This window comes from Lampetra fluviatilis, chromosome 36 (assembly GCF_964198595.1).
Source record: "Lampetra fluviatilis chromosome 36, kcLamFluv1.1, whole genome shotgun sequence".
NCBI lineage: Eukaryota > Metazoa > Chordata > Hyperoartia > Petromyzontiformes > Petromyzontidae > Lampetra > Lampetra fluviatilis.
The window spans coordinates 5,769,480-5,830,427 of NC_136310.1; the positions used below are offsets into that span (position 1 = coordinate 5,769,480).

The 60,948-nt window shown below is 48.0% G+C and overlaps 4 protein-coding genes across 9 annotated transcripts in view; 1 reads left to right on the plus strand and 3 right to left on the minus strand.

Moving 5' to 3' along the window:
* Positions 1 to 2,007, minus strand: part of MAN2C1 (mannosidase alpha class 2C member 1) — a 10,515-nt gene extending 8,508 nt beyond the window's left edge. Inside the window, exons 1-2 of the mRNA XM_078873245.1 lie at positions 1,887 to 2,007; positions 47 to 172 (exon numbers count right to left, since the gene is read on the minus strand). Of these exons, the coding sequence (XP_078729371.1) occupies positions 47 to 172; positions 1,887 to 1,984 (224 nt within the window). The 5' untranslated portion in view covers positions 1,985 to 2,007. The remainder of the gene's footprint in view (positions 1 to 46; positions 173 to 1,886) is intronic.
* Positions 2,008 to 4,721: 2,714 nt separating this feature from the next.
* LOC144945044 (uncharacterized) lies at positions 4,722 to 23,686 on the minus strand. 4 transcript variants are annotated; one of them, XM_078873239.1, is made up of 6 exons: positions 23,442 to 23,686; positions 14,057 to 14,319; positions 13,507 to 13,598; positions 8,424 to 12,926; positions 7,524 to 7,741; positions 4,722 to 7,047 (listed from the first exon to the last, which is right to left on the minus strand). In XM_078873239.1, exons 2-6 carry the CDS (start codon positions 14,274 to 14,276, stop codon positions 6,978 to 6,980), a joined length of 5,103 nt encoding a protein of 1,700 aa, XP_078729365.1. In that variant the 5' UTR covers positions 14,277 to 14,319; positions 23,442 to 23,686; the 3' UTR covers positions 4,722 to 6,977. The 4 variants fall into 4 exon arrangements, with proteins under 4 accessions (XP_078729365.1, XP_078729364.1, XP_078729363.1 ...); XM_078873238.1 differs by having other exon boundaries at positions 14,057 to 14,352; positions 23,460 to 23,685; XM_078873237.1 differs by having other exon boundaries at positions 14,057 to 14,352; positions 23,442 to 23,685.
* An 8,110-nt stretch (positions 23,687 to 31,796) lies between these two features.
* On the minus strand, positions 31,797 to 46,985 carry LOC144945045 (G/T mismatch-specific thymine DNA glycosylase-like). 3 transcript variants are annotated; one of them, XM_078873244.1, is made up of 10 exons: positions 46,854 to 46,985; positions 39,778 to 40,031; positions 38,609 to 38,970; positions 37,527 to 37,596; positions 36,258 to 36,393; positions 35,301 to 35,383; positions 34,697 to 34,791; positions 34,140 to 34,311; positions 33,111 to 33,233; positions 31,797 to 32,000 (listed from the first exon to the last, which is right to left on the minus strand). In XM_078873244.1, exons 2-10 carry the CDS (start codon positions 39,998 to 40,000, stop codon positions 31,858 to 31,860), a joined length of 1,407 nt encoding a protein of 468 aa, XP_078729370.1. In that variant the 5' UTR covers positions 40,001 to 40,031; positions 46,854 to 46,985; the 3' UTR covers positions 31,797 to 31,857. The 3 variants fall into 3 exon arrangements, with proteins under 3 accessions (XP_078729370.1, XP_078729369.1, XP_078729368.1); XM_078873243.1 differs by having other exon boundaries at positions 46,846 to 46,985; XM_078873242.1 differs by having other exon boundaries at positions 46,525 to 46,985.
* Positions 46,986 to 52,936: 5,951 nt separating this feature from the next.
* On the plus strand, positions 52,937 to 60,716 carry LOC144945162 (AP-1 complex subunit sigma-1A-like). The gene is made up of 5 exons (XM_078873448.1): positions 52,937 to 53,049; positions 57,185 to 57,363; positions 57,673 to 57,781; positions 59,158 to 59,295; positions 60,371 to 60,716. Exons 1-5 carry the CDS (start codon positions 53,047 to 53,049, stop codon positions 60,416 to 60,418), a joined length of 477 nt encoding a protein of 158 aa, XP_078729574.1. The 5' UTR covers positions 52,937 to 53,046; the 3' UTR covers positions 60,419 to 60,716.
* The last annotated feature ends 232 nt before the right edge of the window (positions 60,717 to 60,948 follow it).

A 60,948-nucleotide genomic window follows, 5' to 3' on the forward strand; every position in this document is an offset into this window, starting at 1 on the left:
GAGCTTGTGTGTGTGTGCGTCTTTGTGCGTGCGTGTGGGAACGTACGTGGGTCCATAGGAATCCCCGACCTGCGTCTTCTCGTACGTAGCAGACCGGGCGTCCTGGAAGGAAATGCGTCCTCCAGCATGATGCACCGCCAATCCAGATACCGGCCGGGCATCTTCATACAGCCTGTATCACCAAAAGCAAAGATCCCCCCCCCCCATAGCTGTAACAGATTATTGGGGCAAGTGCTGTTAGCGATACCTATAAAGAAGGTCAACGTGGCGCTCGAAGGAGTGGGTGACCAGCAGAGGTCGCAAACAGGTTTTGATTCCTTAGCCGTACCCGAACCCGGCTGCACCAGGATCGCAAACGGGTATCCGTACCCGTACCCAGCTGGGTACGGCTAGCCGGGTATCGGGTAGGGTACGGGTATCGGGTACCCGGTTGCGACCTCTGGTGACCACCACCATGCCCGGCACCAGGTACTCATTTAATGCCGAGTCGACCCTAGGAGAGGCCTCGAACCGGTTCAAATATCTGTAACCCAGTTTGGTATGTGGTGAGCGGGAATCGAACGTCGGGTCGCCAGGTTCAAAGCATGGTGCGCTAACCACTGCGCCACCACTCGGCACAGCATCGCAACACCCAATACAACCCAGTGGTGTAAGCTCTCAGGTGTGCAGGTGGTGCAACTGCACCGGGGCCTACGGGCTGGATAGGGGCCAGGCATTGGGCTATGCAATCTGACCGATTCCCACGCTCCATCTCCACACCCGTGGTCACCTAGTTCATATGCACATCAGGGGTAAACGTGCGGCAGGTAACGGATACGAAGCACGTGTTTAATGTCGATTACAATCCACGACCTGGGTTCGATTCCACGGCTAACATGAGTGTTCAAGTTCATTTATTAGGTATAGCCCTGTGAGCCATTCGGCTCTTCAAGTTCAAGTTCATTTATTAGGTGTAGCCCTGTGAGCCATTCGGCTATTGAATCGGGTGCAACTGCAACAAAACAAAAAGATAAACAAAAAACATCTTAATGTGACTATGTGACTAAGTGCAAACAGAAAATCCAAGAAAAGACAGCAAAATATTGCAGAAAAAAAACACCGTACACCAACGCTGTGTGCAAAAATCCCAGTGGGATGCAAGTCAAACAACAACAACCACAAGACAACTTAGATTCAGGCCATCAGTCTAACTCTGTACTACAACAACACAAACATGAGTGGGGAGTGATAACGCCCGTGGGAAGGCCTCCATCCAGCAGTGGATTGACAATGGGCCTGTAAATGATAGTTTTCTCAAGCTAATCTTCACTAACTTACACCCCACGCCGCTGCACTTTAACAGCAGTTAAAATTAACAAACATCCTAAAGGTGGCGGGGGGGGGGGCAGGTGCTGAAGGCCACCAGGACCGGTGAAGTCAATATACCGGTCCAGTATAACCAGGTATAAGTTTCAAGTTTCATGTATTAGGTATAGTCCTGTGAGCCATTCGGCTCTTGAATCGGGTGCAACCGCAACAAACAAAACACATGAACAAGAAAACATCTTAAAGTGATTAAGTGCAAACAGAAAATCCAAGAAAAGACGGCAAAATATTGCAGAAAAAGCACCGTACACCAACACTGTGCAAAAATCCCAGTGGGATGCAAGTCAATAACAATGTACACAGTAACACAGCCCTAAGTCGCTCCACTGCTGGATGAAGGCCTGGTGGATTGGAAGGCGAGATATGTTTGGCCACACTTCACCCTTCACCACGTACAGCATGTACAGTACTGTATGTTGAACTTCTTTCGCACCGTACGTAGCCAACCGCGCTAATCGGAGGTGTGCCAGGCTAGGTGCACGTGCAGTGCAGGTGACACACACACACGGGCCGCGCTTTACCTGCCCCGCAGGTTCACGTCCGTGAAGTAGAGAGGCGACAACGCCTTCTCTATGCGCTCGAGCGCCGTGCGCTTGTTCTTGATGTGGAATTCGGCCATTGCAGCCGGAAACTTGTCTCGCTCTCTCGCGGGAGGGGCGGAGCCAGAGACCCAGGAGGCGGGGCCAGAGAATTAGGGGCGTGGCCAGAGATTTAGGAGGCGGGGTCAGAGAATTAGGAGGCGGGCCAGAGAATTAGGAGGCGGGGCCAGAGAATTAGGGGGCGGGGCTAGAGAATCGGGGGGGGGGTATCCGAACAAAAGGGGTGGGACCCAAAGAAGCGGGGCGGGGTAAGATAATTAGGTGGGCGTGGTCTAATTATTAAGAGGCGTGGTCTAATAATTAGGGGCGGGGCTAAAGAATCACGGGGGGGGGGGGGTCCAAACAAAAGGGGTGGGACCCAGAGAAGCGGGGAGCGGGGTAGGATAATTAGGTAGGCGTGAAAAAAAAACTTAATTTGGAACTTTCGTGACTGCAGGAATTACTCTTTGGTTCTTTCGGTAAAGTCACGTATAAAGATAAAATAATAAATTAAATACTAGCATACGTATGGCAGTATTTAATTTATTATTTTTTTCATTTTAAGTATAAAGATAAAATAATAAATTAAATACTAGCATACATACTAGTATTTAATTTCTTATTTTATCTTTATATGCATGGAAGTATTTTTTTTATTTTAAGTATAAAGATAAAATAATAAATAAAATACTAGCATACATATGCAAGTAATTAATTATATGTGACTTTACCGAAAGAACCAAAGAGTAGGTAGGCGTGGTCAAATAATTAAGAGGAGTGATTAAATAATTAGGGGGCGGGGGCTAGAGAATCAGAATCTTTATTGATTTGAAGCTTTCGTGACTGCAGGAATCCATACTCTGGTTCTTTCGGTAAAGTCACGGAGGTATAAATATTTATTTATTTTATTTTCTACCTACGTGACTTTACCGAAAGAACCAAAGAGTAATCAGAATCTGTGTTTAGACTGCAGGACGGGAATCCGATGAAACTCTTATTTACACAAGTATGGGCACGGGGGTCCAGAAAGTTACAACAGCAAACAATACAAAACAAACGGCAGGAGAGTGCATTGTCTAACACACTTGGACCGCCCTCTCGCCTTCAGCTCCATCTCTGCCCCCTCCCTTCCCCCCAATGCCTAACGCACGACTTGTACATGAACACCACTTGGACATTGAAGCTGGCTCCGCCCATGCTGTTGACGCCGCACAGAAGCAGGGGCATTTATGGCTTGCTCCCATCTTTTCTCTCCGCCTGGGGAAGACCTCTTGTGTTGCGATCGAAACGTCGTGGGTTTTTGCTTTTATTATTTTCAATTTATATTTTTTTTCTATTTTTTATTTTCAATTTTTTTTTATCTATGTACGTGACTCTATACAGTATACCAAACTTTACTCCATCGCATGCGACCTGCCGGTCGATCAGCCGTGACGTTCCCCACGTTTACTGCTGGGTGGGCAGAGGCGGAGGAGGAATTGAATTTAAGAAACTTGCACGGTTTTAACTTCCGTGTCGGGGGATCGAACAAGACCAGAGTGTTGACCATTAACCCCAATGGGGCATCCCAGCTCCGTGTAGTAATGCACACACACGATAACGTTGAACTGCAATACAATTCTTACACTGTGTAAAGAAATAAGAAACTCATCAGACGGAATAAATGTGGACAGACCTCAAATTACGCAGTCTTTCATTAATGTTATGAAGCATAAGTCTGATACAGCCATAATTTATTTCTACTGCCACTTATGCAATTTCGGTTTTAATTTTGTCTTTACAAAAAAAACAAATGGCAATGTGTGACCCAGGTGTAGCTATAGAGGTATATTTAATTGACGACAGACTGTAATGCATAGCTGTCAACCCATCGGGTTTACCCCGTATTCTTGTACAGGGACATCGAGTTTCCAGGTCCATACGGCATACAGCCGTTTCAATACAGGCAAAACATTTGTCTATTTGTGTTTCTCCCTTGTGATGAGACTTTGTCGGATGAACGTTGAAATTTTTAAGGGCACGAGGTGACTTATAAGGTCTGAATTGGTCTGCAATAAGGTAGGGCACTGATAAGGGGTTGACAGGTATGGTAATGTCATCTTTGAGGGCCGTTTACCAATCAAGGGTGGTAACACTTCTCACTGAGACTTCAAAACGGAAATGGATTTAATCCTGTGGCGTGACGCCAACAGTACACGTGTTCCCAGATGGTATGATAAATCGTAGATAAGATTTATTAAAGTTGTAACTAAAATATTATTTCAGGTTTTTTTTGGCAATTGCATATTTGTCGTTGCCCAGGCCTCGCCCATCCTGGCTCAAAAACTCAATGAACGAACCGTAACGATTGTAATATAATCTTGGTGAAAACGCACATAAGATATATTTTTTTGGGGGTTAGATCACGTAAATATTATTCTATAATATTATTATATTATGTTTTATTTTTATTATCTTATTATTTCCATTTTACTTGACTTTACCTAAAGAACCAAGAAGATGAATCCCTGCAATCACGAAAGCTTTAAATCGAAATATAAACGTGTCGTTAAACCCGCCACCACCCGGCAGCCAATTAGTAAAGTTTGTCACGTCAACAAAACAGGCAGCTTTGTGCTGGCTGTCGCCGATGATGCCAGTTGTAATTAATGGGGAAACGTCGCGGTCATCGAATTGAAAATGTTGTGGGTTTACTCTCCAACACACACTAGTAACAAATCGGCATTTGTTGTTTACATGACAACCCTTACTAATTGGCTGTGTCAGGTGGTGGTGGGTTTCACGACACATTTATATGCATGCGTTCTCACCCAAAAAACATACGGAAAGCTGCAATAAAACACAAACGTTCTTTTTATAAGACAACTTTTTATTAAACCTTCACAAATGCGTGATAGTAAATCATAGTCCAGTAGATTGGCGAAAGCGTTTTCAAAAACGGGTCTCCCTGTATAAAAAAATATTTCACATCTCTTCCCAAGTCTTATTTATTGTTTTTTTTTTAAACAGTATAATAAAACTGGCTCTTAAAGTGCATTGTATGCATATACAATATATACTATATATAAAACAAGTAACCGGAGTAAATGTTATTACAGTGGAATGTACACTCTTTTAAACAGCTCAATAAGCCGACAGTGAATTTGTGTATACGCATGGCGTGTAGTTGTTGCTGTACATCTGGAAATTTAATTTTTGGCAACTTTTAAAAAACATTTGAACGATAAGTAGAGCGAATTTGCATGGCGATGAGCTTGGAAAGGCCTTCATTCAGCAGCTATGATGAGGATGATATCCATGTAGGTTTGGGCTGGCATGACCCCACCCGTTCACACTTATCCGATTATTTTTTTGTAACCACCTCAAACGAGAATTCTTCACACTCCAGTCCTTGCGACAAACCATGGGAGGTCGTATTTTACAATTCACCTCTATTAGAATACAAATCAAGTCGTTACACGCTGCACGCAAGTGATGATTGCTAAAACACATTCCGTGTGATTAGTGCGGATTCAAATTAAGAGAGATCGTGTGTGTGTGTCTGTAAACATCAGCGGTTGCGTAACGGTGAGTGCACTGCACTACGAACCCAACAACCCGGGATCGATTCCTGCTCACGGCCAATACAAGTGACGATTATCTGAACTGGTCCTGGGCCTCCCCTAGGTCGACTCAGCCTCAATTCAGTACCTGGTGCGATGTTTAAAAACATTGCCACTCGGGAGACAAATGCGGCCCGGCGTGCGGCCGGGCGTGGTGCTGGCCACCCACCCCCTCATGTGCCAGTCCGGCGTTCATAGGTGCTACTTGCTAACAGCACTTGCCCCAACAGTTTGTTTAGGTTCTACGGGGAATCTTTTTCTTTGGAAACATCAGCACAGGGGAGACAAAGACGGCCAGGTGGGATGTTGGCCACCTACCCCCATGTGTGCTGCATCGGCCTCAACAGATACTTGATAGGCTAAACGGGGGATCTTTGCCATTGCATTTTTTCTCGTCAATGTGTCTCAAGTTGTGTAGCATGCCAACTCAAACACAGAGATTATGTGCCACCTGCCAGCGAGCCATCAATGGCACAGCACGTGGCCTCAACATGCACCTGGCCTGGCACAAGCGCTGTGGTGACGTGCCCAGTGACGAATGATGGCGGTTGTGCCACATGGCACGAGCGATTTTGCGTGCACGTGTATACTCTACATGTTTGTCATGTGACACGTCAAGTGAATTGTTTGGCAATCATCAGGCAAGCGCGGTGTGAACCTACTTAATTCGTATTTGAATGCATTAAAATTTGTAGAGTTGGAGAGAGAGGGCCCATGCTAGGTCATGAGCAATGTCATTTGGGAAACCCTGCATTGCTGGAAATTCTCGGTATAAAAGCCACATCCTCCAAATTCAGAATATTGTGAAATTGAACCAATAACATGCTGCGGGAAAATACATAACGGAGGCTCAGCGGCAAACCTTTAAGGTATATTGAAATGAAGAAAAGCGATTGCTAAGAAGCCCCTTTTAAATGCTAAATAATTGAACAACAGTGTGATTGTGGCGAGCATTCATTTTTTTTACACTTTTCAAAATTGCTCTTCAAACCCAAGCGACGTAACTGCGATGTGTAGGGATTAAAGTTAACTATACGTAAATTGCAAAAGGGAAGTTTCTTTCGCGGGTTCTCGTCAATTTAAAAATCACTGAAACAGTTAAAATCCCTAACGATGACCCTGCCAAATGTATTTCAGAGTTTCTCGAACATGGCACGAGCCAGCCTCTGGAACTCCACGATACACCGAGACAATTTTACGGGAATTGTCACGGGCAATATTGTCGGCACCGATTTATGTTTTATAGACGAAACAACTCCGTCCACATTCTGCGTCACTGCCGTACCAAGTTGCCATAGCTGCCAATATTAAGTGCTCTTGCCAGTGAATATGGCCGATAACTGCCAATGACAACGATTACCCCAAAAATGCCGAGTGTATTGCCGTGGACCTTCTGCAGTCGGCCGCAGCATGAGCAGCAGAAAGGATACAATTACTCCACTCCTTTGGCACGCAGAGCATTGCACACCCTGGTCAGGTAGGAAGAATCCGGATAGCTTTCCCTGCAAAACAAGAGTCAAACAGTTATGATGTGACATTCTAGAATCAATTTGCCGTTATGATGTTTGGCTCCGCATTTTTAGTTTGCTGCACTGGAACCTGTTAATAACAACCCATCATCACGCAATCTCCTCTCGTCCAAACTCCAGTCATCCTCGCAGAGGCTTTTGGCTAACTGTCGAATAAAGATTATCACCGAATCGCGCGCTTTCAGATGCGCTTCTGCGGCTGTCTGGATTAGCACGGTTGGCTACGTACGGTGCATACAATAACGATAATACTTTACAGCGCTTTGTCAAGCCACTTCTGAAGGCCTTCGCACACCGCGTGAATCACGGGGGGATTACTTGACCATACTTCACCGCACCGGTCAAGTACGGGTCACAGGGAGGAGGAGGGGGTGAGGGGGAGGGTGGGGGGGGGGGTCGGTGGTGGGGGGGTACCCCCCCCAGGCACGTTTTCCGCTCACACCGCTCACCCGCAGCTGCTGCTGAACACGGCCGTCTTGTGGGGGATCCCGTTCCAGGTGACACGTGCCTGGCCCGAAGTCCCGCCGGTGGCGCGCACCGCGAACGTGAGACCGCGCTGGAAGGCGTTCGTGAGCAGCGACAAAACGCGCCGGCCCTCGGGGCTGTCGGGCAGGTAGGCCTCGAAGGTTCCGCCAAAGTAGGGGCGTCCGGGGTACGGGTCCCGCCTCTGCTTTGAGCCGCAGATAGACACAACACGCCCGATCGCTTTACTACGGTAGCGGTGGGGGCAAAACAACGGCCGGATGCAGCCCGTAGCTTCGCTTCACATGGCCGCGCAAACCCTCCCCCACCACCGTGGCCAATCCGTCATGCCAAGCATCTTAGCTGTCACTAATCGGTAAGTAAAGGGGAATATTTTTTTACGTGGTAATGAGTTAATAATCTTGGTCACATGCAGGGGGCCCACGACTAGTTCAGATATTACTCACTGCTAGGCATGGCCGGAAATCAAACTCCAGTTGCCAGATTCATAGGTGAAGGATTCTAACCGCTGTAACACAGCTCCCTCCTGCTCTGCACGTACCAAAAAAACCTGAGTTGTGAGAGCAATAGACTGTCCATTTAAATTCTAGATTTGAAGCTTTCGTGACTGCAAGGATTCATACTCTTAGTTCTTTCGGTAAAGTCACGTAGGTAAAAAATGAAATTAAAATTAATAAAAAATAAAACAATCACGACGTTTCGGAGGCAACACAAGTCTCCGTCATCATTTCATTTTTTACCTACGTGACTTTACCGAAAGAACTAAGAGTATGTCCATTTAAAGGTCCCTTGATTTACATTACACAAATACAAACAGCATCGTAAATTGCCAGTGAGCAATGTTAGAAAACAAAATCCGTACAAACCCCTTGGATGCCATCAGGGATGTTGTAGGTGATCTTGATGGTCAGCTGCTTGCTGTGTCCCGGCAGAGGAAAATTGAGCACGGCTGAGCTCATGCTGCCTCCGAGGTCCGATCCTGCCACTGCTCCCTCAGCCGCCGCCGCCGCCTCTCCCAACAGACACATGGGGCAGAACGAGGCCCTCGCCTCCGCCGGGACCCTGGGAGGCGATCCCAGGCAGCGATCGCAGAGGCAATGCCCGCAGTTCAGCCTCACCACTTGCCCAGAGAACTGCTGGCACCGGGAGCATGTCTTTTCCAGGGACAGCAGGGGCGCCGGCGACGTTCGGCAATGCTCGCGGAGCTCATCCCGCGGCGATGCCCGTCCCTCCCCAGTGGCGTTCGCCGGGTTCCTTCTTGAGCCGCCAAGCTCCTCCAGGGAGGTCCACCTGCGCATGCCCGCGGCCGAGCCATCGCTTGTCCACAGGCCCTTGTCGGCACGCTCCTTGATGGCGGCGGCGGAGTGCCTGGAGGAGAGGCCCTGTGCGAACACGTTGGTGTCTTTAAGGGCGGCCCCGTCCAGGTTGGTTTTGGTCGAGACGGCGGACGTCAGCAAGTCCTGAGATTTCTGCAGCCTCCTGCCCATGTCCTGCGCCTTGCAGACGTCCGCGCGCGAATCCTTCGGCTTCTGCGCGTTCTGCACGGGCGTCTGTCGCGCCATGTTGCGGGGCAACGACGACGACCGTCTCAGCGCGCCGCTCGCCGAGCCCCTCTCCACGTCCACGTTGTCCTGCCGTCCTCGCGACTCCGATGACCTCGGCTTGGCGCTCGGCTCCTTCGCCGAGGGGCTACGCAGGGTCGCGGCTTTCGCCCCCCTGGTCTCGAAGCTGAACCTGTTTGGCAAAATTCTGGAGCTGGTTTTCGCGCCTTCGAGGCCTCTGGTCTGCTTCTGCTGATGCCTCTGTGGCAGGGTGTGAACGTGGTTCTGAGGGTTCCTCCTGCCGTCGCCCTCGCCAAAGTGTCGAGGGGAGACTTGAGAGTCCTTTTCGGAGGAAGCAGAATGCGGGGTACGGCCGGACGGCTCGCGAGAGACGCACGCGGCAAGCAGCTCTGCGAGCCCGTGCACAGCCGCCAGGCAGCCATCCTTCTGACCCACAATCACGATGAGGTCGTTGTGCCGTGTGAGCAGCAGGGGAGGATTCCTCTGCTGGAGGTCCGTGCTGTAAATTTGAATCTCCTCCTCGGACAGTTGCACGGCAACGCCGTCCATCAGGAGGTACTCTATGTGTAAACTGTAGCACTTGTTCAGGTACCAGACCAGAAACACCTTCGATGCATCCTCCACTTTACCTGCGCCTGTCGCACACGCCGTGAGCTTCAACACCAGGTTTGGCTTCTGCTGCAGGATGGTGATCTGAACGTTGTACCTCTTCAGGATGCCGTCGAGCTCTACTTTGCAGAACTTCTCCAAGTACTGGAATTTCAAGGCGTCCACCGAGAATGTGTCATCGGCGATCTTCTCGACGTTGGACTGTTTCTTCACGGCGGATTCCACATGGTGCGCGTCGGAACAATTTCTCCTTCTGCCTCGATCTGCCTCCTCCCTGGGCTGGAGGTGTTCGGCCAAAGCAGACGCACCGTGGTCTGGAGCATTCGAGGGTCCCCTGTCCACTCGCACGCCGCTTGCGCTCGGAAAGTAGAAATGCGAGGAGGCGTAGTAGTCCGTCGTTCGCTGCTCATTGTGCAGAGATAACATTTCTTCCGGACATCGATCGAAGCCGGCGGAGTGCTGAAGCTTGCTGCTTAACGACGTGGTAGAAGACGAAGACGTCGATGCGCCATTGGATTCTCCGATAAAGTCCGACCCGCCCAGTGGCCATGAAAGGACGTCAGCAGCAGCACCGGTATCATTGGCCGTCGCACTCTCATATCTAAAGCCACTTTGCTCAGCCAAGTGCTTGCTTCTGGCGCCCGCTTCGTGGCCAACTGCACGAGCAGCTTGTCTGTTTGACGGGCCCAGCTGCTTCTCCGCTTCGCGCTGGTCGTCGGCGATGGTGGTATTGACCATTCTGAGCTCATTGGCAGCGGCCACGCACTCCTCGCTCCTGCCGACCACACAGATGCCGCCGGCGCTTTCGGAGAACAGCACCTCGGGGAACCTCTCCTTGAGCCGCCTCCACACGTGCTTCATGGTCGCTATGCCGTGTATACCGCCACTCTCCCGCAGCAGGTTGATTTCATCAATCGGGATGAACTGCTGGCCCAGCGTTTTCTCCACGGAATTGTAGAGCTGAGCAATTTCCTTCCCGAAGCTCCTGGGGTCACATTCCGGGATGGATTTGTTCGCAGACGAAAACTGAAGCGTCACGATATCGCCGTCAATGCGTTTGGCGACGTCCACGTTGTACTTGCCACCCAGCTCTCTGCAGCGCGCTTTGTGAAACGTCTCAATGTACGTCCATACCATTGTGTCCATGGCCACACTTTCAGGACAACGGCTGAGGTCAAACGGCTCGTCCGGGGTTTGCGACGACCGAAATGGCACGTCTAGGCTCTGTGACCGCAACTGGATTTTCGAGGAGACGTCTGCCGATCTAACCCTCGAGCCTCTCTCCTGCAAGAACGCCGACGACATCGTGGCACACTGCTGCTTTCTGCCCGTCGCTTCTTTCAGGACACCGTCCGAGGAGCCGGAGAATTCATTCGCCTCGTCGTGTCTTCCCAAAAACGACGACCTGTAAGAATTAACGTCAGTATTTGCGTAATCCACCTGCCTCCTAGCAAACGCCGACATCCCGTACATTTCAGGCAATGCATAGCCATGCGAGGTGTCTGTCTGGCCCTCGAAGGTTTTGTTGGATGCCCTCCCGTCTGAATTGGCTCCGCCTCCGCTGGTGGTGTTGGTGGTGGGTGCCTTTTCTTTGGCCCCAGCTTCGTCTTTCATAAAATTAGAGCTCATACTACCGGATATATTGTAAAGACCTTCAGTGGTACGGGCATCAAACGTTTTGTATAAAAGTGTCGATTTGGTGAACGTGTCTCCCTCTAGGATGCCACGCTGATCGTCGTCTGGTAATTTATTGTAGGATTTAAGTTCACTGGCTGCCTCGTACACCTTAGAGATCTCTCCAACCAGACAGAACTCTGCTTGGTATCGCTTTATAAGAATTTCCTTGTACTTATTCTGCATGGCTTGGCATATTTTTGTCAGCTTCTCCACGCTCAAAGACGCCGGACTCAGGTCGACCCACTCTTGGCAAAGCTTGTCCTGAAATTTCTGATAAAACGTGGACAGCTCATTCCTCGCTCTGCACATCTTGCGTTTACCGTCGGCGTCGTCCAACCGGCCCACCGCCTGCGACTGAAAATACACGGTGGTGATCTCTCCGCTCTCACACTCGACGCACTCGGCATGGTTCCTGCTCAAGACGTCGTTGTACTGCTGCTTGTAGAATTTCTTGATGTACTGAAATACGTCCGTGTCCATCGCCACCGAATATTCTTCACTGTGCAGACCCCGCTCGGGCAGCGCCACCACATGAGCGCCGGCTCTTTGCGTGGGCTGCGCCTTCTTGTCGTGAAGCGCCGCCGATCTGCCGCGCGTCTCCGTTTCCTGAGCGGCTCTGGGTGCCGCGCCTTTTGCGGTCTCCATCGGGGTCGCTTTGGAATTTTTCGGGTGACCGATGGCCTTTTCTCTGTTGGGTATTTTAGTAGAAGTGTCACCGTGGGTGCCGCCATGTGACCAGTCGAGAGGCTGCTTTTGATTGTCCGCCTTCACGGGCTCGGCTCCGTTATTGGCCCTCAACTTTGAAGAGGTGGACGGCAGAGCTGCAGCGCTCTCGGAGGTGAATCGACAGTTGTTGGTTTGTACCGAAACTGACCTGCTATCCAACTGCTGCAGCCCCACCGGTCTCGGGTGGGAATTTCTGTTGTTGGAAAGTTTACTTTTGTCGGGAACTATTTGTTGATGAGGAGCCTGGACCACGGTAGATACAGTCCTGTTAACGAGACTTACCTCCGGCATTTTGCTGTTGTCTGCTTTCAAAGACATTAACTTGCACTTTTCAATGTGCTCCAATGAAAGACGGTCACCGGCCTCCTCTTGCGAAAAGGGTCTTTTACTTTCCGCCTTGTGTTGTGGGTCCACCGATGGATGCGATGGGTCCGGAAGCGCCTTTGCATTTGAGTGCTGCTTTGAAAATCCTTTTCTGCTTTCGAAACTTTCATCGGCGGCCCTCTGCGACGACGGCTTACGGCTAGCAGCGTCCTCTGGCGGCCGGTGACTCGTGGTGCCGAAATGTGCCGCCGCCGCCCCGTGCTCTACCAAGGAGAATCCGCCGTTGTGCTCGCTGCTCACGAGGTAGAGCAGCTCGTCGTGCACTCTCTGCACTTCGCGGAATGTCCCCTCCACGAACCACTGCGCTGCCGCCCTCCTGTGGTACAGCCCCGAGCTTTTCAACAGGCCCAGGACCGCCGCGTCGTCCCGCAGCGTCTCCAGGTTCACCACCATCGTCACCTTCTCGATAACCTGCGAGGGCAGCGTTCATACCGACCACGTTTGCAACGGATAAAACTAGAGACGGAAGACCGTGCGTCCGGTAAGCACACCGATCTTGCGATCTGGAGGTCGCCGATTCCGTTCCATCTCCCGGCGTGGAAGTGGAAAAAGATGGACAACTTTGTTCAAATTTCACTTTCTCAGACCACACAGCAGTATGAATGTGTATCCGATTAGTCCAACAGCAGGTCACATGTAGTGGGGGAGTGTGGGTACTTCCACCTGCGGCCATCTGGAACTCTCTTCCTTCTGATATTAGGAAGCCACTGGAACTGTGCACTTTAAAATTTTGATTGAAAACTAATTTATTACAACGGCTTGTTGTTCAGTTTGTTGTCCTTACTCGCACCTCCGATTAGCACGGTGGGCTACGTACGGTGCGAAAGAAATTCAACATACACACGTACAGAAAATACCCTTCAGAGCCTGAAGGGGCTCTGTAAAACTCCTTCTAGTGGAGGTCCCTTCCCGCCAATGGCGGTGTGAGCAACTCTACCTTCTAGCAAGGCGCGACGACACACGAGGTGTGGTGAATTTGCAGGGTTCTCGCCTTATTGTCGCTGTATGGAGACACCTGCAACTCGTGTTCCACCTTATCGATGCTCAGGATGTGTGGCTTGTGCTTCATCACCCGTCTTGCCACTGAACACGTCCGGCGTTCAAGGGACAGAGGAAACATCTTCGGGTGACAAAGGCAGTGCTGGGGTGAGCATGCACGGTAGGCGAGAGCATATATATACAAAGACAAAGATCATCCCATATAGCCATAACAGACTTTTGGGTCAAGTGTTGTTACTGAGCATCTATGAAGGCCGGCACGAAGGGGGTAGGTGGCTAACACCACGCCTGGTCACCTTTGTCTACCGAGTGGCGATGTTTACACATACCGCACCAGGTACTCATTTGTATGTACGTATGCTGAACTTCTTTCGCACCATACATAGCCGACCGTGCTAATCGGTGGTGTGGGGAGAAGGACAACTAGGCGAAGTCCTGGACCAGTTCAGATAATTGTCAATGGTGTTGACTGCGAGCTGTAATCGAACTCGGGTCGCCAGGTTCGTAACGCGTTGCGCTAACCGCTACGCACTGCTACCTACCCTGCGAGTCTTGGAAGGTGAGCAGGGCACAGCCGGGAATCTCCGTCGGGTAGATCACCTCCAGCACCTCCCCGCCGCCCTTGCTCGGCTTGAGGAAGTGGATGAGCAGCTTATCGCGGAGCGTCTCCTCGTTGTGCCCGAGTGGCACGCGGCGGACCCACACGCGGCGTCCGTCCACTTGCGCCACTTCGCCCCGGCTGGGGCCCGGCTCCTGGCTCATCCTGCTGCCACCGGCGGCGGCTCGCTCAGCGAGTGGCGAGACACTGCCAGCACGGCGACGATGGCTGGTCGTTAATCTGTTTCGGGGATTTGCACAGAATGTTGCTCGACTGTGGGCGGTGTAGAGTCGGGCTTGTCACCCGTCACATTTTGTGTTCAGATTAAGCATTCTTTTGCATACATTGAGCTGTTGCTGCTGCTGGTAAATGTGTTTATATTTCATGCTTTTGTAAGATAAGTAGGTTCCTATGTATTTTGGTGTTTAATGTTTTAGCATATTAGCAATTTGGACGAACAGGTACTATATAATTAATTTATATTGCCAATTTGTACCATCAGGTGTGACTGATTGAAAACATTTCACGAATTTACCTCTGAAATCCTCAACACCATGCATGAATTTTAAGCGATTCACGAGACGTCAGAAAGACGACAGTTAATCGTTAATCTACCTCGAGGATTTGCACAACGCTGCTAGCTCTTCGTTGCGTTGTTCAGAATAATGTCCGACATTTCGTTCCATGTGCTGGCTGCATCTTCTGAACAAGCTCCCGAGGAAGGTCCCTAGCAACGTGGAGTGAATATTGACGGTGCGTATGCTTTCATTTGTTTACGAATCTCCCAGTTTTTGTGGAACAAAATGCTGGACAATCACAACTAAAACACATTGGAGAGCTGCGGAGCACAACCACCAACACCTACGCACGCAGTGGCATTACTTCCTGGTATTCATGCAGCCAGGCCCATTGCCTAATCACGTTTTTGCAGCTGCTGGCAAGGGTGTATAAATAATACATATCTTTGCACGTCATATCCCCACTCATTTCGGTTCATCGACAAGTGCGCGGATATTCCCAAAAAAGCCACGTATGACCCAACAACACTCTGAATTTTATAGAGCTTCTATTTTCAACCGCATCTCAAGAGGCTGTACAACACAGCTGACTATGTCCATCAAGGAGGCAGATATCACAAAGACCCCCTATTTAGCCTTTGTTGGGGCAAGTGCTGTTAGCAAGCACCAATGAAGGCTGGCACAACACACAAGGTGAGGGGTGGAGTTAGCTGGCCAGCACCACGCCCGGCCGCTTTTGTTTCCTCGATGCTGTTTACACAGTCCATCAGTTACTGTACTCATTTAAGGCTGAGCCGTTCCAGGGGAAGACCAGAACCAGCTCTGATATTCATCACTGATGTTGGCTCAAGTCGCAGAGTTCATAGCACAGCGCGCTAACCACCGCGCTCACACACACACTAACACATGGATTGAAGAACAAAATCAGGTTAAAAACATCATATTGGGTTTTAAGAAAAAGCACTGCGAGTGGGCTTGGGTGTCTGGCCTATGATCGAGACTAACGACGGAGTTGGCAAAGGAGGGAAAGAGGAATTTCCACCGTGGAGATGCAGCGATGAAATCAGCTCGTGTACAGGTGCTGGGAGGACCGTTGCATTCCAAAGAACGTGAGAGATGGCAATGGCTCTGGAGGCCATCATCCAGCAGCGGATAGAGCTGCTGTTGCCCAATGGTCACGACGATAGATTTTTTGGGGGGTTTTCGAGAGACGTCCGAGGCAGCAGTCCGAGAGAGAGAGGGCCTTGATAGAGCCGGACGACTTGAACATGGCACCAGGAAGTTTCAGACAGTTTGATTTAATCACTGGGCAACAGGACTGATTTCACAGGAAGTGACCCCGTCACTTGTACAACCTCTCTCTCTCCTTGCACTTAGCGTAAAGTTTAATTGGGGCATTCACAAACACCAACAACAAAAATAGTTTATATGCCGTGGTGGTGGAGACCTTGGAACGATTCGCTCGATTCAACGCTGCTCACTCTTCGTTGCGTTGTTTGACATAATGTCCCACGTTTTGCTCCACGTGCTGCCAGCATCTTCTGAATAATCTCCCGAAGAATCACAGGATCATAGTAATCGCTTTACACACAACAACAATAATAGTACAGCACTACGAAACACCCCTTTGTCGATACTTTATCCTGTTGGGTGAAGACCTTCACACGAGGTGTCAGTCATGGGGTGCGGAGTTGGGGGGGGGGGGGGTTCGACCATACTTCACCACGCTGGTCAGTTTGTAGGTTTCGTGAAGGAGGAGTAATGCTCAGGGGCCGATCGATTACTGATCACACTCGCCACTGACGTTGACCGTAGAGGAGTTTGTCTGGTGCCAGGATGTAGAGTGGAGTTTGTCTGGTGCCAGGATGTAGAGTGGAGTTTGTCTGGTGCCAGGATGTAGAGTGGAGTTTGTCTGGTGCCAGGATGTAGAGTGGAGTTTGTCTGGCGCCAGGATGTAGAGTGGAGTTTGTCTGGTGCCAGGATGTAGAGTGGAGTTTGTCTGGTGCCAGGATGTAGAGTGGAGTTTGACTGGTGCCAGGATACAGAGTGGAGTTTGTCTGGTGCCAGGATGTAGAGTGGAGTTTGTCTGGTGCCAGGATGTAGAGTGGAGTTTGTCTGGTGCCAGGATGTAGAGTGGAGTTTGACTGGTGCCAGGATACAGAGTTGAGTTTGTCTGGTGCCAGGATGTAGAGTGGAGTTTGTCTGGTGCCAGGATACAGAGTGGAGTTTGTCTGGTGCCAGGATGTAGAGTGGAGTTTGTTTGGTGCCAGGATGTAGAGTGGAGTTTGTCTGGTGCCAGGATGTAGAGTGGAGTTTGTCTGGTGCCAGGATGTAGAGCGGAGTTTGTCTGGTGCCAGGATGTAGAGTGGAGTTTGTCTGGTGCCAGGATGTAGAGTGGAGTTTGTCTGGTGCCAGGATGTAGAGTGGAGTTTGTCTGGTGCCAGGATGTAGAGTGGAGTTTGTCTGGTGCCAGGATGTAGAGTGGAGTTTGTCTGGTGCCAGGATGTAGAGTGGAGTTTGTCTGGTGCCAGGATGTAGAGTGGAGTTTGTCTGGTGCCAGGATGTAGAGTGGAGTTTGACTGGTGCCAGGATGTAGAGTGGAGTTTGTCTGGTGCCAGGATGTAGAGTGGAGTTTGTCTGGTGCCAGGATGTAGAGTGGAGTTTGTCTGGTGCCAGGATGTTGAGTGGAGTTTGTCTGGTGCCAGGATGTAGAGTGGAGTTTGTCTGGTGCCAGGATGTAGAGTGGAGTTTGTCTGGTGCCAGGATACAGAGTGGAGTTTGTCTGGTGCCAGGATGTAGAGTGGAGTTTGTCTGGTGCCAGGATGTTGAGTGGAGTTTGTCTGGTGCCAGGATGTAGAGTGGAGTTTGTCTGGTGCCAGGATGTAGAGTGGAGTTTGTCTGGTGCCAGGATGTAGAGTGGAGTTTGTCTGGTGCCAGGATGTAGAGTGGAGTTTGTCTGGTGCCAGGATGTAGAGTGGAGTTTGTCTGGTGCCAGGATGTTGAGTGGAGTTTGTCTGGTGCCAGGATGTAGAGTGGAGTTTGTCTGGTGCCAGGATGTAGAGTGGAGTTTGTCTGGTGCCAGGATGTAGAGTGGAGTTTGTCTGGTGCCAGGATACAGAGTGGAGTTTGTCTGGTGCCAGGATGTAGAGTGGAGTTTGTCTGGTGCCAGGATGTAGAGTGGAGTTTGTCTGGTGCCAGGATGTAGAGTGGAGTTTGTCTGGTGCCAGGATGTAGAGTGGAGTTTGTCTGGTGCCAGGATGTTGAGTGGAGTTTGTCTGGTGCCAGGATGTAAAGTGGAGTTTGTCTGGTGCCAGGATGTAGAGTGGAGTTTGTCTGGTGCCAGGATGTAGTGTGGAGTTTGTCTGGTGCCAGGATGTGGAGTGGAGTTTGTCTGGTGCCAGGATGTAAAGTGGAGTTTGTCTGGTGCCAGGATGTAGAGTGGAGTTTGTCTGGTGCCAGGATGTAGAGTGGAGTTTGTCTGGTGCCAGGATGTGGAGTGGAGTTTGTCTGGTGCCAGGATGTAGAGTGGAGTTTGTCTGGTGCCAGGATTTAGAGTGGAGTTTGTCTGGTGCCAGGATGTAGAGTGGAGTTTGTCTGGTGCCAGGATGTATAGTGGAGTTTGTCTGGTGCCAGGATGTAGAGTGGAGTTTGTCTGGTGCCAGGATGTAGAGTGGAGTTTGTCTGGTGCCAGGATGTAGTGTGGAGTTTGTCTGGTGCCAGGATGTAGAGTGGAGTTTGTCTGGTGCCAGGATGTAGAGTGGAGGTTGTCTGGTGCCAGGATGTAGAGTGGAGTTTGTCTGGTGCCAGGATGTAGAGTGGAGTTTGTCTGGTGCCAGGATGTAGAGTGGAGGTTGTCTGGTGCCAGGATGTAGTGGAGTTTGTCTGGTGCCAGGATGTAGAGTGGAGTTTGTCTGGTGCCAGGATGTAGAGTGGAGTTTGTCTGGTGCCAGGATGTAGAGTGGAGTTTGTCTGGTGCCAGGATGTAGAGTGGAGTTTGTCTGGTGCCAGGATGTAGAGTGGAGTTTGTCTGGTGCCAGGATGTCGAGTGGAGTTTGTCTGGTGCCAGGATGTAGAGTGGAGTTTGTCTGGTGCCAGGATGTAGTGGAGTTTGTCTGGTGCCAGGATGTTGAGTGGAGTTTGTGTGGTTTATAGCAATACAGTATATAATTTAATGTTGGGGTTGTCTATGGCAGTATATAGTACGGTGTAGACTCGTGTGATGTAAGAGAATAAAGTTTAGATGGAAGCATACTATATTTTTTACGACGTAGAATTGTAATGGATTACTTACTGTTAGTAACTCAGCTTATTCTAGAGTATATTTAGTATACTGATGATACTATGTAGTTTATACTTTAGTTGTTTACGTGGTGGTTTTAGTTACTGCAGCTACATACTATTAACACTCCTTCCCTTTATTTATGCTACCCCTATCCCCTCCTTTTGATGCTGCTAATCCTGCATAATGCACGGGCATAAGTAGTACTAATCACATACCTGCATTTCCCATATCCCCTCCCTTTGATGCTGCTAATCCTGCATAATGCACGGGCATAAGTAGTACTAATCACATACCTGCATTTCCCATAAATATGCTAAATTCCTCTTGATATTCCAACCCAGATTAAATATACGCTCCAAGCATGGTGCTGTTTCATTCAGACGCTGTCTCCCCGACAGACCTGGTCTTCACCTGAGGACAGCTGCTTGCGTTGTGGCCGAAACGTCGTGAGAATTATTTTATTATGTTTTATTGTTATTATTTTATTATTTCCATTCTACGTGACTTTACCGAAAGAACGAAGAAGACGCTTTATTCATATAGAATACTCTCAAATCGGGCGTTTAGGCTGTCGACGACACTGTCCTCCATAACCTCCTCATCCCAGTCGTCTTGGTCGATGGCGATCTCATCAACAACCTGATCAAGTTCGTCATTGCCATCATCCTTGGACGGACGACAGGCATTAAGATCCTGCGCCGCTCCAGCCCAGTTAGACGGAACCTTCAGGCAGCCGGCCGTGATCCATGAGCGCAAGCACATGGACTTTATGAAGAGCGTCGTTGACAGCGACTGGCAAACGCATGTGAACTCCTGCCCGGCTCCGCTATTCGCACGTTCACAGGGAGTTGACGTCGCCGGCGCTCCCAAGTAGTCGCAGGCCATCTTGTAGTGGGCGGGGAGCAGCTCTTTGCGGAGAAACCACCACTGCATTACGTCAATGAAGGCGCTGGCGGTCGTGACGCCCATGCTCAGAAAACGATCGACTTCATCGCTGTCGTCTATGGAGTTGCCGACGTTGCTGAACAGGGTGCTGAACAGCGACCGCTCCTCCATATGGGCAGCAACTGCCATCGGCGAGATCGTGAGCACGTCCGAGTAGCGATGCTGCAGGACAGAGCGGATTGTGGCCTTCAGTGTAGCCAGCTCGTCTTGGTCTGTCGTTTTCGGCAGCTGTGGATTCAAGTAGGATGCCACAATGGCGGGTTCCTGAACCAGTAGGTGGCGGTACCGCACCAGTTCGGCCTTCATCCCCGTCGCAGTCAAGGGCTCATCGATCGCTCCAAGGGCGGCTTCACCGTGATCGCAATGACGGACGAGGTGCTCCATCGTCACCGGCACGAGATCCAATGTCGAATTGTAGTCCGCCGACAACGAGGCCATGACCTGGCGCGGCATTCGCAGAAATGCTGTCACGCCCTCGATGTTTGCCCACTGCAGTTCAGATAAAGCACCGACACCGATCACTTCCTGGAAGCGCGCCATGATAATGTACAATGGGACACGCTTCTTGATGGCGTCGTCGCCCATGTAAAACGTCGAATGCCACCTGGTCGGCGAATCCTGGTGCGTCGGCTCCTTGCTGGCGAGCTTGGCGATCTCAGCCTCGCGGCGGTACGACTGCCGGACGACCTTGCTGCACCTGATATTGAAGAGCGCCTTGCGCAGTTCGGCATTTGTTGACTTGATCAGTTTTAGAACTTGGACGACACCGATCTGGACGGATTGATCCGCACATCGAATATGGTGGCAAGCCCGCAACTGCTCATATCTGGCGTCCACGTTGACCAGGGCGAACAACGTCTTGACAGCACTGTTCGCATCGGAGCCATTGTCGCTGGTGACAGCAAGCAGCTTGGTCGAGATATTGTGCCCGAGGCTTTGGAGGTGCTCAAACAGAGCGGCCCCAATGCGCTTGCCAACACCCGTTCCGGACTGCACATCGAGGATTGTCAGCAGCATGGATTTTTACGCACCAGATTTGCTGTCGATCCAGTGCACCGTGACCATCCAAAATCCCTTCAGGTTGCGGTTCGACCACCCGTCGATGGTGAGCGAGATGGCGACGTCCAGGTTGGAGAAGAACGCCCCGACGATGGGCAGCATGATGGCGTGATGCTCGACAATCCTGCGAATGATGGTGCGGGTCGACGGGCCCTCGTATCCCTGCGTCAATGTGTCGATCAAGGTCTTGAACTTGTCGCTGCCGGCGGCTCGCAAAGAGATTGCACCTTGGATAACAAAATCCACCACCGCGTTCTCAAACTTTACCAGGAGGCGATCCGGGATTGCTAGCCGGCTCAGCGTTTGCTGTATTAGGTGGCTCGCCGACGCCGACGTCCCAACCTCGCTGCCTGGGGCGAGCACGTTGTGTTTCTTGAGGTGGGCTTTCCACCCCGACGCGTTCGTGTGGGTGGAAAACCACTTGCGGCAGTGCACGCACTGCCGCTTCCCTTGCTGTGCATGGGGATCACCCTCCATCCAATCGTGTGTGTGCTCCCACGGGAACGCATACCGCTGCCTCTTTCGATTGCTGTTCGCAGCAACCCCAAAAAAGCCGTTGCTGGCATCCTCGTCCTCTAGCACCTCGACCTCAAGAACGTGGACCGTCTCCATGTGCTCCGCCATCACTTTAAAATGGAGGCCACGGACTGCGTCACTGCGCCACGGAACTTTTAGCGGTAAAGAAGGTACTGTATTTACCAGGTAATTATTCGCCCTACCCTTACCCTACCGGGTAATTCTTCTGAGCTACCTTTACCCTACTCTTTACCTTACCCCTTGGCATGTCGAAACCTTTACCCTTTAACCCGGTAATAAAGGTAATTTACCTTGCCGAGGCCTAGCTTAGCCCCGTATTCTTGTACAGGGACATTGAGTTTTCAGGTCCATACGACGTGGAGACGTTTCACTACGGGCAACAACAACAACATTGTCTATTTGTGTTTCTCCCTTGTGATGGGACTTTGTAGGATGCACGCTGAGATATTTCAGGGACACGTGGTGACCAATAAGATCTGAATTGGTCTGTAATGAGTTAGGGCACTGATAAGGGGTTGACAGCTATGGAACTCACATTGCGGAACAACAACAACAACTCACAACAACAAGGCACAACAACAACAACAACCAACGAGGAACTCGCGGATTGGCTTAGAGATGAGAGAGGGATGAGAGAGATGATAGGCAGACGAGAGAGAGATGAGAGAGAATCTAGAGATGAGAGAGATGAGAGACAGGCCAAGTGTGCGGTTGGAGTGATGGGGGGGGGCCTTGGATGGAGCCTGCTGCTGGACGGAGGCCTTCATCCAGCAGAGGATCAATCACAGCTGATGTTGGTGGTGATTATCGATCGATCGATCGATTCTCATCGAACCAACCACATTTAACTGCATACGGAACATCCGAGTTTGAACAACAACAACACCGACAACGAAGCGTCAATGAAGCCGTCGGCCTGGGGGTTGCTGCAGCAGCAGCAGCTGCTGGTGGTGGTGGTCGTGGTGCTCACGTCAACCACCAGCACCACCACCACCAGCAGCACAACAACAACGATGCAGCCACTCCACTGCTGGATGAAAGCCTCCCCGCAATCCGCCATGTTCACGATGCTACCGGAGGCACCTTGAGCACGCGTGCCGATTTCATCGCTCCATCTCCTCGTCACCACCACCCCCACTACAGCGGCTCTCAATGCAAGTCCCAGGACCATCACTCACAACCACCACCACCACTAACACCCTTCCCCCCATTCCTTCTTTTCCTTTCCTTCCGCAACCCCCCACGCGGCTCGTCCTCTCGCACGCGTTCGTGTGACCAGGGCCCCGCGCGGGGTTCACAGACAATTCTCAACCGCGGTCATTCCTCACACACGAACCCACCAGCAACAACAACAACACCACCAACATCACCACCACCAACAACAACATCATCAACAACATCATCACCACCAACAACACCAAACACCACCAACAACATCACCACCACCAACACCAAACACCACCAACAACAACACCACCAACATCACCACCACCAACAACACCACCACCACCAACAACATCACCACCACCACCAACACCACCAACATCACCACCAACACCAACCACACCACCACCAACCACACCACCACCAACAACAACACCAACTACACCACCAACATCACCACCACCAACAACATCACCACCACCAACACCACCAACATCACCACCAACATCACCACCAACACCACCACCAACAACAACACCAACTACACCACCAACATCACCACCACCAACAACATCACCACCACCACCAACATCACCACCAACATCACCACCAACACCAACCACACCACCACCAACTACACCACCACCACCAACCACACCACCACCACCACCAACCAGACCACCACCAACAACCACACCACCAACAACCACACCACCACCACCACCACCAACCAGACCACCACCAACAACCACACCACCACCAACAACACCACCACCATCACCACCAACACCACCACCAACAACACGCACATCCCACAGACTCACCCTGCCGATGCAGCTCACCGCCGCGCAATTGCGTTGGGGTCGGGGGTGGCGATGGTGATGGGGGTGGTGATGTGGGTGGTGGTGATGGTGGTGCCAGGGTGGAGGGCAGGTAGCTGCAGGGGTGTGTGTGAACAAGGCTGTGAAGGGGGGGAGAGAGAGAGAGAGCAAGGCGGCTGTGTGTGGTTGGAATAGGAGGCAGAGGGGTCGTGCTTGTGGCAGTGCGGAATCGGGTCTCGGCTGTGACGCGTTGTTAGGGGGGGGGGCAATGACGCAGGCGAGTGAAGTCATGTTCGCTTTGCCGAGAGCGAGCGGCAGGCGGAGAGGAGAAATAGACTCCACCCCCTCCTCCACCCAGCCTTCTCCCAATCTCCTCCTCCTCCCAATCTCCCCTCCTCTCAACCTCCTCCTCCTCCAAATCTCCCTCCTCATCCCCTTCTCCCAATCTCCCTCCTCCCAATCTCCCCCTCCTCTCAACCTCCTCCCAATCTCTCCCCTTCTCTTCCCAATCTCCCTCCTCCTCCTCCAAATCTCCCTCCTCCTCATCCCCTTATCCCAATCTCTCCCCTTCTCATCCCAACATCCCAATCTCCCTCCTCCCAATCTCCCCCTCCTCCTCCAAATCTCCCCCTCCTCCTCCCAATCTCCCCCTCCTCTCAACCTCCTCCCAATCTCTCCCCTCCCAACCTCCGATCCCTTAACCACGTCGGTGCTAGAGTGACGCCAATGTTGAATTGAGAAAGGGGGACCCCCCCAACCACCACCACCACCACGCATAGGACATCCTTCGTGGAGATGGGAGCTACTGAATCTCTCTCGGATACAGGGGAGTACTACATTGCACTGCCGCATCGTGAGATGATGGATGGCGTGTGGCTGCCTTCATCCCTTAAGCAGACGCACCAATAAATTATAACGGCTGCAAGTTTATAAATCTACTTGCTTAAGCGACGTCAATATTGAGTTACGTTCGATTAGGAGGGAAGGTGGTAACGAGAGCCCCCCCCCCCCACCCCGTGGAGATGGTGTCAAGTTTTTTTTTCTCGCCAAAGAATTGGAAAGGAACGTGCAGAAGAGATAAACTGCTCGAATGCAATGTTATCGATTTAAAAATGTTTAAAGAAAGCAGTTTCAGTGGTGTCATTTTTTTTAGTTTAGGTGGTCACCTGCCCGAGAGGGCGGTCCCCCGAGGAGATGGAGTGAAGTTTGCTCGCTGGAGAAGATAGCCCGCGGCGGCGGCTCCTCGAGCCACTGCCATCAAACGTCGCGAGTGAAGGACGTCACTGTGTAGTGCGATCATCAGGGGCGGGGAATATCGATTAGAAACATTTGATCACCGTCTTTTTTATTGTTGAATATAGCGACCTCTAGTGGCCGATTGGGGGCGGTGGGTTTACGTGAACATTCATAAACGGCTTAAATTTCGAGTTAAAGCTTTCGTGACTGCAGGGATTCTTCTTCTTGGTTCTTTCGGTAAAGTCACGTAGAAGGGAAATAATAAATAAAACATAATAAAATAATTCTCACGACGTTTCGGCCACAACGCAAGCAGCCGTCCTCAGGTGAAGACCAGGTCTTGCGGGGAAACGTCGTGAGAATTATTTTATTGTTTTATTTATTTTATTATTTGCCTTCTACGTGATTTTACTGAAAGAACCAAGAACATTCATAAATGGCCTTTGTTCAATCCACTGCTGAATGACGGCCCTGCCTAAGTCGTCACCACCCCTCACGGCCCTGCTACCTCCGATTAACACGGTTGGCTACGTGCGGTGCGAAAGAAGTTAAACGTACGATCTCAACACTCCTGAGCTCATCTCATCGCTGCATCTCCACGGTGGACGTGCCCTTGGGCTGCCGAATTCCGTCAGTCTCGACCACCGACCATCTAATTTCTTCTCGTAATGTCCCTGCCAAAGGCCACTTTTATTCAGTCGTCGACGTCTCTTAACATCCGAATGTTTTCGAATGCACCAATACACACAGAACGATTGCCCAATGTTGCCCCGACGGTTCGAACCAGTCCAGCACTGACCCAACGTTGCACGTTGAATGGGACCTCAAAGAACTACCTCTGATGCACACCGCAGCAGGCAGCCCTTTCCACGACTCATTTTTAAATCCTTTATATTAAGTTTACTTGCTTGCTTAGGACGGTGCAAATCTTTCGGTCGTTTTTTAACCCACTTCCCGTGATCCAATCGAGCTGACATTTTGCACAGACTCGTTGTGCGTGACAATTAATGTTCGTGAAAAATATTTTCCAAAATTTTACACTTTTTAGGACAAAAATATTATATTTAATTACCAATTGCTTAATGGTGCAATGCAATCATCTGACCCATAGGTGGCAGCCATCTCAAGCCAGAGGACGAGAGGACTCTAGCCGCCACGCATATAAAGGATTTATAGTGAAAAACTTTTTTTTACGGGTTATACTTGTTACTTTTGCGATCAATTACTCGGGCCCGTGAGGCATAGCATAGCTTCTCCACCCCGCATTACAGTAAGACTTTGAAGTATCCATCAAATAAAAGTCTCTGCATCTCATCACAAGGAGCGGAGTTTAGGGAGTGGCTGAACCAGAAAGCCAAGACCTTCAGGCGAAAAAAGGCATTCACGGTATTTTGCAGAATTATAGAATTCCAGAACTGGATGGATCAAAAAACACCATGAACAAAATAGGAGACCGCTTCACTAAAGCCTTTAGGTAACAGCAGAACTCGAATACTTTTCAGGTGTCTGGAAGACTGCTGCAGGCATGTGATGTGTAGCGCCACAGCAATAGTGAGAGGTTTACTGGATGGTGTTCTGGGTGTGGAAAAGTAAATGTTTCGATTTAAAGCTTTCGTGACTGAAGGGATTCATCTTCTTGGTTCTTTCGGTAAAGTCACGTAGAAGGGAAGTAATAAAATAATAAAAATAAATATAAAACATAATAAAATAATATAATAATAAAATATTTTTTTCTTATGTTTTATTTTTATTATTTTATTACTTCCCTTCTACGTGACTTTACCGAAAGAACCAAGAAGAACAAAAGTGGATGTTTCGATTTAAAGCTTTCGTGACTGAAGGGATTCATCTTCTTGGTTCTTTCGGTTAAAGTCACGCAGAAGGGAAGTAATAAAATAATAAAAATAAATATAAAACATAATATAACAATAACATATTTTTTTTTATGTTTTATTTTTATTATTTTATTACTTCCCTTCTACGTGACTTTACCGAAAGAACCAAGAACAAAAGTGAATGCTTAACCCCCACAGACCCAGCCGAAATGCAAGCCCCTGGCTAAGTGTTCTGTTTTTGAAAAGCTGGATTTTAATTTTTGGTAAAACAAAAATCGTCAAAAACATTTACAATTAATAAAACCGCCACACTGGCGTCTGCAAGAGAGCAGCAAGGTACAAATGAGTAGTGGGGGAAACGGAGATCCGCTCTCACCAATGCTGGGTTTTGTTTCCCCCGCCAAAGTAAAATAAATATTCCCAGACATTGGAAACGTGAGGGCATGACCAAATAATTTGGCATCAATTCATACCATATTTACAAACAAGATTTAACCAATGAAAATGTATTTACAATGATTTAACATATTTTCAAGGTTGTAATGTTGGACCCAATAAATACACGAGCAAAGCAAAAAGAAAGTACAATTTTTCTTGGCGTTGAAATAACTTATTGCAGACAAAGCAGAATCTTTCAACTGACAGTGTATCAAGACTCAATACAGATTAAACCAAAAAGGCAAATAACATCGGGATGAAGTGTTCTTTGGAACAATGAAATTGATGGTGTAAAGGATATATTAAAAAAAAACTTGCTTGGAGACATTACTGCCATCAACTTGCGGATGGAAAATATAAGACTGCAAAGAAAATGCAGCTATCAGAGAAGCATGCAAAGCATTGACATACTGCTTGAGATGAGGAAACATTGGCCTGGGAACACACATCAATGACTTAAGGAGTTTGGCAGGACGTCATGAGAAGGGACGATTGCCAATAAACACAGCGGATTGTGGCGGTCAAAGGAGAGATCACCTCAAAATAGGCAACCACCGTGGAGATGGAGCAATGAGATTAGTTCAAGTGCCGCTGTGAGCTGCCCTTACAACATTGCAGGACCGAGAGAGATGGTTACGTGCAGGATGGCCTTCATCCAGCGTAGAAAATTGCCGATGCTGAAAGTTTAAAACCTGCTCTTTTAAAGAACAGATTCAAGTCAAACGGTTTTAACATGCATGATACACTCTAGGGTTGATATTGGTATATACTGTAAATCCATTTCTTTATTAGAATACAGAGATCAAGATTCCACAGATACCATCAGGATAATTCTGACATTGCTTTAAAAATACATCTAAAACATTGTCGAAGAGTGCCCCTGCTAAGTTAAATTGCTGTATGCTGTTGCAGAATGCGCCCATCTCGTCAGATCTCGGAGGCTAAGCAAACAAAGGATAGCGTTTGGATGACCACCGTGCATAAAACATGTACTGTCCGGCTGCAACAGGGCTACGTTGTGGGCAGCACAGCAAAATTTGTTGTACTGCACAATGCTCAAATATTTACAGCTCCCACCAATTCAGCAACCCACACGGACCAAAGTACGGTCAAAATTGTCACAACCCACGCAGCTTGGAGAGGCCCTCATCCAGCAGTGGAGTGACAAAAAAGGGCTGTACAAATAGGATCTGCACAGCTATTCCCCATTGAGCAAAAATGTATAAATGCATGGCTTGGGCCCTGGATGTAAATATGGACCCGTGGCTTTTCCAGGAACCAACCCAACCATTGGTAAAAGTCACAATATCCTGTGTGAAAGGAGTAGGTGTGTTCAGCCTGTTTTCATGATCCAGCATGCACAGGGCTGGCCTCTCATTGCCATACGCATAACGAAATGCACCGAATCATCGGTCAACATCGATTCTTACGCTCACAATCTCACGATAGGAACTTCATAGTTGTGCGTGCGAGAATAATTTGCAATTTCTGTTACTGTGTACGCACACATCATATACCGACGTCACGACGTTCAGGACAATGCAGCAGACAATACTGTACAAACTAGACGGAACACAAATGAGAAACGATAACAAATGAAGGTGATGAGAATGAGAGAAGAATTGATTCTCGAACAGAATCTAGACCCTGAATCGTGACGATTTATCATATCCCTGGGGTGGGTGGTGAATTGTTGCGTGCCAAGTAACCACCAGTGTATAAAAGGAACATTGGGCCTACAGCTTAACGTGTTTTCTGGTTGTACCAAGCATTGTTCGGCACGTCTGATGTTTTACTTCCAAATGAATTGGAAGTTGTTGTTCCCAACTCGCGGAACAAAAAGTAAGACATGCCGAACAGCACGCGGTATAACACGACAAACGCATCAGAGCCGTAGGGCACAACCGCGTAATTGTACGCAGCAGCACTGGGACCTAGCCAATAAAGTTGCCCAAGGGAGCACCCCCCCCCCCTCCAAATTGGCCCTACCTTGGATAAGGCATTCAAAAAAATCAGGCTATTCGTAAGCATTTGCGTGGCAAGATAGCAACTCAAACTACACCGTAAGCTGGCCATTCTAAAAAAAAGTAGCAAATACCTACACACAAGTTTAGCACCAATAACCGGCATCAAAGTTGCGTTTAGAGTAATTAAAATTACACTCGCAACTTAAATCAACAAATCCACTCTTAAGTAGCACCATATACAGTACAGTTGAGGAATGGTGAAATTCAGTCATTACAGGCAACCCAACTACACTAGACTATACTACGAAGAACTCCCCAAAAGTAGTAATGCCTCCTATATATTTTTCTAACTTTATATTTTTATTGAGGCAATATACACAATTTTAGATATTCATGGAAATGTCACATCGTCAGCTGCCCTCCAACACAATTCCAGACCAACACAGGAGCCTGAGAAAATCAGAGACCATAGCAGTCCGAATGGACTCTGTTGCCCCCCCCGCCCATCCACCGCACATCCCAGATCTGGCACTCAACATTTGTATCTGTTCAGCATACTGAAGGATGGCTGTCATACAAGACACCAATGAATCATTTAACCAGGATGGAATTCTGACCTGGTTTCACATTGGCACAAGCGCTGCAATCGTGACAATAGTTTCTCTTAAAAGAGCGCTATTTAGCTCATGTGGTTTTACTCGAGGAAAATAAACTTCAGATGCTGATGGCAACTATGCTGAAAAAAAGTCTAATGTTTACGACGCTGCCATGAATATCTGAAATATTGCATTGGCGTGGATGTGGGAGGGGGCCATGACATTGAAGAGTAATGGGGCACAAAGAAGCACGGGTTGTGTGCGCAGGAGTGCAACTGGACGTGAGTTACGTAGGGCGTGCACGTGCAAGCACAAGGTGGCAGTGAAGAATGGCTTTAGATTCGTGCCGTGTTATCCTGCGAGCGCGCAACAGGTGAAAGTGCGTTGCGACCTAAAATCCCTGCAACTTACAGGCCATAGGTTTACATTTGGAGAAAATAGTGTTCAATAACTACCCAATTACTGCCCTTCATGGTAACTATCGTGTCCATTCAATCATTCAAGTGACAAGCACGCGTTCTTAACCATAGCTGCCCAAAGATAACATTTTGAACAAGCCCATAACACCATATCTCGCAAATCGCCACAAGTGCCGCTTAATCTCGTGTTTTCTCATTCGCAAGTAGGTTTTCGCAGCCACTCTTAATCCGAGTGTGGTCCTTCTGGGTTCAGCTACGTGGTCCAGCGAAACTTCCGTCAAACTTTAACCACGCACCTGCTGCGGGCATCTTCAGGAGTTGAACTCCATTTCATCTCAGCTCTGCACTTCAGCTCGTGAAGATGCCTGCAGTAGGCCCCTAGTGGCAAAAGCTTGAGAAATGTTCAACAGCCCAACCCACAAGATGACACTTGCACCTGAAAGTTCTCATTAGCTGCACCGATTTGTGCCACATGCAGTTAGGTAGGCCAAGCGGATCTCACAGAGACAGGGGCCAGACTGCATGTACAACGAGGCCACACTATCATGTGGGCAAGCCACACTTAACTTGGGGAACTCGAGGTACTCCGTCATAGCGATGACATTATTTTAGTTCAATCCTCAATTTAAAACTCAACACAACTGAATATTTTCAACTTCTAATATAGTCGCAAATCCTACAACAGTCATCACTTGTTTGGGTTAAAATTTTACCAACAAATGAGACCACCGAATTCGGTGATTCCAAGGTTAAAAATTAGTATACAAGGATTCCTCCATCCTTTCGGTGCGTTTTATGCAACAATTCAAGAAAACGTTGCTGCGGTGTTTTAAAAAGGTCGGTCTTCGGAGCAACTATCCGAGTACCAATGATCCGTGCGAAGAGCTGATGATCATTGAAAAACCATCGGACACTTCATTCAGGCAGCCGTGTGCACCCAGCACTTAAAAAAACCCCATCACGTGATCAATATTTTTCAGACAGGGCGATCCATTGATAGATAACACATGGAGATATATCGGGAGAAAATTTAAACCAGATTTGTATGTGCATCTCCCAGCAATCTCTCCTGACACACCATCATATACATCCCATGTAAAATTCTTACAACATTCAACAACGTGCAAGTAGAGGTCATTCGAAATTACTGGGGTATCGAAAAATGGGTCACCCGCCCTACTTCAGGCTTGACATCATTGTACGGCGGAACACGTCAATTTAAACTTTCAGAAGCAATGTACATGCAAAACACAAGGTACATCGGACGTTTCCGGAATTAACGCAAGCGCATTCCCTTAGACCGATGTGCAATTTCAAAATAAGTTAACATAGCTCTCCAATGCGTTTTCATGTTGTAATGCGTGTTCGTTCGGCACGACATCCGATGTTTCACTCGCGCGTACTGGGAGATTATTCAGCAACTGGAAAAACATTGGAAAGCTGTACAAGCACACACACAACCACGAAAACCCAAGCGGTAGTTTAAGTTCGTTTTGTTGTTGTTTGATGCCTGTAAACAATGGTAATTTCCTCACATGCTAAAACGTCTACTCGTCGTCAGTAGCTATCAATAAAAATAATAATAAAAGTTGCTCGGTAACATTTCACGTGAACCTGAGGAGGGTTTGAAAGGGGGTAAAAACAATAGCACCCGTAACAGCCCCCCTCTCCAGGAAGGGAGATGCAGCACTACCCCCTCCTCCAATGCGCTCGTCGATGAAGCCAGGGGCCGAGCAGACGGGAGAGCATGGAAATGTTTATGCTGCAGGTGATCGTCGCAGTCTTTCAATCGACAAAACATTTAGAACACGGGCCTCCCCACCCCCCCTCCAATCACCCCACCACCCCTCCTCCACCCTTCCCCACCTCTCTGCGGTGAGTTTGGTCACTACGCAGGCAGCCGCAGCAGTAACCTGGATTAGCGGGAGTCAAACTGGGTTCTGGGGGGTGGCTTGCGGGGCAGGCGGGAGTCCGGGCACGTCCATGCCCTGCCCCTCGAACTGCGGGATTATCCAGCCGCCACCCGGGCAATCGTCCTGCATTTGTTGCGGAGAGTCCATGGAGATGTCCGCTGCGAACGGGGGAAAAAACAAAAAAGCAAGTTGGGACAACAAATATAATCACACATACACATGGATTGTGCAATGCTTGCCTCAAAGCATGTGTCTTCGGAACGATTGTCACTACTAGCCTTTTTCCCGTCCAAGGACGGGTGTATTTCAGTAAATCTTAAACTTGCAAGCGAAAAGCAGACCGCGACGTGATATTCATTGTATCAATTCGTGTGCAATTTGTAAGGTCGCGGTGACAGACTTATTCAATTTAAAGGTTATAATCCCTTGTTCATCATGACATCCCTTTTACTTCGATGTCTCAACAGCGTTACGGAGATCACGTGACGCGATGGTTCTGCCTTTGTAGTGAGGGTTGGAAGTTGACGCTGAGGAGGGGGGAGGTGCCTCGCCCCCCATGTGGAGTGACGTCACCCACTCATGATTATTAATGGAGGGGGGGGGGGTCCATTTGGAGGCCATCACCTGTTCATGAGTATTAATGAGGTGGGCTGGCTGACGTGGAGTGACGTCACGCGCAGGACAGTAAAAAATAGTAAGGAGGCCGACAGCTGTAGGGGCAAAATACATTTACGTAATTGCATAGAGTCCTTTGTGCCAGGGTTAGTCTCTCCAAGTGTCGGGTAGCCGCTTTGATCAACGTGGCAGATTTTCAATAGGGTAATTCCCTCACAGCAACACCAGTGCGCTTTCAATGTAACCCTCTGCATTGGAGAAGCTGCAGCACGCAGTGTCAATCCACTGCTGGATCAAGGCCGCTCCATACCGTGTTTGGTTCTTGAGGTTTGTTCGACCACACACCTCACCATGCTAGTCAGTGTGGCTTTGTTAATGTGTGAACCTCTTTTGCGCATGCCCTCACATGCACATTTTTAGCCTCGTCAATCCACTGCTGGATCCACACAGGAACAATCCAAATATTACTTCGCTGCTCACATCAGTCATGGCAAGGAATCGGACTCGTGGCTGCCGGGGCTCATAGTGCAGTGCACTAACCACTGTGCCACTGTGCCACTGTTCAATCCCTTGTCTGTGTATAGTTAACATGGCATTATGAAGTGGTGGATCACACGGCTCGCTCCGCTACTAATGGAGCGCGCAAGTGGTACCTGGCTGCAACTGAGCGTAGTTGCAGGACGTGCTCTGTTCCGACTCGTTAGGTGCTCCTCCATAAGCCGCGTCGTATCCTGGGTCGTGCTTCTCCTCCTTGATGGCCATCAACTTGGCATCCTCTGCAAACACACAAGCATAAAATGTTCGTCATCGGGTCCCCATTAGTGAAATGCTACTCAGCTCAGTGAAAGGCAAGCCACATGGCTCATTTACAGATCACCTGGCCTGGGGCAATGCCCCTGTTGAGATCAGAGCCAAACCAAGGAAGTCAGGACCTCTTTTGCATGTACATACATGTACACGTTCAGCCCTTTATCAATCCACTGCTGGATCGACACAGTGCAAGTCGTGAGGGTTATTTAAAGATACGTCACCATGCAGGGCACCGTGGGTTGAAGGCAGAGAGCTTCGACGTATGGTACAGCAATGGATGTTGCTGCACTGCTTTCTGGTACTCTCTTGTTCACACCACTGATGGCAGAAGGGCCTTGAATATAGGGGGAACTAGGCAGCCTCTAGTGCGGGAATACCCGCACTTTACCCCACACCACACGCGCCCTGCTGATCGGATAACCATGGTGTAGGGTTGGGGGGGGGATTTAAGATACTTGCACCATTGTTTCAACTTCTAAGCCAGGAGATTGAACCAGCTACATCTAAATTAAAAGTGTGTTGATCTGAAAAATGGAAGGAACTAAAAAGAGAGAAAGACCCAACAGAGAATGACTTGACTACATAGGCGGTTGGTGCCAGAAAGATATGGACTACTTGAGCATATTGGCACAAGACGGGTGAAAGTGGAAAAATAAATTACGAAATGTGCTATCCGACCATGGATCGTGACGATGACGGTGATGACCTCTGGATTTTAAGTCCAATGTACGAACCATTACACCACGGCAGCAATCCACCCCCTTCTAAAAAGGGTCCTTTTAACAACAATAAATATTCAATACAAATTTTAAAACCACAGCTTCCAGATACTTGTGTCACCCCAGGAAGCCATAGCTGGAGCAGGGCACCACCTTTAGCCTTGTGCAGGTCGAAGGTGTACTCTGTCTCCTGGATCTCTTCATTGGGTGTGACGCCCTTCGTGCTGTTCCTCAGCTCCTTCATCTTGATGTAGAAGTGAACCTTGTCCTGGGCGCGCGGGAACTGGGCACAGCGAGCGCTGGACGAGGGCATCACGTACACGATCTGCCGTCATGACGGAGGAACACACGGACAGATAGACACACGCACGCACGCGGTGGGTTTTACAACGTTCCTCCATGGGCAGATCCCAGGTCTCAGCAGTTGTGTACGTTGCACAGCCCATAAAATAACGATTTTAACTATTTTTAGTACGTTCGGTATTCACAACTTTCTTTTAGCGCAAGGCTCATCTGAAGGTGCAATGATTCACGGACAGGTATAGTCTGCCAGTAAGGGAGGCAATGTTTGCCATGTGGGTTTATCAAAGCCTAGCATGAACTACTTCGGAGCCGAGAAACAGCTCAGAACAGTAACTGTAGCAGCAACATCCGTTTGCCCTCATGTAAATACACTCGTGGCAAAAAAAATAAAATGATCGCAAACTCACAATGTCCGTTTCAGGGATCTTGTTTGGTTGCTCACCAAACTGAAAATTTTTTATCTTCTCTCCAAAAACTTCCTTGAAGAAAATTTCAAAAATGCCTGAGGACAACAAAGAATATTTGAGCATTGTGCAGTACAACAAATTTTGCCGTGCTGCCCACAACGTAGCCCTGTTGCAGCCGACAGCACATGTTTTATGCACGGTGGTCATCCAAACGCTATCCTTTGTTTGCTTAGCCTCCGAGATCTGACGAGATGGGGCGCATTCTGCAACAGCATACAGCAATTTAACTTAGCAGGGGCACTCTTCGACAATGTTTTAGATGTATTTTTAAAGCAATGTCAGAATTATCCTGATGGTATCTGTGGAATTTTGATCTCTGTATTCTAATAAAGAAATGGATTTACAGTATATACCAATATCAACCCTAGAATGTATCATGTAAAAAAATAACTTCACTCGTACAACACAACTCATTTTTTGGTGATAAAGGGTCACTTCTGCAAATGAATCCTGGTCTCTTGGAGTTGCCACCTGGTTAAACAAAATAAACATGAGTCACACGAGCGTGTTTTTTTTTTACACCGGTGCAGTTTCGGACGCTTACATTTCCCGTTGAAGACTGCGATAGTCGGCTTGAACTTTTGCAACTTCTGCAAAAGAATCTTCCCTCCTTCCCTGATCTCCTTACTGAAATCAAAACACGCACACACATACACACACAGGGACACATTTTCTATAAAGAAGTAGATACACACAAATATCCCCATATAGTATAGTTTACATTGCTTGTTAGATAATGTGATGTTTGGGAGACCAATGAAGGTCTACACAGCACACACGAGAGTAGTGTTGTGGCCAGAACAACGTACAGTTGCTTGTGTTCATTCGAGTAAAACAGTAAATTTAAAACCCAGGGGGGGGGGGCAAGCTGCAAGATCCACCACTGAAATTCCTGGTCTTCAGACGTCACAGCAAACACGTGCATGTGAATGCCAGTTTTCTCACAAAAACACGAAATATGCATCTTCTTGGTTCTTTCGGTAAAGTCACGTAGAATGTAAATAATAAAATAATAAAAATAAAACATAATAATATGCAGTGCATATCTAGTAAACAGCATCAGTTTCTGCTATTCGACACAAGGCTGCCTACCATGCGTAACATTCGATTATAATCGATACAATGCAACACAGATCGTCTTCAGTCCGGTGAGCTATGGCGGGTGACAGTTCACTGGCATTGTGGGAAGCGTATACTACCACTTGGCCTGTGCTGCAAAACCAAGGGCCCTGTTGCTTCCCTAATTACTATGGCACGTCACAAAACGCTCACCTCCCATTGGCCGGAGAGGCGGCTTTCGATGTTGTACTGGTACACGTGGACCGTTTCACAGACCCAGTGACCATACGTGCAATTTTTTTCTCTCTCAATGTCAGCAACAGATTGTGCCATAGGCATCACGTCACGAGAAAAAAATAACCATTCAGATCTCTCTGTGTTGGAGAATGACCCGCTGAAGCGAATATCAATCGCAGAGCTAGGGCAACAGAGCCTCGTGTACCTCTTGAGATCTTTGCTGCCTGGAGTGGTCCGCTCCACCATGTTGGTGAATCCAATGCCATATTTTTCTGGCAGCGACTTGTCATCGAGATGGTTGAGAAGCTGGTCTGTGAGTCCAGACAGGAATAGGCACTTCCCTAGAAAGAAAGACAGGATATGGTAAATTAGGTCGACAACAAACTTGAGAACATCTTGTGGAGAAACAGCAGATGCTCAAGCAAATAGGTAGACACTAGGGATGAGTTTTTCTATGTTAGTATGCCGATTATATTAGGGGAGTTTACGTAACCCATAGATTCCAGAGTTAAGTTAAAACAGAGCATAACTTCTCTGAAGCCGAGCAGAGTTGAGCCCAGTTTGTACTTGGATGGGAATCTAGCAGGGAATATCAGGTACTGCAGGCTTGGGCTGCAAGGTGGGTTAAATAAAACTGCGGATCTCCAAATATCACTCACACTTGGGATTTCTGGGTGCTCCCATTTCCTCCCACAAGCCAAACACTCATTCAGTTCATTGTCCAAATATCTCAGGGCACTCCTGTGATTCAAGACTCAGTTAGGCTTTTATGGATACATTACAAGGGCATTTATATTTTACCAAAGCTAGAAATACATATTTTCGGTCATTTACAACCAGTGGCGGCTCCTGCAAAATCTCTCAGGGGGGGCAAATGTCTGGATGATTGATAAGGATAAGGTCCGCCCATGCAATGGATAAATTAACAGCTTAAGCATGTAAAGGCAACTTCACTTCTTTAATATTAATGAAAAATAAAGTGACTCTTACAATACATCTTGTTTGTTTCTATACTCACTATTAAAACAAACCACTCAAGTTTCTTTTATTAAAGATTCCACTAGGTGGCGACAAATTATATTGTTGGATGAAACGTGCTTACGTATGATGACGTAAGCACGTTAGGGCGAGCCCTCCCGGAAGCCATAGAGAATGCATTGCAGCGCCCCCGTTCGAAAAAAAACATCTTTGAATGTAAGTCTATGGGACCACTCGGGGCGATTCTCAGCTGGAGGGAAATCGCCCAAAAAGAGGCAGTACTCCACAGAACGTAGCATGACGCTGATTGGACTATATCCAGAGGCACAGTGACGGCTAGCGTGACTCTGTGGTTGAATGACATTGGTGGTGCGTCGCCCAATCGCCCTAATGAAGAAACCGCCCCTGTTTACAACAATTCACGAAAAATGAGCTTAACAACAAAAGATATTGTCAAGTCGTTTTGTTGCTGGCGTTGTGAATGGTGGGTCCTTACAGAAATGGTTTCCTGGTCCAGGGTAGTGATGCCCCTTATAGGCTGCCATCAGGCCAGGGTTGATGCCAATCTACAGAGAAAAGCAGCAGCCATCATCATCATTGTATTCATCCATAACACACAGGGATCATGTATGCTATCACGTATGCAAACCTTCCTGCTACCTCCCTATTTTTGTAATAGTGAATTTTCAATAAAAATTTTTTTGACATTTTTGCATAATCTAACCAATTTTTTAAGTGCCACAAAATCATCTATTGAATTAACAATCAGTTTCCCCACATCTACCATGCATCCGTGTCCCCGGATACCTCTTCACTGCCACATCTGAGCTGAGACGGCATGGCTATTTGGCGGGGCCGAGCCGTGACACAACCGTGGCACACTGGCAAAAATGCATCCGGCTTGGAGCAAAGCAGGGCCAAAACCAGGGTGAGACTTAATGACTCGTACAATTAGTGTGACAACAGCAGCCAGTACATCGAGGACACATCACCCACACGTGTCTCAACTTATGTCAGCAGCACAAGCTTGGCTTCCGCATTGGAAAAAAGACATGGCACATCCTTAAATTTCGATTTCAAGCTTTCGTGACTGCAGGGATTCATCTTCTTGGTTCTTTCGGTAAAGTCACGTAGAAGGGAAATAATAAAATAAAATAATTCTCACGACATTTCGGCCACAACGCAAGCAGCCGTCCTCAGGTGAAGAACAGGTCTGTCTGAAAGACAGTGTCTGAAAGACAGTCTGACAGACCTGTTCTTCACCTGAGGACGGCTGCTTGCGTTGTGGCCGAAACGTCGTGAGAATTATTTTATTATGTTTTAGTTTTATTATATTATTATTTCCCTTCTACGTGACTTTACCGAAAGAACCAAGAAGATGGCACATCCTGTCCACCCAGGGCCTAACTTGACATGGCCGCGGCATGGCTACAATGTGCCAGTTGAAAAAAGTGTTGTAAAATAACGATGTAATGCTTTGCCACATTTAACCTTCAATGGCCGAAAAGGGTGGTGGGTGGCGAGCGCTCACTACGATTGTTGTGAAGCACAAGGAAGTGAACTTGTGGGAATTCTCACAATGACAATGTCGAGGTTGAAGGTGAGGATGTCTGGCAGAGTCTTCAGCAGTAGCTCCGCCTCCGAGACACCGTTGAATCGATCCACCTTCCGCTTCACCTTCTGAAACGTGTCCGTAATCTTCTCCTGCTTGCCGCTGCCAGGTTTCCTCCCAGGCCGTCCCTTCTCCTTGGGGGGCTTAGGCTCCTTGGGGGGCTTGGGCTCCTTGGGGGGCTTGGGCTCCTTGGGGGGCTTGGGCTCCTTGGGGGGCTTCGGTGCTTTGGGCTCCTTGGGTGGCTTTGGGGGTTTAGGTTCCTTTGGTGCCTTCGGAGGCTTTGGTGCTTTTGGTTCTTTTGGAGCCGCCCTCTTGCGTCCTCTGCCAACTGACACCAAAAACAACATCATAATCATCGGCTAAAGAAAGGAACACCCGCGAGGGGACGTCCATGATGAATTATCATCAGCAGGTGGCATTAACATTAAATTGGGGAACACCGATGTTAGATCATGAATTACCTTCATCCATGACAAAGCCACAGCTAGATGAAGGCCTCACCAAACCGTCAACAATTATCCCATTCCTAAGATGCAAAAAATGCAACAAGCAGCTGTATAAACTAATTTCACCACTCCCATCTCTGCAGTAGATGAGACGGTGTTGTTGACTGCTAAGAAAGTATCAGAATGGATCTGAACTTGCATCTGCGATCCCCTGCAATGTTGGAAAAAGGTCACAAATTGGTTGGTCCATGTGTAAGCTAATCCATGGATCATAATCACCACCAGCAATGATCCATCACCTGGTTATAATATTATTGCATGAAATGCCAATAATGAAATCACAGTGAATGAACCTAACTTTGTCAGATACAGGAAGATGAACAGTGTGGTAGGAGTGAGTCAAGCACAAAACCGGTTTTTGTAGGCTGCTGCAGGGCTGCAGGGCAAGTCGTGCAACAAAATTTATTCTTGTACTGGACTATGCTCCATTTAGGCTCTGCGCTCTCACCTACCTACCTACCCTGTCCAGCGTGGCGAAGCAAGATCAACCCCCACGACCTGCACTGCATGGGGAAGGGCCCCGATTGAGATAAAGGGCTGTTAAGCACATGCATGTTACGAATCAAAACTGTACCCGTTATCGTCTCATCAAGCGCCCTCTTAGGTCCAAGTCACATGGCAAGCCTCACCAGGAACAGGGTTGGCCGGCTCGGGAAGAGTGCCTTCGGCTTGTGGCCGCCCCGCAAAGTCCGGACAATGCGCCGGTTGCGCGTTCTGTAGTTGCGTGTAAGCCGGTTCGTGTGCTGGTTGGTCTGCTCCGTGCGGAGACTCCGGCGAGTGCTGGCCGCTCCACACGAGGGAGCCGGCGGCGTGATGGCTCATGCCGGCCGCCAGCAGTCGTTGGTACTGCATCTGCAACACCTGCGGGTCCGCTGCGTTTAGCCTGTGGGAGCAGTAGAAAATGCAAGAGCAAAGCGTGCTTATTACCGCGTGGGTGTTCGCATTTGTGCCACGCGTCACTCCAATGCGGTTTTTGGGTTGTGCCTTGCGATTAATTGGCATGTGTCCAACGTTTCGCTCTACCTGCTGGGAGCTTGTTGAGGAACAGAGATTATTGTTTCTGACTGAAGCTCCCTGCACGTGGCATGAAGCAGTGGACATGCCACATACACGGCACAACGCGAAAACAAAGAAAATGCGCAGTTTCGTTTTTAATCAGTGTAAATTACCTGCCAAGATTCGGATTGGAAACAGGGACACCCGACTAAAGAAATGGTGCAAAAACTGAAAGCACAAATAAGCATGGAGAGGCAAACTCTCGGAATTACACTGAAACAAATGGATTAGTGAACGTATGCGTATCGACAGATAAGAAAAGCAGGCGGACTTGGGCAGGGAACATCGTTAAGGGATGGCCAGCAGCCGAGACCAACGATAGTGGCAGCTAAAGGAGAGAACGCGATTAAGGAGATGTGCACAGAACTTAGGATTAAGTGGTTTGCTAAATGTAAAAGTCACCACTTTGTAATTTCGATTCGTATGGCAATAAGTGCATGGCTTCATCGATGGTTGAGTCCACTTATGTTTGGAATATGCAGTGTTTTCTCCATGTAGGACGTCCATCATACATACACGAACAAAAAAAATATACTGTCCTGTCAATCTACTGCTAGAGAAAGGCCTCCCCATACCAATTTTTCAATGGGGTTTGACCATATTTCACACTGGTCATTGTGGGGTGGGAAGGGGCGCATAGGATCAGTTCAAATATCACTCATTGCTGATGTTAGCCATGGCTGGGAATCAAACTTAAATCGGCAGGCTCAGTGCGGTAAACTATCCCCTACACTGCCTCCATCATGCTGTTTACTTCAATTTGGCTTCTAGTCTAGGATGCAACCACTGACACCACATGCTTAGTAATTGGATGCAATATCTTTGGATGTGTCCAAGGCATTAATTTTAATGAGGAAGAATATAATTTGTGGCATACCGGCACACATCACGAATATTAATGCTGAATGGGGCTCTGGTTGCTCAGGATGCAAAGGATTCACGTAATGCATGGCGATTAATACGAATTGCCACCATTCAAGGGTCGTAATTTGAAAATCAACAATTTTCATCCAATTTACGGCATCTCATTTGTATGGTTAGTCTTGTATGTTGTGCGTCTTGATTGCTCCATCTCGGTCATTCTATGACCTAATATTGCGCCAAATGTACATGTCAATTACTTATACATGAATGCCCTTCTGAGTCTCAAGGCTCTTTGATGCTGCTCCAAGCGGGTGGTTGACCAATTCAATTAAACGAGTTAGATTTTAGTTCTCCGCTATCTTCATTAAAATGAAATTCTCTACTTAATTCGTATGTGGCTGTACGAGTCAAATGCAATTAATGAGTCACGTCTAAAGATAAAATAATAAATTAAATTATAGAATACGACGTTTCGATTGCAACACAAGCAATCATCATCAGGTATAATGAAATAGCGACATAAAATCTAACCAGAAAACTATAGACAGACATATCTGGTTAGATGTTATGTCGCTATTTCATTATACCTGATGATGATTGCTTGTGTTGCAATCGAAACGTCGTATTCTATTATTTAATTTAATTTATTATTTTATCTTTAGACGTGACTTAACCGAAAGAACCAAATACTAATTCCTGCAGTCACGAAAGTTCTAAAATTAAGATTGCAATTAATGAGGCTGCATGTGGGAGGAAGCCAGAGAAAACCCACCATGCAAGCGAGGAGGGGAGTGGGGTAGAGAGACACTCAAGCAACATTTCCTAGAATCCTCGTTGCTGTACTCCCCCCACAACACCTGGTAAGTCCTGGCGGTCACCCAATCCAAGGACTAACCAGACTCATCACTGCTCAGGTTGCTAGATGCAACAAACAAGATCGGGGGACATTGAAGGTAATTTTCTTGAAGGCATATTACTTAAAGTAACGTTTATATGTGTAGAAATCTTCAATAATTGTTTCTCATGGAACAATTCTATTTATCTTCTTGGTTCTTTCGGTAAAGTCACGTAGAAGGGAATACAATAATAAAAATAAAACATAATAAAATAATTCTCACGACGTCAGACGCTGTCTCCCCGACAGACCTGGTCTTCACCTGAGGACGGCCGCTTGCGTTGTGGCCGAAATGTCGTGAGAATTATTTTATTATGTTTTATTTTTTATTATTTTATTATTCCCATTCTACGTGACTTGACCGAAAGAACCAAAAAGATGAATCCCTGCAGTCACGAAAGCTTTAAATCGAAATTCTATGCATGTATCTCGAGTGTAAGCATCGATTTTAGTCAATGAATGGATCGGCATCATGCCCCGCCCCCGAGGGTTACATAAAGGCAGACGCTCTCATCAATATTAATTAGCTCAGGGGGCAGTGGGGGGGCAGGAGATGGCGGGGGCATTCAGAAGTCATGTTTGTCACATGCAGAGCCATCTGGCACCTACCCCTGCTCTCTTCAAATGCGCCCATGGCTTCTACACGTAAATGGAATATAATTACGAGGAATGCAACGATTCGTTAACCGAAATAAAAGTCTTACACTCGCGATCATTGTCGTCAAGAGCAATGATGAGGGCCTCCCCAACCCGAATTGTCACGATTCAAAGTTGCGTTTCACAACAACAATCGCCAAGTTAGCACTTCGGTGAATGGTAGCGCCAGAAAGACTCGAACCCATTACAATTCCTACAAAGTACAAATTAAAAAAAAGTGGCAATTTAAACGTAACCACACTGGTTCGGTACAACCGGAATGAAACCCTTTAAACTACAGCACTTCCTTCAGATGAGTTAAAATTGGCAAGTATTTGTAAAATAGTTTAACCTAGTTTTCAATGGTCAAATTGGTTAAACCAAGTCGGTTCATTTCTCCGCCACATGAATTGGGTCGTTAGGTATAAACGCTGCGCAGTAAATTTCCACATCAAAAAATAAAACGTGGTGTGAGTGGCGACTAATCTCCGACGGAGTGGTACGAGTAATATAATGATGAATAAGCTCACGAGCCATTTCACTTCCACTTAAACTGAAAATAAAAGTCGTGTGAACCCGAGAGAAATGTCTACCCTAATTTATTTTAAGCAGGCAAACCTCGCTCAAATGTTACTTATATGGTCCAGCTCTCGCTGCCATCAGAATGTAATTTTAATCCGAGCTCATGCTGCTGCAATGGTAGTGAACTAGACTTTACTAAGCCAGATAAACCACTTGGTTTGACTAAACAAGTTCAACAGCCAAAGTTGGGAGTCATTTCCAATTCCAATTGTGTAGTTGATAATTACAATGTAATGGGTAATCTCAGCTAACAACGCTACTGTCATTATAATTCGTAATCACAATGTAATTGTAATCCCAGCTGAAAAAATCTGCCATACTTGTTCAGAGTGAACAGAGGCTGGGTTTTGCCTCACCAAGCCAGTTCAGCTACGTGGTTTCTACTAAACCAGTTTAACGGCCAGAACTATTATAATTTACAATTATAAATTCGTAATTGGCCATTGCAATGTAAAGAGCAATCCCAGCTAACAAACGCTGCCGCAATTGTTACTACGCACCCCATGTATCCAGTCCAACCAAGTTGAGTCTCTTGCTTCCACTAAAACCAGTTCAATATCCGAACGTTTGGGAGGACGTAATTGACAATGGCCAGTGTAATTCGTAATCACAATATAATCTTAATTGTGATTAGCACGTTCTCCCCCGTGGTCGCGTGGATTTTTGCTCCGGGTCCTCCTACTTCCCTCCTCCCTCCAAATTTAAAATCAACATTCGGCTGCTATAATAAAAACAATTTACGTGATGATGATAATAAAGCCATCTCCGTTTTCAAAAGGGACCTGCGATTACCAGGTCGCTTCTGAAAAAGAGCTACGTAGCTCAGGTGGGGGGTGGTGGGGGACCTTACCTGGTAAAATAAAAAAACAGGACCATTGGAACCTCATACTCTTAGGTTTTTTCGGTAAAGTCACGTAGGTAAATTTTTTTAATTAATAATATTAATAAAAAAAAGTGTGCCGTTCCTGGCCCTACCCCCCTCAACCATTATATATACGGGGTAGTATTTCTTGTGATCTCTCATTTACTTGATACAGCTGTCGTGGCTGTGACGGTTCCACCTGCAGACGGAGGCTTGTGTTGCTTCCGAAACGTCGTGAATTTTTTTATTTGTTTTATTTTACTTTTATTAATTTACATTTTTTACCTACGTGACTTTACCGAAAAAACCTAAGAATATGAATCCTTGCAGTCACGAAAGCTTCAAATCTAGCATTGGAACCTCATTTGCCAGTAAAAAATATAATTGTTTTTTTACCCTTCTATCTGGCAACAAAACCGACACCTTTTTTCAAGGAGTCATGTTTGCATAGACCACAATACTTGCAGCCATAATGCCAGATAGAAGGGTAAAAAAAACAATTATCAAAACCACAGGAGTTTTACACTATGGGAACCAATTATCATATTTTTACTGGCAAATGAGGTTCCCATAGTGTAGATGCTTGCCCCGAGCTCTCATACTCTGATGGTGCATTGTCTTTGAGTTGTGCGCCTTTTGGCGTCATCTGGTCCAACCCATATGAGACTAGGCTCTAAGGAAAGCTGTCTCGGGTGTGGATCAATCAACTTTAAGGACAGTGCACATTATCAGAGTTATGTTCTTTTGTTTGTATTATGACTGCAGGTATTGCGGTCTATGCAAACATGACTCTTGTAAAAAGGTGTCAGTTTTGTTGCCAGATAGAAGGGTAAAGAACCAATTATCATATTTTTACTGGCAAATGAGGTTCCCATAGTGTAGATGCTTGCCCCGAGCTCTCATACTCTGATGGTGCATTGTCTTTGAGTTGTGCGCCTTTTGGCGTCATCTGGTCCAACCCATATGAGACTAGGCTCTAAGGAAAGCTGTCTCGGGTGTGGATCAATCAACTTTAAGGACAGTGCACATTATCAGAGTTATGTTCTTTTGTTTGTATTATGACTGCAGGTATTGCGGTCTATGCAAACATGACTCTTGTAAAAAGGTGTCAGTTTTGTTGCCAGATAGAAGGGTAAAGAACCAATTATCACAGGAGTTTTAGTTAAAGTTTATAATGGCCATGATCGGAGGGCCCTTCCAGCTGCCTTTGGCATGGCCAGTCAGGGCCCACATGGCACGCGTGACGTCACTAACGGTCGTGGATTTAAACGACAATGGGGGGGGGAGGGGCGACAATGGATGGCCCAACCACCACGTGCTGTGTCCATTTAAAAACTACTACAAAGCGTTCTCGGTTAGACGCAGAAGCTAAATTATTGTTAACAGAGCACTCCGACCCCCCTCTCAAGACCCTGTCAGGAAGCCACGTCCATTTGCCCCGGTGTTGTCCTGAAACTGTGGTGCTGTGTGATATATTGAGGGTTAAACTGTGTTTTTTTGGTTGTTGCTATTTCACGTTTTTAAACTCACACTGGACTACTGTATTAAAAAAGGACATTCTCCCTCAACCATTCCTCACTTTGCATTACATTTGTTAACGATCATCTCAGGGGAGGTAAATAAAGCACTACTTTAAGAGTACTGTACTAAACTTAGTAAAACAGTGACGGCACCAAAACGTCAATCTTCAGGGCGGTATAACATTGATAGTGCTTCATGATAATCTTTACTTTTGATCAGAATACAGTATATTAGTATGTAATACATTATCAAGGGAGGCCAATCAAATAAGTAGCACAACGCGAGAATTTAAATGCAGAAAGAACCAGGAATATAATTTAAATGCAGTTTAAGTATCAACGTCATCTTAAGGGTTCGATAAATTAACTATTACACCTATTTCCAATAGTTAAAAAATACAGTAACGCAACCTATCTATATTAAAACAAAACATTGCTATAAAACAAAAAATAACCCATTTCGTTGCTCAAAAATCGTCGGCCCAATGGATGGACCGGCTCCCGTCACGTTAACGTGGAATTAACCAACCATCGGCTTGGCATCGAAATAATTAGGCAGCTCTGCTGCTCCGTTCTTGGCAGTCCAGCAACACACGTGTTGTTGTACAGTACTTTCTATCCTGCCACGTGTCAATGCCTCACAGCCATCAACCCACACGAACCAGACCGGTGAAGTATGGTCGAATTAAAACAATCTAGCAATGGCTTGACAAAAGTGGCTTCTACGTGTACAAATACACGAACATATATATATGCAGTGCTAATCGTAAACATTGACAAGCGCGATGAAGTATGGTTCATCCAAACCCAACGATACACGTGGGGGAGAGGCCATCATCCAGCAGTGGATTAACCCAAGTGGCTGTACGCGCTCAACCAAATGTACCACCAACTCGTCGTTGTTGTTGCGGCCAACACATGCACATCCAATACAAACCACACGAACGCCGCCATCTCTCACCAGCCAAAGGCAGGGGCCTCGTTACCCGCAGGTAACACGGCGTCCATTGCCGCAGAGTTCAGTAGAAGAAGCAGCAGCAGCAGCAGGCGAAGAGGACACGGGGTGAGAGAGTCGAGCAGAAACTCCGGCAAGCATTCAATAGCGAGCTGAAGAGGGGGGGGGGGGCACTGTTCGTCTATGTAGGCCCCAAAGCGATGAGCCAACACACAAGCGGTAGCAGCGAAAATTTAAGCAAGGCACCGGTGGGCCAAGTACACTGCCCGCCGACCGCTGGAGTGGTTGTTGCAGCAAGACTGTGTAGCGCTTAGGAGAGATACCCACACACGTACGCGCGGACGGAGCCTTGTACCCTTTGTGTCAGAGGAGGGATACGAATACAATTCTGGTCGCAAAGGCCCAGGGACTTGCTCCAACAAAAGAACGGACGATGCCGGCAAAAATTGTGGACACGCCTTCGTTACCGCCCCCTTCCCCCAAGTAGCCCCGCCCCCTTTCCAGACGACCCCGCCCCCTTTCCAGATGACTCCGCCCCCTTTCCCCAAGTAGCTCCGCCCCCTTTCCAGTAGCCCAGCCCTCGACGGGACAAGCACGCGCCTTTCGACCAATGGGCGTTGGGCACATTGCAAGAGAAAGGGGGGGGGTCTGATAAGGGCAACTCCCCCCACCCCTCAACTTCGCAGTGGAGGGGGAGGGGCGAACGATGGTGACGTCATCACCGCCTTCCAAACAGACGAACTCCACCATTTTGGAAGGCGATGCTTTTGAGAGGACATGACGTCACGTTGATGTGTAAAACTCAGCGCCATCTTGCATGGGGCGTGGGGGTTGATTGACAGTTTTGGTTTAAATCGTGAAAACTCAAAGAGATTAGTCGCCAATTGCATAAAAAAACACATCTTAAGTGAACATACCCATACCGTGTCAACTCATACGGTTTGAACCGTATTCTTGTACAGGGAAATTGATTTTTCAGGTCCAAACGGTGCATAGTCGTTTCATTACGGGCACAAAAAACATAATTTTGTGTACTCTTAGGTTTTTTCGGTAAAGTCACGTAATAATAATAAAATAAATGAAAATCACTAAATTTAATTTAGTTAATGATAATAAATGAAAATAACTAAATTTAATTTAATGTAGTTAATAATAAATGAAAAATAACTTAATTTAATGTAGTTAATAATAATAAATGAAAAATAACTTAATTTAATTTAGTTAATAATAATAAATGAAAATAACTACATTTAATTTAATTTAGTTATATTCATTTATTTTTATTTTATTATTATTATTATTTTACCTACGTGACTTTACCGAAAAAACCTAAGAGTATGAATCCTTGCAGTCACGAAAGCTTCAAATCTATAAATAATTTTGTGTCTGTGTTTCTCCCTAGTGATGGGAATTTGTAGAATTAACGTTGAGATGTATAAAGGTCACGGGGTGACCAATAAGGTCTGAATTGGTCTGTAATAAGGTATGCATATCTCTTAACACTGATTTAAATTCATAATCAACGTTTTTGGGTTGAATCGCGTTATTTATAAATGTGTCGTAACCCTCCACCACCCGACACGGCCAATCAGCAAAAAAGTGTCACGTTGACAAAAGACAAAATAGTTCACTGCTTTAGCTCACCGGTGTGTTGAAGCGTGAAACCACAACATTTACAATTTTTGAGTTGTACGACGTTTCGCTGGTAATTGCATCCAGCGAATTGCCCGATGATGCACGCCACTGATGTTAGTCGTGGCCCAGAATCGATTATCTTAAAGTGCAGTAGACTGATCACCGCGCCACCGCTCCGATTTAATAAATACCAGATTAAAAAAAAAAACATGCCATAACATGAGTACAATTCTAACAATATAATATGACACGTATAATACATGTGAAACTATGATAGGAGGAACACGTGGATCAGCGAATATACATAAGGGAGAGAGGCAAACACTGGTAGGGACCTCCTGGCTACACCAGCCCACAGGGGATTATTGTGTCCGTCGTGTAGGGGGGGGCTGGGTAGGGAGGGAAGAACTGGTGGGGATGGGACGGTGGGGAGGGACTGGGTAGGGAGGGAGGGGCTGGGTGGGGGGGGGTTGGGGCAGGGTGGGGAGGGGAGGGTGGGGAGGGGCCTGGTGGGGAGGGGCTGGGTGGGGAGGGGAGGGTGGGAAGGGGCTGGGTGGGGAGGGTGGGGCTGGGTGGAGGGTGGGAGGGGTGGGGCTGGGTGGGGAGGGGAGGGGAGGGTGGGGAGGGGCCTGGTGGGGAGGGGCTGGGTGGGGAGGGGAGGGTGGGGAGGGGCTAGGTGGGGAGGGGCTGGTCACCCCGTGGTGCCCTTATAAAACTCAACGTTTAACCTACTCACGCCGGCTTGTGCCCGCCCTCACAGTCGGGCATATTTGCGGAATACACCACGCCGCCGTTGACCCTGGCCATTGACCGAGCAACCCAACGTTCCTACCAGCTCCCTCCGCAGGAGGAATGTGTTATTGAGTGTTGAGGAAAAGCAGAGGGGGGTGCTTGGGCAGGGCACGTCATGGCCAGAAGCGACAACAGGCGATGGTCGAGACTCAGCACGGAGTGGCAGCCAAAGGACGGAAGACGTCTGGGTAGCGAATTCAGCTTCGTGTGCAGTGAGGCTCCAATCACTGAATCGTTATTTTGAGTGCCAATACCGGCCTCAATAAAGTAGGCATCAGTGTACGTGGTTGTCTAGATGTCGTGTGACCCCCCAATTTATCAGAATCAGAATATGCATTTATACTGGAGGAATCCGATGAACTATAAAGCTATTTTTTTACAGGTGTCCAGTCGGGGGTGGTTAAGAACGTTACAACAACAAACTGTAATAAACAAGATAGCAGTGCAAAGTACGAGAAAGGTAAACAAATCACCCAAACACATACAAATAAAACTAAACCATCCCCATCCTACCAGGCTAAGCCCACTGAGATTTGAATATTTTTCAGAAACAACCTGGCCACAAATGATAGCTCAACAAAGTAGCCGTATCATTTGGACATTTATAGCAGCAAAATAATCGAAATAATCGCAATGCATGTTTCTAAATGTGGAGGGTATAAATTGGACAAAAAATCCACGCGACCACGGGAGAAAGAGACGCAAACTCCAAATATACAGCAGGCGTCAGGGTCGGGATCGAACCCCCGACCGCCTGCATACCAGTCTAGGAAGATAAACAAAACATATACGGTAAGTTCAAATATATTCTATGGGTCTTTCGCTAAAGCCACGTAGATAAAAAAAAATAATATCACGACGTTTCGATCGCAACACAAGCAATCGTCTTCTCATAGAATATGTATTCCTGCAGTCACGAAAGCTTTAAGTCAAGATATAAATTCAAATTTCGTCGTCAATTCCCAAGCTTAATTGACACCTGACATTTTGTGACCTTTGCATATCCATTTATGTTTTAAATAAATCTCACTTCAAACAAACTTACATTAAGTTTTAGAGAATTAAATGGGGGGGGGGGGGGTCATAAGACATTTGGACCACGCTGTATATTACAGCGGAACAGGGGAACGCGACTTGGGGGGGTGTTGGAGCAACAGAGCAAGAGGAATGAAAATTTAGACCCGTTACGACCTCAGCGGCTGACAACGACTGAACGAATAGCACGAGAAATGTAAGTAGTAAATAAACATTCATAAAATAGGTGAAAAGTAAAGAAGACAGTTTAAAAAAATATAAAAATTCGATTTTATGGGAAGGCAAGTCTGAATAGGTGTCTGTGGCCAGCTCACTTCTTTAAAAAAGTTATATAACTCAGTGGGCCTTACCTGTTAAAATAAAAAATAATATAGTTTGAAGTTTAACACGTAATAGGCTTTCGCAACCAATATCATCCATAATACAGTTTTTTTTTTGGGTTAGATGGCATAAATTTAAAATGTGTCGTTAAATCCGCCAACATCCGACAGCCAATTAGTAAGGGTTGTCCCGTAAACAGAACGCGCCAATTCGCCACTAGTGTTGTGTAAATGTTGTGGATTTTCTCTCCAACGACATCGTACTCAGATTGTAAATGTTGTGGCTTTGCTCTCCAACACACCGGTGTGCTGCACTAGTGACGAATTGGCACGTTCTGTTTACGTCACAAACCTAATTGGCGGTGTCGGGTGGTGGCGGGTTTAACGACACATTTATATTTACGCGATCTAACAAAAACACCTGTAAAATAGTTTATCGTTTGAGAGACACTCGCCGCGTTTCGGATGTCTTGTAAGGGCTGTGAGCGATGTCAGCGGTTTTATGAAGCCTACATGCAACAGTGGATGGAACATGGCTGATGATGGACCTGACCTCACGACGTTTCGGGCGCAACACAAGCGTCCTTCTTCAGGTGGGGACAACTTAGCGAAACCACACCATAAGTTATCCCCACCTGAAGAAGGACGCTTGTGTTGCGCCCGAAACGTCGTGATTTTATTTATATAAAATTTTTACCTCCACGACTTTACCGAAAAAAACAAAGAGTATGAATCCTTGCAGTCACGAAAACTTCAAATCTAGAAGTACGGGACCGGTACATTTTGTTAAAACAATGACTTGCAGGTTGGATGTCGATTACATTTCATTAAATCACTTGTAATTATATCCACAAGCAGCTGAGGGCGTTGTTTGATATATCGAGGATTAAACCGATACAGAACACACGGGAGGGTGTTGTGTAACCGACACCACGGCAAAGTGGACGCAGCCACACATTGAATGGGAATATGACAGGGAGTCCACACAAGTGACATTCAGGTAAGGGCACGTTTTATTTAAACGATTTTCTCACTCTCGTGGGAAGTTCACATCAAAAACGGCAGTCTCTCGTCCTCTTCACATCCCATTCCTCCGTCTTTCTTCTAGAATGTTCACTCGGTTCCCCTTGTCCTGACCAATCATCTCCCTTCTCTGTGAGGCGTCTCCAGCCGTTTTTCGTTTTCCATTAGAATCCTATAAAGTACCAGGGGCGAGGAACGTCCGGCCCACGAAATCATTTGGTGTAGCCCTGCCAAGGCAACCGCAGGCGGGACTCGAAATTCAATAAATCTAGGAGCACACCTGGAAAAACAGTTGCGAGTAGCAACATCATCAATACTATATTCTTGGTTCTTTCGGAAAAGTCACGTAGAAGGGAAATAATAAAATAAGAAAAATATAAAATTCTCACGACGTATCGACTGCAACACAAGCAATCGTCATCAGGTGTTGCAGTCGAAGCGTCGTGAGAATTTTATTGTTTTATATTTTTATTATTTTATTATTTCCCTTCTACGTGACTTTACCGAAAGAACCAAGAATATGAATCCCTCCAGTCACGAAAGCTTTAAATCAACATCATCAATACCAGCTAACATCACACGCCTCGCCAAATAGAAGCAGTTCCAGCCCATCGCATTAGGGGTGAGTTAATTAAATGTTTGAACAACAGTCTAATTTTTAAGTTGATCATTTTGTATGGCCCACGAATGATGTTATAGAAATATCCAAATGGCCCTTGGCAGAAAAAAGGTTCATACTCTTAGGTTTTTTAGGTAAAGTCATGCAGGTAAAAATAATAAAATAATATGTTTACCTACGTAAAAATCCTTGCAGTCACGAAAGCTTCAAATCTAGAAGAAAAAAGGTTCCCCACCCCTACCGAGCGGCTGGGGTATTCTATGGCATGATATTTCGCACAGCGGTGCACGCCGCTCCTGCTGACGCGCTTGTCTTCTGGTTTGACCACCTGAACGTGAAATTGTGTAAGTTGTTGATCTTGAATTACGAGAAAAAGACCAAGCCGGTGCGCATTCCCCTGACAGCTATCACACGACAGGGCTGTTTATTTGATTGAGGAGGAACTTCGGAGACCCGTACACATGCAATTGTTACGATATATGTTGTAATCCATGAATCGATGCATTGTTACGCGCCTGCAACAATGTACACCCTTGTTTTCATTAAATAGGAAAAATAACTCAGCTTATGGAATACATATTTAAGTGAGTTGAGTAACTTTCCATGTTCCAAACGGAACTGTTTTTCATTCATGGTGGCCACTGCCAGCCTCTTATGTTGAGACTGACACCCTGAATTTCTGTATAGTCGTTAACCGATTATAATTGCGATTGGATGGAAATCTATGGCATGATATTCATACGAAGCCACACACACATCTGTTGAAGTAGATGGTGATGAGAATGGTGATAAGGATTTTAATGAGCATAATGAGGTTTGATGAGATGGAGAAGGATAAGGAAGGGGAGCGAATGGATGAAGGAGGAGGATGATGATGATGAGGTTTGTGGCTGCCAGGTGAAGGTGAGCCCCTGCTGGGCGGACCCTACCTCTGGTGCCACCCCCCGCAAAGGTCAAAGCCCTCCCCGGAAACCTCTCTCAGACAGCAGCCGGGCACGGCCAGCCCACCCCCTCCACCAGCAACCACATCATCACTACCACCATCATCATCAGCTACTGCCTCATCATCATCAAGCCGCATCAAAGGCAGGAGCAGCTGGGACAATGGTGAGTGAGTGAGAGTGAGATAGAAGCAGGGGGGAGAGTGGAAGCCCCAGCGAGGTTGTTCTTACCACTCCACCTGCGTTTACCTGGCCAAGAGGCACGCGCTAATCCGCCTTGACGCGGCGCGCTTCCGCGTTGGAACTCGGCTCACCAGCGCGCTCTAACGCGTGTGCGTACGTGAGAAAGGGCCTTCATCCAACAGTGGATCGATCCTGGCTGCTGCTGCTGCTGGTGATGTTCGTGATACACGTGGAACGAGCTGTCGGTTGTTATAACTTACAGGGGCTGTACACCTGTACGCGTGGGGAGACCATCAAACGGTGGATTGATGATTATCATCTTCGACTTTTGTAACGCGTACCAGTGGTATAACGCACGATGCACGTGTTTAACACGGCACGTGTCGGCGTTATAACGCAGCGCTGTAACACAGTGAATGGGTCTCGCGTTATAACTCAGCCCTGTGACACAGTGAATGAGTCTCGTTATAACTCAGCGCTGTAACACAGTGAATGAGTCTCGTTATAACTCAGCGCTGTGACACAGTGAATGAGCCTCGTTATAACTCAGCGCTGTAAGACAGTGAATGAGTCGTTATAACACAGCGCTGTGACACAGTGAATGAATCTCGTTATAACGCAGCGCTGTGACACAGTGAATGAGTCTCGAGTTATGATGATGTTGCTGCAAACTGCACAAACCATACGGCGTGTGCCGCGTGCGATCAAAGAGGCTGCCTGGTGATCGATACGGAGCGATATTCCTCCAGAGACACCTGAATCTTTTTTTTTATCACGTGAGAAGTTTAATTATTTATAAACCTGAACATTTAATTAAAAGCATGCTCATGAATCGCATGCTGTGAGCGGCACTCGTGTACACTTTGTAAATTGTTTGTAGATGTATAAAAAAATGTTGTAAACAAGCTGCATTAAACATTAACCTTTGTTCTCGATAAACAATCCAGAGGTCCCGCTGCGGCAGTTGAAACAATGGGGCAGGTTTTATACTGGTAGGAACCTCCTGGTTCCACCAGCCCACAGGGGATTATTGTGTCCGTCCGTCGTGGGAGGGGTGGGGCTGGTGGAGAGGGGAGGGTGGGGAGGGGCTGGGAGGGGCTGGGTGGGGTGGGTGGGGAGGGGCTGGGTGCGGAGGGTGGGGCTGGGTGGGGGGTGGGAGGGGTGGGGCTGGGTGGGGAGGGGCTGGTCACCCCGTGGTGCCCTTATAAAACTCAACGTTTAACCTACTCACGCCGGCTTGTGCCCGCCCTCACAGTCGGGCATATTGGCGGAATACACCACGCCGCCGTTGACCCTGGACATTGACCGAGCAACCCAACGTTCCTACCAGCTCCCTCCGCAGGAATGTGTTTTAATGTTAGATCCCCTCGCCTCTTTATATATGTTGAACTTTTTCGCACCGTACGTAACCGACCATGATAATAAGAGGTGCTGGGGAAATACGACACACTAAACACAAAAATCTGTTATAAAGAAATGAGTTTGCAATCTTGATTTAAAACGTACTACTGCCCACTTCTTTCAAGAAGTCTGGGCCAAAATTCCTTTCGAGAGGGGTTCTCCAGAGCTCCGTCTAATTGGGCCGTACTGCCGACAGTGGCGTGAGCAGGGAATTGCAGGGCTTCGCCTTGACCTTTGCTAGATTAAAGATGATTAAACTTTCCGCTGCAATACACGGTAAGGAAGGCACATTTTTTCGAAACAATTTCAGTAGCGGAGAAACATTTGTGGCATATTCTGAATCGAACACACTCGTATTCAATCCAGTCTTCATGTTTGGCAGGAGAAAGCTATCAATTCTCTTTTTGCTTATGACACGAATTTCGTTCGATGTTTAATGACTGAACTGGTTTAATGGGGTTAACGTCACACGTAATATATCAATGATTATTCATTGACGGTAATGTAAAGTTCTTAATCAATCCACTGCTGGATACAGTTTTCCCCATGGCCTGTTCGTCGTGAACGTTGTTTGACCATACTTCACCAGACGGGTCAATGCAGGTTGGTGAAAGGGGGTGGCCCAGGACCCATTTTACATATCGCCTGACGCTGATGATGTTGGTCGTAAGGAACATGGCCAGCAATCGAAGAGGAGTTTGTGATGTGGTTGGGACACGTATACACAGGGTGGGGCAAGGCAAGTTACCCAGACGGACATCTGAGTGGCACCCAAAATATATTTTTTTATTTTACCAGGAAAAGCCCACAGCTATTTGGATTTTTTCCAGAAGCGATACAAATGATAGCCCAATGACGTGGCGTATTATGTGAATTTTGTTTTAATAGAATGTTTCCAAATGTGGAGGGAAAACCGGATGACCAGGAGAAAAATCTACCCGACCACGGGGAGAGAGACACGCAAACTCCAGATATACAGCAGGCGTCGGGGTCGGGATAGAACCCACGACCTCCTGTATACCAGGCGAGGTCGTTAATCTTGCCTGGTCTGGCGAGGACTTGGAGACCACTTGGTCTCCTAAGGTCAGAGACCAAGTGTAAGACCTAAAGTCTGATGATGGTGGTCATGGTTTTTGTTCAAATTTGCCAAATTCGAAAAATTCCACCGCAAATCTCTCAAATTGGGATTACACAAAGCAGTTCTCATCATCGGCTCTTACTGGCTAACTAGGGCCCACAAGTCCTGATCCCCCACTTGTGACCGTGCCATCACCATCATAGAATCTCACCCAGATCCGTAAGTACACTGACAAAACAGACTGAAACAACTTGGACGTCCAGAATTAACACCTCATTAGAGACTAAAATATCACACCTCCTGGCGTTGACATTCGTCCTGGCTGGGTGGGCAGGGTGGCGTGGGGCTGGGTGGGGGGTGGGAGGGGTGGGGCTGGGTGGGGAGGGGCTGGTCACCCCGTGGTGCCCTTATAAAACTCAACGTTTAACCTACTCACGCCGGCTTGTGCCCGGAAGTACACTGACAAAACAGAGTGGAACAACTTGGACGTCCAGAATTAACACCTCATTAGAGACTAAAATATCACACCTCCAGGCGTTGACAATCCTCCTCCTCGCAGACACCGGGGTGTGTCCATCAACCGCATCAGCACGTCGGCAGGCCAATGCTGCGCCACATCTCCTTCACGAATGGACAATCGAGACGCGAGAGACAGTAGTGCGATTGGGGCCATGCAACTCAAACTGTGGACCACACAGGAAACCCACTGAAGCCCAGAGGTCGCAACCGGGTACCCGATACCCGTACCCTACCCGATACCCAGCTACCCGTACCCGGCCAGGTACGGGTACCCGTTTGCGACCCTGATGCGGCCGGGTACGGGTAGGCCGTGAGTCACTGGTGAGTAACCGTTTGTCACTCATTTCTGGTAGGGTACGGGTACGGGTAGGGATCGGGTATCCGTACCCGGCCGGGTACGGGTACCCATTTGCGACCCTGGTGCGGCCGGGTACGGGTACGGGTAAGGAATCAAAACCCGTTTGCGACCTCTGCTGTAGCCTGCGCTCCATTGACGGAGGAGGAGGAACAGCAACACTCCACAAACTGTCGTTGAAGCCCTCTCGGCGTGGCCGACACTTAGCTCTGGAACGTACTGTACTGCTATGTGTACGCAAGAATAGAATGCCCACTGGCAGGCTGGTGCCGGGTCACCTTGTGGCTACCTTGGGACGAGCTGCCATTCGGGGCGTCTCTCCCAAAGCTAAAACCAAGGGGCTCTGAGATTTTTCGTTAGGCTATGGGCTCTCCGTAAACGCAAGTGTTATGATTCGTATTACCATCAATAATTATATTACTTTCTGTTATTATACATCTGTGTGGGGAGCAGTGGCGCAATAGTTAGCGCATTACGCAACGAAACCGGTGACTTGATTTCGATTCTCACTCCTGACCAATAATAGAGGCAAATATTTTGGACTGGTCCTGGGCCTCCCCTATGTCGACTTGGCATCAAATGAGTACCTGGTGCGGTGTGTAAACATCGCCACTTGAGAGACAAAGGCAGCCGGGCGTGGTGTTCGCCACGTACCCCCTCGTGTGCCGTTCCGGCCTTCATAGGTGCTACTGGCTAACAGCACTTGCCCCAACAGTCTGTCAAGGCTATACGGGGGATCTTTGTCTTGTGCATGTGTGTGTGCAGTTGCGCTTCATGCTGCTGTTTAGCCGGCAGGGCAAGTTGCGCCTGCAGAAGTGGTACGTGGCGCTGGCGGAGCGCGAGCGGCGCAAGGTGGTGCGCGAGGTGGTGCAGGGGGTGCTCACGCGCAAGCCCCGCTCCTCCAACTTCCTCGACTGGCGTGACCTCAAGCTCGTTTACAAACGGTGAGGCGGCCCCCCCACCCCACCCCCCGTCCCCACGGCGCATCAACATTGGCACGGATAACATCAGTGGTGAGCGATATCACCATGGGACCTGGGCCTCCTCGAGGTCAACTTGGCTTTACGTATTTGCCTCGCTCGCGGTTTATAAACTTCAGCGCCAGGGAGACAAAGGCGGCCGGGCGGGGTTTCGGCCACGCCACCCCCTCGTGCGCCGTGCCGGCCTTAATTGGTGCTCGCTGAAGCCCACTTGCCCCAACAGCCTGGTAAAGGCTATACGGGGGATCTTTGTCCGTGTATCTGTGTGCACAGCTACGCGAGTCTGTATTTCTGCTGCGCGATCGAGTCGCACGAGAATGAACTGCTGTCGCTGGAGCTCATCCACCGCTACGTGGAGCTGCTCGACCAGTACTTCGGAAACGTGAGGCATTGCACCCGGCCGTGAGCCATCGACTGCTGGATAGATTTTCTGAAACGCGATGAATACGGCAACATCTGCATGCTACAAAGCGGTGTTCTTCACTGATTTGCAGAGGGGGGGGGGGGGGTACACTTTCGCCGATAAGACATCATCAGTGTGTGAGGGCCGCCACACATTTTTTAATCCTTTATATTAAGTTCGCTTGCTTGCGTGCTTGCATGCTTGCTTGCTTGCGCGCTTACGACCGTGCAAATCTTTCGGTCGTTTTTTAACCCACTTCCCGTGATCTAATCGAGCTGACATTTTCCACACAGACTCGTTGTGGGTGAAAATGAATTTTCGTGAACATATTTTTCAAAAATTTTACACTGTTTAGGGAATTTTTTTAAAATATTTAATTACCAATTGCTTAATGCTGGCAGACTATCATCTGACCCATAGGTGGCAGCCATCTCAAGCCAGAGGACGAGAGGACTCTAGCCGCCACGCATATAAAGGATTTAGAGTGAAAAACTTTGTTTTTACGGGTTAATTTTTAAACCATTGGGTTTGACAGCACAATGGGGGGGGGGGGTTCACGTGTTGTGTATTGTCGGGGGCCGCACTAAAGGCCACCAGGGACTGCCAGTGGCCTGCGGGCCTTGGCAATGAAGAAGGCTGCTATAAAGGGTGTGCACTTGTGTGTAGTTTTATGTTATTAACTTGCTCACTCACCCTTACCAGACATCTGTGAAAAGTAGCTTCATAGCTCATAAGATTCCTCCAATGTAAGTAAAGATTTGTACGGTGGAGAACGCAGGTGGTGCATTTGTCCAGTTATCTCAGTCGGTGGAACCGTGACAAATGGGGTCTTTCCTGGTACCTCCTGCCAGCTGCAAGCCGTCGACACATCATCTGCCCTCAAAGTGCACCTAGCCCGGCACACCTGCCGTAGTGACGTCACAGTTGCTTGCTGCTGGCCAAATCTGCTGTCTAATAATAATTCTTAAAGAATGGAAGTTGCCTTTAGGGACACATTGTGTTTTACTGGTGGATCCAATGCAACGTTTAATCGCATGTTCCTCCCTGTGGTCGCGTGGATTTTTCTCCGGGTCTTCCGGTTTTCCCCTCCACATTTAGAATCAACATGCGTTTAGAGTATTTGGATGCTTCTATACATGTCCACATGACAAGCCTCTTCGTTGAGTTATCACTTGTGGCCAGGTCACGTCTCAAAACGAACTTACAGCTCAGTGGGCCTTACCTGCTAAAATAAAGAAAATCGTTTCGTTTTAGTCTTAGCACCATGTTGTTACTGAAGCATGGGACCACCTCCGGGGACGATGCGTCGACATGTGGGATTGTCCTCTGACGTGCTTGGTGACCGTGTGAGCCAGGTGTGCGAGCTGGACATCATCTTCAATTTCGAGAAAGCCTATTTCATCCTGGACGAGTTCCTGCTGGGCGGGGAGGTGCAGGAGACCTCCAAGAAGAGGGCGTTGAAAGCCATCGAGGAGGCCGACCTACTGCAGGAGGTGCGGACACACTAAAACAGCGGCCCCCAACCTTTTTGGCACCAGGGACCGGTTTCGTGGAAGACAATTTTTTCACGGACCAGGGGGGGGGGGGGGTCATCATTGGGTCTTTCCCCCTTTTCAAAGAAGCTCTCCAGCGACGTTTGTTTTTTTTTACTCATGTTGGCTAGAGGTTAGCAGCTTGTGGGCTTACCAACACTGTGACCGAGACGAGTGCGCGGTGCGGGAAAGAGGCGCGGACGGAAGTGGTGAATAATGAAACAATGGGGGCGGGCTCCACGCGCGGACTCACCGCTCTCACCTCGCGCTGCTGCTGTGCGGCCCGGTTCCTGACAGGCCACGGACCCGTACCGGTCCGTGGCTCGGGGGTTGGGGACCCCTGCACTAAAACACAGACAAAGATTCCCCCGCCCGCACCAAGGGGGTGGGTAGCCAGCACCACACCCAGCCACCTTTTGTCTTTCCGATGCTGATGTTTACACACCGCAACAAGTACTCATTTGAGGCCGAGTCGACATGGGGGAAGGACCTGGGAGCGGTTTAGGCATTACAGCAGCTTTCGGCCCCATGTCAAACCACTGCTGGATTAAGGTCACCCCACGCATTTTAATCATGGATATTTTTACCACACTTTAAATTTTATATCACTGATGTTGGCGGTGGGTTGCAATCGAACTCTGATCACTGGTTTGTAACAGGGTGCGCTAAATACAACAACACCCTCCCCACACACACACACACGCGTCAAAAGACAAACACAAGAGGTCGAGTACAAACCACACACACGATATTCCGATAAACTTGAATCTGCGAAACGGTACTTATTTCCGGAAAGACGCGAATGCGAAACGCGGTAAATAACTTGTCATCATTTGTGACTCGTGCACACGGTTGGCTACGTACGGCGCTAAAGAAGTTCAACATGCAAACGTACGTACGTACAATTTGTCACAAACATGGCAATTGTGCACCCGCGTTGGCCGGCAATGGCAATGCTCATTGTTCCCCCCCCACCCACCCCCCTTACCCCCTCCACCCCCTGCCCCCCCCCCCCACCGTGTGATTGCGCCTATAGGAAAATGAGGAACCTCGCAGCATGCTGGAGGAGCTGGGGCTGGTGTGAGTGAAGGGCCGAGTTGAGCCGAGACGACCCCCCCGCTCTCTGGAAGAGCACCCCCCCCCCCGGCCCACCCCACCCCCCCCCCGGCTCTCCCCCCCGTCAACGTAAATTACACCCGGAGCCCCACGCAGAGCACCACCGTGAAAACCCTCGTCTCGCAAACGCGTTTGTGTTCACCGGAGAGAGTTTTCTTTGAAGCCTTAATACCGTGAAACCTGTGTGAGGTGGCAGACCTGGCATCTACTGTATTACAATGTCATTGTTTATTTTGTAAATTAATTGTAACAGCACGGTCAACTCTCAATTATCCAGGATAATGGTAGGTTTTTTGGGGGGGGGGAGGGTGCGGGAGGGAGGATGGAGGGCTGGCCCGGATAAAGCATAAGCACGGATAACATATTTAAATTAGGGTATAAAACGTACTTATTGTTTACCTCGGTAGAATGGGGGTGAACATGTTTAATGTGCATTCTATTTTATTGCTCTTTTTATTGCTTCTCAAAGTAATGGGTTTACTGGCCGACGTGCTTACA

Excerpts from the sequence above, each read along its gene's own strand:
- LOC144945044 (XM_078873239.1), bottom strand. The coding sequence starts at position 14,276 with ATGAGCCAGGAGCCGGGCCCCAGCCGGGGCGAAGTGGCGCAAGTGGAC. Across the intron at positions 13,599-14,056 it reads CACCTTCCAAGACTCGCAGG|TGGCAAGACGGGTGATGAAG; the intron begins GTAGGTAGCAGT and ends GGACGTGTTCAG. Across the intron at positions 12,927-13,506 it reads CTCCATACAGCGACAATAAG|GTTATCGAGAAGGTGACGAT; the intron begins GCGAGAACCCTG and ends CTGCCCTCGCAG.
- LOC144945045 (XM_078873242.1), bottom strand. The coding sequence starts at position 46,571 with ATGGACGCCGTGTTACCTGCGGGTAACGAGGCCCCTGCCTTTGGCTG. Across the intron at positions 38,971-39,777 it reads GCCGGCCAACCCTGTTCCTG|TTGGCAGAGGACGCAAGAGG; the intron begins GTGAGGCTTGCC and ends TTTTGGTGTCAG. Across the intron at positions 35,384-36,257 it reads GGCAGCAAAGATCTCAAGAG|TAAGGAGATCAGGGAAGGAG; the intron begins GTACACGAGGCT and ends TTTTGATTTCAG.
- LOC144945162 (XM_078873448.1), top strand. Across the intron at positions 57,364-57,672 it reads CTCAAGCTCGTTTACAAACG|CTACGCGAGTCTGTATTTCT; the intron begins GTGAGGCGGCCC and ends CTGTGTGCACAG. Across the intron at positions 59,296-60,370 it reads AGGCCGACCTACTGCAGGAG|GAAAATGAGGAACCTCGCAG; the intron begins GTGCGGACACAC and ends TTGCGCCTATAG.